This window comes from Falco biarmicus, chromosome 3 (genome assembly GCF_023638135.1).
Source record: "Falco biarmicus isolate bFalBia1 chromosome 3, bFalBia1.pri, whole genome shotgun sequence".
In the NCBI taxonomy this organism is placed as follows: Eukaryota; Metazoa; Chordata; class Aves; order Falconiformes; family Falconidae; genus Falco; species Falco biarmicus.
The window spans coordinates 70089322-70161410 of NC_079290.1; the positions used below are offsets into that span (position 1 = coordinate 70089322).

Below are 72089 nucleotides of genomic sequence, written 5' to 3' on the forward strand. Positions count from 1 at the left end.
TCACTATATCTGCTAATTTTGAAACATCTTATCTAGCAGAATTATGCAATAACTGAAGCAGAGAAAAAAAATCCTCCTGTGGCAATATGCAGCATTTCTTCATTTTAAATATGTGTATTCATATTACCCTTTATATGTGCATTCACCACATCTTTCTTCTTATTAATGAACTTTGACGATTTGTGACAGCACAGAAAGGGGATCCATTATATTTAGCAACAGAAAACTCATTTCTCATTTTTCTAGTTCCAAGCAGCTGCAGCAAAATTGCCTAAACCACTATATCACAATTCCTCACCACTGTGGTTCTTCAGGTCACCCTGAAGGGTCTTCAATTTTCTTTTGTCCACAGCTTGGCATTTGGTAATTTTCAGAATCAGGAAATAAAAGGAAGATATATATTTTTATTCTGAGAAGAATTTTTCTTTATTTGAAGAAATAAATCTGTCAGTTTGAAAATATTAGAAATCAGAAGCTTGACTAATAATCACAGCAATGTCAATGACCATTTTGTTTAGAAAAGTTTGGAATGAAAATTTTCTGCATGACAAAGAAACCTCCCCTCTCTCTGAAAGAAATTGCCCATGTGCAGGGGAAACTGAATTTTTAGTTCAATAAACAATGGATACTAAGAGGTTATGGTAATCAGGCTGAAAGGCACCCAGCATTATTTTTCCTTAAAAAGTTCTCAGTATTCTTGCTGTTGCCAACTTCAGTGGGCTATGTTGGCTAAAATGGAAGAAGATTAAGTCATTTTCTCTATAGATAAGGTGGTCACATGCTTTGTATACTATTATTAATAACTGAGGAAATGCTATAATAAGCACTAGCAGAGAAGTCAATCTATTTCCCTAAGAATATTCAGATTCTTGCTTCAAGCTCTGCAATAAGGTGAAAGAAATGGTTCCTTTTAACCTACCTTTATTTCCACTGAACATATATTTCCTAATTCTTCATCAGTGTATGACCTGAAATAAAGTCCAAAGGATTTTTCTGTTCCAGTTAAAATTTTGCTATTAGTGAAAATAGAAGGTTTCTGAATATAAAGACAGGAATTAAAAGCAATAAAAACATCAGATAAAGAGCATGTTGAAAATCAAACTACTTCATACTTATTCACTTTACTACCCAAATCCTCCAAAGTTTTCCATTTTCATAGGCTCTCAGACTAATTTATTTTATCATAGTGGTAAATGTAGGCAATGCAAATTCACAAATTTAGTCGTGAATGCTGCCATGGTGTCATAAGAGCATCAGTTTTGCGCTCTGCTGTGTCCTTCCTTGTGCATCCTCACCGGCTCAGCCCTGCTGTGACTTGCCTTCCCCCAAATTCTCTGTCCCTGGCTCTGGGTCAGCACCTGCAGAGCCCCCCAGCTCTCTCACAGGGGAGGTCTGGAGAGGATGTCTGCTGCTTCTTCCATCCCTAGATAACATGTTCCAGCAGGGAAAGCAGTGGCTTTACAGAGGAGGTTATACAGCTTAGGGTAACTTCAGCAATGAGGAAGACAGTGAGATAAAAAGGAGAATTGCCTTGCGTAGTGCATTGTGCTGTCATCTGTCACCTGCTGTTACCTTCCCAGACAAATCAGATCTTCTGAGGAATATTTCTATTAGTGAGGGAGGTGAGAGGACGCCACCACAGAGCATAACAAGTCTACGATTACACAGGACAGGCCTGATCCCTCTCAAAGCAGGCTTAGAATTTCCATACTATATTGCATTTGCCCGTATAAGCTATTCTTTAAAAAGTCCATTCTGAGTTTAGTGTTTGTTGTGGTATTAATGGGTGGGTTTCAGTCCAGAATTAGGGATGTGATTTCTTAACATGGTTTGAAGAGATTTTTTTAGCCCTTCCGGATGTGCCCTGTAACTTTGAGAATCGCTTATATCGGCGTTTGCCTGTAATATACACACAGAGCTTCAACCCAGGCAGTTACCCATTCAGCGCAAACACAGTCATGAAAAGCTGTAGGTCATTAGCAGGGTTTTTTCCAAGTTGAAATTGTGCAGGAGAAATCCAGTCTGTCAGTGGCTAATAATAGGAACTACAGAGATATTCTCCCATGCACAAACATAGAAAAGCCTAGATCAGAAGCTACATCCACCTGGGGTTTTTCTCTGTTATACACCTCACTGAAGGGGGCAACCTCATCAATCCTCAATGCAACTGCATTTTTGATGATAACCTTCTGAGATAATCCTTCTGGATCAACCATGGAAAAAGATTTTATGAGGAACATTAATCATACTGCTAGTACAGTAGGAAAAGAGTATGCTCACAGTACACCTACAGATTTACTAGTGCACCTGGGTTTAGCCCCTGCATTACGAACAAGTGTATATAAGCATATGTATATCTTCCTGGACTTTCTCTATAGCTATAAAAACATACAGGTCCTTTGTAAACCAACATCTTTTGCTATATACTTTTTGTTTTCAGTAGTTAACTGGTTGACTGTTTTCCTTAATTATTCTAATATTTTTAACATCTATTTTATATAACTGGTTTATTTTTAAAAATATGAATGTAATATTTTTGTATCTCTGAAAATGGTATAAATTGACGTGTTCATGGTTTCACATGTATTTGCTACTGATATTTATTTTATATTAGTGAAAAATGGCTTTTTTGACTCCAGGCGATATGCCGTTCAAGAACAGTGACTGTTGTGTGTCATGGACCGTTACGGATCAGATCTCCAGTGTTTCTGTGATAAAACCTAGTTCAGGGGAGTTACAATGCTGAATAACTAATTCTCATCAGTCTGAGGTGTAATAAACCATGCTTTCAGGAGATTTTTTTTAAAATGAGTATTTTTAAAACAATTTTAAAAGAACTATCAGTGTATTTCAGAGATGCTGCTGTGCCTAGCAGCTGTGTACTTCAACGGAAAGCCTTTGAGATTAAACCTATCAGGATTTTAATAGCTACTCTGCAAGAATTGTGTAAGTGATCATTCATATCAGAAAAATACAGACTGGGAGATGGCACAGCTGTAGATGAGAAGCGTAGCAATAATGACTAATTCTATACAACGTTTCATTTCAAAAAGCTTGATTTGAAAATTAAGTGGTCAAGTGGCTGCCACTGTTTTGGATATTGGCTTAGCCAAACCCCAAGACTACTACTTCATAGCAAAGCGTGCCCCTCTTCACTGGTCTTCAAAAGATGCTGTACCTGGCGGGCCAGCTGGCTCAGCCATGCGAGGGAACAGCCAGGCACTTAAATGCATATCGGGTCGCTAGATGTCCTCATCCCATGAAATTACCTCTCATTCTCAGTTAGAAAACTGGTAATATCCTCTCTAAAAAGACCTACTACCGTGTACAGCACTAAAAGATTGGCAGTGCAAAGCTGTGCAGTCACAAACAACCTGCACCCGGGAAACAGCCTCAAGGCAGGTCAGAGCTCTGGACTTCGGAAACACTTCTTATTAAACATAAATTAGGACCTTAAGGGATACAGAGGAATTTTCTGTCACAGCAAGCATTGCAAAAGCAGGACTCCTTGGAAGCTATCCCCTTGTTGGTGACTTATAAAAATCTGGATTACATAGATACATGAGACTTACTGTAAGTCATATTTTTTATTATCTCTGTGCACCAGTTATGTAGTGATTTATGTGCACAGATGCATGAAGTCTCAAGATGAATCCTTACTTGGGTGTTAAGTGGCCATTTTCCCTTCTGTTTTTTCTTGCTGAGGAAATGCAGGCTTTTGGTTTACTAAAATTTCCCAGAATGTGCTGTTCAGACAGCACATACAGACATGTTCCCGTAGAATATGAATCCCCGCCACTGGAAATGGATACCTATCCATAGTTAGATAATGACAGCAATCTGTGAGACCTACTGCAGGCACAGTAGCTGGGACAGCTTTCCTACTGCAACCCAGCAAGCCCAGCTGGCACTGGTGGCTGCAGGCACCTCTGGTAACTGGAAGAGGTGAGGCATCGGATGGGGAAGGGAGTGATGCCTGAGGGAAGCCAGTGAGGAGCAAGGGAGGATAAACATTCATTTTGTTTTTCCCAGGACCTACAACAGCTCTTGACTCATGCGTCACAAGCTATTGAAATTATGCATGCTTCTTGTACACTGTATTACTCAAAGATGGTTTTAACTGCTGGCGGTACTAAAGAGCATCAAAGTAGTAACTGTGGTGTGTACTAGTAATTGAAAGGTATAGCTTGAGAAATGGAAGTGTACCACAGAGCCAGAGGAAGAACAGTATTTTCAATGGGGTTTTGTTATTCTGGAACACTGTTATTTCTAGTATTGAGTTCTGGAACCCTGCGCTGTGACACCATGCAAACAGGGTGTCCCAAGAGTTTCCAGCTCAGGCTGAGAAGCAAGAAAAGTCAAGATGGAAGAAAGAGAGCTACAGTTTAAAATAGTCTACAGCTTTTTGAGTGTTACTTATAGAAAGACAGAGTAGGGAGGTGTTTTTTATGGCAATGAGAGCCGTTTAATTATCTAGTTGTAGTGGCTCTTTTTAAGATTTCAGCAAGCTGAAGTTGTTGAGTTTCCACTAAAACCCACAAGATCTCACAGGAATTTGCTGGGCTGCAATTTGCAGATCACTATGTATAGTTAATGTCTTAACATGCATCTTCATAGTTCATAACTGTCTGCAAAGGTATGTAGGCAATATCCAGGTTTAATTTAGGGTGAGACTTATTCTGGACAGATTAAACAGTTTAGAGCCTATAAATGAATGAAACAAAATAAAAACATCAACCATGATTCAGGAATTTCAGTAAAAAGTAACAACCAGTGTTGAGAGAGTATAAACTGTTACAGAATTGTACAACTTGTTTTATTCAAGGGTCACTCTACTGATCTAAGAATAAAAAGGAATAGAGATGCTCATTAGCATCCAGGAAAACGTCCCACAAGAATCTTGAAAAAACAAACCAATAGAAAGGCCAGGTGGGTGAGCAACAGGAATTGATCCTGGAAGGAAAGGAAAAGAATGGGAAGAAATCTGTGTAAATTTGGGTATGAGAGATAAAATTAATTTGAAGAATCACAAAGCTTTTAGTTAAAGAAATTAGAATTTTGGTCATTCATCTTTTGGGGCATAGGGTTTTAAGACACAGTCTATAAAGTCTGACCTTGAGTAAACTCTGTAAAAATGAGTCTTCTTACTCCAAATATAACACTCGTTCCTGAATTCTTACTTGCCAATATTCTATGAAATCCATGCAATGAAACTAAACAGTTTCCTGCAGTTTATATGAAAATCTCCCCAACCAATCAAATGAACCTGCTATGGAGAAGACATGAGCCACAAGAAGTCTAATCAAAAGCACATTGTAATAAAACTGAGTACTATCACAGATTTATTTTTGAATCACATTTTTTTAGTTTTATTATTTTTATTTTAATCAATTCAATAGCTCGTATCTTACCATGTCCTTCATTGACAGATTTAGAGATTCACATGCTGATGTTTTGTCAACACTGAACTTCACTCATTGCTTTGCAGCTTTAAGCACTCCCTTATTCATTATAATTAGAGTGTGGAATAATACCTACAATAAAAAAGTATTTTAGCTTCTTCATCTTCTGTCTTCACCCACTTGTGACTTTTCAGCCTTTATGAGTAAGTAGTGACACAGCAGCCATGCTCTTATCATGGCCCCTAGTTTCTTTGCTTTTTTCCATAGCTGCCAGGTTCTTAGATATGTCTGTAACACTCTTAATGCTCCCTAACAGGTAAAACAAGAACTTGGTTTCCATCTGCCTGCTCTTTATGGTTTAGAACGAAGCTTGTTATCAGAATGAAATAATTTCTAGCACCAAAGTCTTTCAACTACATTGTCTCAACCACCATTTCTAAACTGGTGTCACAAATGAGTAGTTTATGTTGTCACTTAAAGAATCACCATCAAAGGTATGAGCAAACTGGTTTTAACATGAATTTGTGGGAGTGCGACTTCACAAAGTTCGATGGCAAGGTCCACTCTATGACTTGTTATATGGATAGAACACACAAAGGAAACCAAATTAAAAATCAAGTTAGAATTAAGCTAAAATGATTTACACAGGGATCAAAGACATAAGGGTAAGGGAGACTCTACCATTGAGTCACGAGGTTTAGAGAGAACCTTCTTGCTTTCTAAACTCTTTGGTAATATTTAGGTGTGACTAGATCCAATCTTAGTCTCAGACTTGGCCAATGATTTATATCTAGTGGAAAAGATGTAAAGAGTAGGACAAAAAAGTAAAGGATACCCTTCCATTGAGTCATGAGGTTCAGAATGGCAGGTTCAGAATGGGCCCCCTTGCTTTCTAACCTCCCTACAGAGCTTAGGTGTGGCTAGATCCAATCCTAGTCTCAGACTTGGACAACAGATTATATCTAAGGGCATATAGAGAGTGAAGGTCTATTTACAGTTTAAGGTTGATCACAAAATTGTAGTAGCAGTTAATCATCAATTAATTTAACATTTAAAAAGTGATTCAATAAGATTTACTTCAATTATAACAATTTTAATTTACTTCAATTATAACAGTGATTTAATTATGGATCCAAAATTGTAACACTTATACTGTATTGGTTATGAGGTATCTAAATCAATTTACATGCACACACTTGCACACAAACACAAAGGGACGGGTGTGTAGAAATAGGTATTGTACAAAGGTGTACCTATGAAAAGTTCCCCTTGAGTTTGGTGAAATACGTCAGATGCCTTTGCATTTCTCAGTGGGTGAAGGGCTGAGCCTCGAGGAGCAGGGGTATCAGCCCAGGCTCCACCGTCACCTTTCAGTGACGGTTGCCCTAGTATTGCAAACTTGGGAGTTTGCAAGCTTTGAGCAGTGTCCAACCAGAGGGACATGCTGGTTGCAGCCCAGCTTCAGGAGAGCTCAAAGGGTCTCACTTGGACTGCTGTTTATAGGGTCGGAGACGATTGGCTTTAGTCATCCATAATATTCCATCCCCGCCGTTATCCAAGTTGGCCATTTTTCAGTGACAACAGTACCATTCCACTCAGGCTGCCAAAGGATGACCGCTTATAGTTTTTGTCTCCACTTTTCCCAGGCAACGAGAGTTCCTGGTACAGGCAGTACCACTCCCCACCTTAGTCATGCAAGAGTTGTTGGTACAACCAAGGGGTACTTCACCACTCCACACATCACTCAAATGCCAAGGCCAAAACAGAGATCCCTGAGATGGTAGAATAGCCCAGGGAAGGGGGCGAGATGCACCACCACAACCAGGGAGGAAATTTTCTTGGCTTCTACTTGTTCCAGTTTAGCAGAATCATGAAGTAGTATTACAAAATGTTGAATCTGTAGCACAATGGTTCTCAACAGCCAATTGACTGAACATAAGCAAGACAGTAGCACTGAGAAACACATTGGTAAACCATGTACGTGGCTGTGTGATTTGTTTCACTGGTTTCATCATGTTGTGATACAAAAGCATATTTAGAAAGTCAAGGTACATTTTCCTTGCAAGGAAGCAGAACGTTCTGCCTGTAAACTCCTTCAAGTGGAACACTGCACTGTTTTTTGTACTAAATAAGACTTTCATTTTCTGATCATGTTTCTTATTCAAATTCATTAGTGTTCCAAGAATAAAACTACCTGCCTGTTACTTGGGTTGATGGTACACCTTGGAGTTGGGCAGAAATGTGTGGATAACCAGTTTAATTACCAAGGGAAATAAAGATTTTGAGGAAATGGAAAATTGTTGAACTATGTTTACCAAACCGGAAATACTTTCAGCTGAAGTCAAAAATAATGTCCAAACATTTTGTTTGATTTCTAAATACAACTTTAAAAAATTACATTGTAAAACTTTGTTGCTAAAATAAGTGAGGGGAATAAGCTGAAATCAATGAAAGCTTTTCCTGTTGGGTTGAATAACATACAGTGGCTGACAGACTTGTCTTGTTCCAAAGGGATAAATATTGTCTGATAACTGATTTAAATTTATTCCCCACTTTTTTGTTTCGATATTTTTATTTGGTCTACTACACAGGCAGTACTAATTAATGCTAGATGCTGTGCTACATTGGGAACTCATAGGAGCCTCAGTGTTGTGTTTCGTATTTCCTAGACTTTACTGGTCTGATCTGCTTTTATTCAGGGCAGAATTCCCTCTGAAGTCAAAAGAGATATTTCCCAAATTAAAGGATGCATGGTAGGTACCAGTCTGTGAAAAATGACCTAAAGCTTCCCTAAATGGGAAGATGACTAACATAATCTTGTAGCCGAAGAGTGTGCACTGGAATACAGGTGCTGGTGTAACTCCCTCAAGTAAATACTCGGTTTGGAAAAGCATAGGAAGGTTGTTTGATTGTTTTAGAATGCAAACTTCCCTTTAGAGCAATAATAGCTGTTCTTAGATTCACAGGTGGGAACCATACATCTGAACTCATGTAAGAAAGGGGAGATCCAGTGGATAGTAACTTGCAAGTGTAAAAGGTAATAAATCAAAATGGTATCAATGAAGTGGGGATTCAGAACATACTTTTCATGCAAATGTTTAGGTGGAAAGCATGGTGTTCTGATGGGTAAGTAAATCCTTGTCTTAAATAATGGTAAGCTTCTTATTTCTAAGATTAATTTTAAAAGATTTTTTTGCTGACCTCAAGCCTCCAGGGCACCATGCAGTTGTAGTGGCCTGGCTGAGAACAGGCAGATGGCACTCACAACCCCTTCCAGGCAGACTCATGTTTTATCATGCCAGCTTTGTCACCAGTTATTTTAGTGTATTAAAACAGTGACGTATCTCATTCAGATGACTAAGGCCTAAGACCGGCATCATCTGTGTGCTAGCTATGTATACAATGAGAAATTTTTTGATTGGGAAATGATGAGCAGATCATAAATTTCAATGTGGAAAGTGAGGTGGCTACAGTCATGAACCAAAAGCTTACCAAAGGTATCAAGTTGCATCAGCGTGTCAACAATTAAAGTTTGCATGGTCAAAATCATGTGTAGCAGAGCCTTATGACTTTCCCCACCTGAAAAATTATGCAAGATATTACTCAGATTGAAGGGTATACTTTGACCATATTTGACTACACTTTATTGACTTGCTAGAAGAAAAGCTGTTAGACAGGTCAAAGTCTGCCCTTAATTTTTCTTTCTATTACTCCATCTGCTTCAGTGGATGATTATACCTATGGCAAAAGTTGACTCCCTGCTTAATAAAATCATGTTGGAGAAAAGTATGAACTTACGATTGGAGTGTTTTTTCTAGAAAGAATGTTTTCCACATTTACGTAACTGAGATATAAATGGATGTTAAATATGTGGACAAAAACAACTTGAATATTTTTTTTACTGGCATGCTTTGCAGAATCAAAGAAACTTTGCAAGATCACAGACACTTCTAGTACAAATTTATCTTCTTATTTTAAACTAACAGAAATGCAAAATCTCCGATTTTTTCACTCATCGCTATCACCATCCCATTCTAACTATTATCTAACAAGTAACACTCTGGCTTGAGGCCACTGTGAAGATCCCGGTTTATGGTTTCTGCTACCACAAGCCACATTATCATTAAATGTCAAAACCTATCTATAGGTCCAGATCAGACAAGGGAAATGACTGGGGAAGAAGGTAACTGTCATGGAGCAGCCAGAATACACATTTGCATCATATTGTCAAAGAAATCAAGTTGAAGGAAGGAACTAAAAAACACTCTATAAACATGTATAAAGAAGCAGTCCCATTTATAATCAAGTAGATTTTCTACTAATGCTTATTAACTGGTAAAAATGCAATCCTGTCTTCCTTCCATTCAGCGGCAGGTACCTTACACAGCAGGACCACTTTGATCAGATAGCTCCTTTCGCACTTGACCTTGCATAAGCATGAGTCATTTCACAAAGTAGACTGCATAAAACCTGCTCTGTTTTCGCTTCAGAAGACAGCAACTCAGGATGTAATTGTCACTTGGCATAGTATTCATCCATAGAAAAGGATCATTTGAGATCACAGTAAAGGAACTCAATGATACCAAGTCCATGTTCGTGCTGTTAGTGCACTTTTTACAGATATTGGTACCCTGATGCTAACTCTGACCTTGTTCAGTGAAGGTAAACATTGGCAGAGAAAAACAAAAAAAAATGCTTCCACATAGCACCTTTCCAAAACAAAGCCCCATCCTGTAAATATCTGTGGAATCATAAGAAAATTAAGCTGGGGAAGCTGCAGTCGCAGAGGAGCCATTGGCAAACGATTTGTAGAAAATTTAATTCTCTGAAAGCATCACATGGTTTAGGAGGACAACATATTTCAGAGTAATCGCCCTTCCTTTTGCCATTTCTTCTGGAAGGCAGCAGTTGAAGATCCGGAGTTGTCTTTGTTTTGAATGCTGCTGAGACTGAGGTTATGAAGATGGTGTTATGAGGACAAGAACCCTTGACCAAAACTGTAGAACAATTGTCAGGTACGTTAAGCTAGTAAGGATAAGAAAAAGCAAAATTGGCTTATACCTAAAAGCAGAAATAACATGAAACTATTTCACATATACATAGTAGGTAGGTGTTTCAGTGCTATACCAGAAGTCCTAATTAGTGTTTCTACAAAACTGTAGAAGGAAAAGAAAAAAAAACCCAAACCCCCCACACCCTCTCATGTGAGTTATACGCTTCTTAAGTAAACCAATTAACACTTGTGAAAAGGAAGGAGTCAGAATAGGAAAACCAGAGGAGGTACAAACTTTGTAGCATGGAACAGTAGCTCAGGTTTAACTCATGCAAAGAACTTGTGGTTTGGGAAGTAGCTGGGATTTATATCCAGTGAGCACTTCTCGTGTTTAAAATTGTCAACATTGCTTACTGGTGGCACTTGAAGTTACAAGTTTCATGATATTCTACTTCCTTGCTAGATACGTGGTTGCTGCCAGTGGATATAAATCAAATAATTTTTTTGTTGTTGTTATCAATAACATGAGGTTTTATCTCTGTATTTCCCTCAAGCCTTTCTTAATCTTGTTGTTTCTCCTCTTTTACAGAGCTGTTTGTGACAGACACTAGGCTGTATGATCAGTGGGTACTAATAAAGCAAATGAGTATTTAGGAGTTGTAGAACAATATGGGAGGATAATGAGCTGGGTTTATGAAGTATGATGAAAAACCCAGTTTCTTAATGTTGGCAGTTATTTCTGAACAAGTAGTGAAAGGAGAGAACATTATTTACAGAGTGGGCAATTGTATGCCAAAATTGAGCAGTTTGGAGCAAAAGTTGTAAGAGACAGTGCCTTTTACAAATTAGAGAAGTGATGCAATCGATTAAATATTGTCAGATTGGGTATCTTTTGCTTATTTTAAAACGTGTTCTGTCTGCAATTGCTAGTCTTTGTAGGCATTTTTAAAATCAAACTTCTCATCTCTGTTTGAAGCATACAAATTTAAACCAAAATGGATCTGCAAGAGTATCAGCAGTCAATCCATCACATAACCAGGGACAACTCAAGATTTAAACTCGAAACTACTCACATTTTTGGAAACTCTTCTACCATGCCCAAATCTAAGGTCCTGATCCATGTGGAACAGACTAAAGGAGTTAACCTGTGAGAGACAAACTACCCCTCATTGGGTCATGTGCACACATAGAATTTGAATGCTGGTGTCATGTTACATCTTTTGTACTAAACAAAATTAAATGGAAGCATTGTCCTTATTGCTTACTATTTCTGCATTTCTTTTTTTTTTTTCTAATTAATATCTTCCCCTTCTAATTATAGTAACATTCATGTGCAAATCACAATTTGCCAATACAGTTTTTTTAGGAAGCTATTCTGGGGACAGTAATTCTTCAGATATAAGCAACCAGCTCATGACACTCTCACAGCTTCATGGTTTTTTATTATCCTAGGCCTAGGCACTAAAGGGCAAAAGACATGGTATTCTTTTGTATGGTTTTATGTTATGAATATTGCAAGCTATAGGAATAAGCTAGAGCTGAAGTAGTACCTACAAAGATTTTTTCCTAGATAGACTTAGAGTTCAGATGTCTTGTATGGGACATGTTTGCTCTCTTCTCACAAAGTGAAAATAAAGAATACATTTTAGGCACACTGAACTACATTTAAAGGTGATTATGAGTTCAACATTGTGGGTGAAAGTGAAGTTTTCATTAAAAGTAATCTCATTACTAATTACATTACTAATACATTAAAAGTAATTTAGGGACATGCACAGGATTTTCAAACTCTTCTTTGCCAACTGCCTTGTGAGGGGTGTGTGACACCAACCAGCTCCATGCAGCTGCCCTGCACCATGAAAAACCTGAAAAGCAACTGCAACAACCCCACCTAATTTTGAGCAACTGATTAGCAAATACATTTTGAGTTCAGCCTACCCGGTGATAACATACAGACTCTGCAGCTCACCAAATACAGGACTGGAGAATATGGCTTTGAAGTCTCCAAGCAATTTAGAAGAATCTTTCACCTGCTGATATAACCAGCTTGATGAGGAAACGTTTGCTTCCTATGCAGGCCATTGTTAATTCTTTTGTAGATGTGCAAACTTCAGGTGGCAGCTTTCCTTTCAAACCTTAAAATACTCTTCTTTGCCCTTCTCTAGTTACAGTGGAGCCTGTGAAAGGCCAAAATCTTGAGGATCTGCAGAAAATCCGCATTGCAATAATCTGCCCCCTAAGGTCAGGAGAGTGAAGACTTTTTTTTTTTTTTAGACCAACTGTGCTTTTTTAGTAATTGCTACTGTGCACCAGCATCACCTCTTGAATTTTAATTTGCTCTCTTTTCAATCTGCTAAATATAACTGAAAGACCAAAGAACTGCATCTACCCAAACTGATGTACCTTGCAGTCAGTTTAAAAAGACTACTACAAGCTGTCATTCTTACAAGGATATTTCTAATGAATGGGTCTGCTTTCTCTTCTGCCCAGAAGAGAGGACTTTGGGAACAAAATAATTTTTCTATTCACAGTCTAATACATTGCTTAAAAGATTCAGCAATAAAGCTTCATATTTACATTCCTGACCAACAGTGAAAGCCTTTGAAAGTTTCTGTGAGTCTGTGAAAACCAGGATGTAGCTACACACCCTGGAAGCAGCGCTGTGAAAGCAAAGGAAACCTTAAACATTTTGGGAAATGGAGAAAGCCAGAGAGGTCATTCGCTGTGTAACTCTACTCACTTTGACCATTATGTGAATGAGATGTGAAAAATCATTTCCTGCATCTAACCCCTGGAAAACAGTAGTAGTGATGTTGCCCACCTCCTGACTTTCAGCGTGGCTTGTCCTGGGCCATTGCTCTGCAAACAAGCAGAAGAGACAAGAGTAGCTGCATATCACTAAAAAAAATACTTACATATCTATCTTACTGGCAGACTTTAACAAGCCTATGTTGCACATTACATTTTAAGCTCTATCTTCTAGTCTTCAAAACAATAATGACTAAGGTATGTGAACAGTCTAATTATCTTTTGGCAATAAATTGCAATACATATTCATAGTTACATGGATTTCATCTTCTGTGAAATCATCCTTATAAAAATAGTAGTAGTTGGCATGTCTTTAAAGCGTATCAGCAATTAATCTCAAAATGATCAATGGAAAGAATGTCCTTTTCTCTCTGTCTCTGGTTTATTTATATGTTCCCATTAATTATGTCTAATTTTATGTTGGCACTTTTCTTCTTAATGCAGTTCAGTTTTAGCGTATATTTCCAAAGACTTATTAGTAAGTAGGATCATTTCTATTGGCTGGCACAAATGTTTTATAATCCTCTGATGTTAATGAAAAAGCAATGCCTTACCAATCAAAAAAATGTATAAGGAGTAATGATTCTCTGCTATTAACTTATTAGGTCAGATCACCCAGTTTGAAGTGTCTGTAACACCTTAGTTTTATCAGATTTCTTCTCTTGGAAGCTGCTACTCTATCTTTTATTGACATTATTTTTATCCCAACAACTCAGTTCCTTGCCAAAATCAGCTGCACAGATATAGGACAAACAACAGACAGAAGTTCCAGCAAGGGAAATTCCACCTGGATTAAGCTAGAATTTCTCCATGTTAAGAGCGGTTACACAGTGGAACAATTTGCCAGGCAGTCTGGAAGCTCAGTCCTATTCAAAACAGCTGGAGAAGGCTCCAATCCAGCTCTGAAGAGAGCCCTGTGCGTGTGGCTGATGATGACCCAAGCTTGCTCAGAAAGAGAGGTGATGCAGGGCAGGTATGAGGAGACAAGGCTATGGTCAGAATATGAAAGCATTTTGACCAAAAAGCTCTAATTCTCCTGCTTTTTACACTGGTGTTCTACCAGCTCCCCCCTGCACATTGCAGCTCATTTACACACAGCCCAGCCCAGAGGATCCCCAGCTGACACCACAGTGGTGTCACATAATCTGTATGTATATAATTTTCAAATTCCAGAGCTTGTGCTAGGAAACTGGTAAAGCTGCTGTACCTTACACAAGCAGTGTTTAATCAAATTTAAGAATAAAAGAAGAAGCGATCATAGTCAAGTGGTAGAAAACGAAAGGATAAAGTTAAACTTACTTCTACGTACCGTCACATCTTCTCTGGTTAATCTTGCTAATCTTGACATAAATTTGGGTCAAGATTGTAGCAACAAGCAAATTGGTGATTTCTAGATGATGCTGTTATAAAAATTCTTAGGTTTTGCTTTCTGGTTGGAGCAGGTCAGATAAAAACTGATGTGGGCAGACACTCCTGCTGCATTGTCAGTGAAGTAAAAGCCCTTTTTTGGTGTTCTCAGCATCAGCAAATTCAGGCTGAGGTTTTTCCTTTCATGTTAAATGGCAGCTGTAGTGTAAAAATAGACAGTGGTATTTATTGGAAGCTTAAGCCTGCTTAAGTTTTACAGATTTAGAAAGTTTGCTAACCACTATCAATTAAAGAGGCTCATAATTGCATAAATTAATCAGAGATGCACGCCACTGCAGGGCCTGCTCAAAAGATTTATTTTGAAAAAGCGTTACCAGATTTAGTCCAAGGGTGGTACTTATAGTAACAGTCAAGGCTTTTAAACTGCTACGGTTACAAGCATTTTTCTAAATATCTCATAAACTCAGCAAGACTGTGTTACCAGTGTCTTAGCATCTGGTAACCACTGAGCACGTTCCGAAAGGCAAGAACAGAAAAGCAATACTTAAAACTTAGTTTGAACGCCTGGAAGACTGGAAGTATACGATGTTCCCATGAGACTTTCTTCCATTAAAAATTATGACCAAGCACAAAAGTATTCATTCCACATCACTGTGAGAGAGAGTAACACAGCTCTTCCCAACATCCTGTTCCTGCAAATGCCTGGATATAAGGATGATCTCCTGGGGTTAACTCCTGTCTAGATGTATGCCAACGGCAAGGCTTCTGTTCAGTATTACCTGATATATTCAGTATTCTGTTCTGTATTGCCAGGTTTTCATGTATCTTTCAGGAAGAAAAGCTGCCTGCTTTAGCTCTGAGCAAGGGACAGGGGTATCGTACAGAGTGCTACAGAGCTGTGTCTACCTTCCTCTTCAAGTCTGTAACGTCTGATTTTGTGGGTTCCCATAATTCATTACTGCACAGGCTTCTTAAAAACTGTTGAAGCCAAGGGCTCTGTGTGCTCGTCGTAGCACATTGTGTTAAAGCAGAAACAGTGCACAAAGCCTTAAAAGCTGGTTTAGTGGAAGTCAGGACTGATTGACTTTTCTTGGAGATTTATTCAAAGCAATTCTTTGAGGGTAGATGTCATGATATACCAAAGTGGAAGCGGTGCTACATTTGCTTACAGCACTGAGTTGAGCTAGGGAATTTGGATAGTGCTGTTTCCTTACTCTTCAGCGACAAATATCCTGAACCCTCTAAATTGGCTCTTTGAGGGAAAATAGAATTGGTAGATGCATTCAGCAAAGATAGTTAAAGACTGATGAAGGTTTTCCATTAGAAAATATTCTGCAATGTATACATACAGATAAAAACTTATTTTTATGACACAAAACCACACAAACAATGAGACAGTTCCAAGAATTATGTTCACAGAAGATATGGTAGAAACATCTATGCCTTCCATTTCCATACTGACTTATATCAGACAATTTTCCCTGACAAACTGCGAAACTATCCTATGTAAAGTACATTTAGAGATATAATTAGCAAATTTACCTACCCTTTAATGAATGGAACTTAAAGTTTTCTTACTTGCATCACTATTTCCTTACTTGTGTTACAAGAGCGCAAGGAATCTTTTGCGGTAACTCTTATCTGTTACAGGAAAGAAAAGGAAAGCATCGGACATGAAGCATCACGTAAGAACATATCACCATCTCTTCATGTGCTTTGAATTAATTTTTGTAAATGTGGGGAATGGGATCCATTTGATCAAATGTTAATTTATGATATCTGAGCTGATTCCCTGGATTTTTTTTACCTCTTTTTTTTTCTTCTGGAGGTATGCTCTGTTGCATAATTTCTCTCATCCTAATGTAGCTGCCTGCAGTCTCTTTCAATGGTTTTAGAGGGATTTGGCAGCCATTGACTCAAATGGACACATCCTTATTTTTTTTAAGGCTGAAATCTTCCCATAAATTCAGGATTACTAACATTTACAATACTTAGTGTTGTTCTACAAAGGTTTGTTCAGTTTGATTCAATCTCTCCATTATTTGTGTGACAAACAAAGAAAATATGATATGATACTTATAGTAAGGCATGGGTGGTCATGCTGAGACAGGCTAAATTAAGAAAAAGGTCTGTTAAAGTAGATACGATAATGCTTGATAAAGTTCATGTTAGATGTGGTCTTACAGGCACTTGGTGTTGAGAGGTGGGCCTGTTATCATGTCTGTAACCTCTGACTCTATTAATCCTCCTTTATGTCAGCATGAAATTACTGAATTCAAATTGGGTTATAACATGTCATGGATTTATCTTGAAAATGTGACCAAAAAAACCCCCACACCAAAACCTTAATTATTTTACCTGTGTTCTGGTTTCTGCAGTTGTGGTGCATGTGTTTTAATATTATCAATTATCAATTTTAATATTATCAAACTCCTCTCAGCAATTATGAGAGACAGAAATTGTTCTAAATTTCTAAGCTCTGAAAGATGATGTTCCCATGTTTCCAGAAAATGCCACAAGAAAACATAAAATTTTTATTAGATTTTTTACAGGCAACATTAGTACCTTACGTGTAGTAAGGCTCTGTACACCCAAGCAGTTGTTTGGAGTGCCACTGTGATACCCTCCCCTTCCCCACACACTGCCCAAGCCGTGGACCATGCGATGGCAGCATTGGACCAACCCAGGGGAGCAGAGCAATGGAATTTTCTCCATTTTTCTTAAAAAACCCAGCAAAAGTGGAGGATCTAGAAACACAGCACAAACAGATTTAACACGGAGTAGTTTTAATCAATGTGAAATGATATAAACAAATGAAAATATCTGAGATACTGTGAATAGACTGTGGACTTAAAGTTGGTATTTTGATTTCATTAAAAATATCTTTCCTAGTGATTGTGATAATACAGCATATGTGGTGTATGTCAATTACTAGCTCAGAATACCAGTGTTAAAACATGCCTTTCACTAATAGGTGTTTCTTAAGTTATAAGTACATTGTTTTTACTGTTGAAATAATGAGTAATCAATCAGTATTTGGACAGACTTTCAGGTGGAAGCATCTCAAATCTCTAAGGGCCTCAGCTTTTCTGATCTCTTCAGGGTGTTTTAAGGAGCAGACAGTAGTGGTAACCTTTGGCACACAGTACTGACCAAGCAATAGCTTCTTAAAAACCCTCAAGTTTTAATGCCGTTTTCTTGTAAGTAGTAACATAAAAAAAAATATTTTAATAGTTCGAGTTTAAATGTTTATGCTGCGCTTAACACAAATATGCTGGTGATTGATGTAAAACCTCCTCTCTCTCTCTCTCATACTGCCTTTTCTCTCAGTTCTCTGAAGACAGTGTAAAATGTTATCAACTCAAACCAGCAATGCTCATACCCACAGGTGGTGGTTTAACCCCGGCCGGCAACCCAGCCCCACGCGGCCGCTCAGTCACTGCCCCCCACCCGGAGGGGTGGGGGCAGAATCGGAAAGGGATGTAAAACTCCAGGGTTCCGATAAGAACAATTCAATATTTTGAACAGAATAAAAAGATAAGAACAATAACAATAATAATAACAACAACAACAACCTTTATAATGGAAAAGAGGGGAAAAGGATAAAATCCAAAGGAAAAGGGGCAAAGGAAAACAAGTGATGCACACTACAACTGCTCGCCGCCCGCTGACCAATGCCCAGCCAGTCCCTGAGCAATGATCCCCCCACCCCCAGCTAACCCTCCAAGTTTATATGCCAAGCATGACGTCCCATGGTATGGAATTTCCCTTTGGCTGGTTCAGGTCACCTGTCCTGCCTGTGTCCCCTCGCAATTTCCCATGCCCCCCCAGCCCTCTGGCTAGCAGGGCCCAAGAAACCAAAAAGTCCTTGACTTAGTATAAACATCACCCAGAAACAACTAAAAACACCAGTGTGCTATCAACATTGTTCTCACACCAAATCCAAAACACAGCGATGCACCAGCTACTAAGAAGAAAGTTAACTCCATCCCAGGACTTTAAATCAGGACACCACACTTCCCTCCTTTGTAGGAAAGGCAATGGAAAATCAACACCCTGAGCTAGTGAGTGAAACTCTCCCTATACCTTGACCTTAGCAAAATGCACATGCAAGGCAAACCTCCTGCTTGGTGACTGTGAGTCTGGAACTAAGAACCTGCAGTCTTTATCAGAATGAGGATCCCTCATTATCAGCTCCATAGCATGTGCCATCATTTGCTTGTGCTTTCAAACACATGGAAAGTCTTGCAGGGCTGTACTTAATAGGGCTCTATAAGAAATGATCTGAACACATGTAACACCGAAGGTAAAATCTCCGTGTCTGTGTAATTATCCCATGGGTGTACATCCAAATTAAAATCTATTTGAATTACAGAATAATATACTTTCTATGAAATTGTATGGGATTTGTCCATGAAGGTGCAAGAGGCAGATCCTATATCCTTGCATTAGAAGCATTTCTTTGGGTTTCAGTTTAAAGTTTGGCTTGGATACACATGTAGGGAAATATCATGTTTACTGCCAAATGTTTTTATATGCTGGGAAGCTCATGAGTAGCTGATCTATGCATTAAAAATCACTTTTTTCAGTGAGGCTCAAAGCACATTATTCTCCCATATTTTTGTAATGTCTTCCTTGAAGTCAGTAGGCTACAGTGCATTTAAACCTTTGTCATCAACACCATAAACCAAGTGCTAACTTTAGCAGTTGTGCCAAATTAGAAGTGAAGAGAAATATTTTGTAATTTTTAACGGAACAGTGTAGTATTAAAGTACTTGTGTGGGGTTTGAAAGTATTATTCCACACATAAATGAAATTGTGGTCTGCCTTATTGCCCTGTATGTTGCATTTTATCAAGGGGAACAGAACAAGCCAAGGCAGGAGATAGTAAGACCACAGCAATTCATTCTTGAGTTACATCAAATTATATCTCTCTGAGACAGAAGTATGGGTTACTGATTGCACGGTGTTTCAGATCTGCAATGCGACTAATGATTACTGACAGTTTTACTCAACTGGAATTTTGCTCAAAGCTACTGGATTCTTTCACTTGAAAGACTCTAGCTAGCCCTGCTTCCCGGGAAGTAGTTGGACATCGCCTGCTGATGGACAGTAGAGAATAAATCTTCTGTTTTCCTTTGCTTCCACACACAGCCTTTGGTTTTGCTTTATTAAACTGCCTTTACCTTGACCCACAAGTTTTTTTCCATCTTATTTGTTATCCCCTTCTCCTGCTGAGGAGGGGAGTGACAGAGTGGCTTGCCGGGCACCTGGCATCCAACCAAGGTCAACCCACCACAGTTAGGAATGATGCTCCTCAAATTGGCACTGTTAATGATCTGAAGTCTACCCAGCATAATTTACTCTGTAGAAATCATCCTTCAGTATACTCTGGTGCCTTAACCTCCCTTTACTCTCACAATTCAGTTCCACAAATTTCAGCTTTAAATCAAACTAGCCTGGCACACTGTGCATGCGCTGTCACCGTTGTACATATAAGAGGGGTAATTGCAAAGTTGTCAAAGAAACGTTAAAAACACATTGTTACTGTAATCTTGTACAGGCAAACATAATGAATCAAAAATATTAATATCGTGAGTTGATTAATAAATGTACATTGATTTATAGGTTCTATGACTCTTTGGAAATTCACTAAAAGCATTGTATGATCCCTTGCATAACTATGAAGTCTTTCATTCAACACAATATATTAGGTACATACTGCTGATAGCTCCTAGCAAAAACCAGTGCATTCTGGTGCTTTCACTCAATATAACACGCTACATACCCACTGCGTGCAAAAAGAGATGGTTTCTTCCTAACAAAAAAGCCAGAAACTAATTTATATAGAGAGTACAGAGTAGTAAATATTTATATCTTAATATTTTTAATATTTTTACTTAGAATGTTAATCTGTAAACTCAGTGATGTAAAAGACACCCGTCCTACACTGTATCTGAAGTATCACGGGCTCACACAGATAATGCATATAATGGATATAATTATCAAAGTGGATGCTATATTGTCTGCTTATTTTACTGCAGAAAATAGTATTTTTGCACAAATATTTAGTGGAATACTACTAAATTCTCCAACCACCTGGAAAATATTTATAAAAGCTGTAACACATTAACTGTGCTTTAAAATTACATTCATCTGTGTCTTAGCTGTGCACTGATGATGTCCAGGGCAGTGGTTTATTATCCTCAAAGCTTACCTTCCAGTTCCTCTTTTACCATCCACTTTTTCAAAAGTTAATTAAAGCATCAGACATTACTGTAATAGAAGGACATACCTTTATTGCTGTAGTCTAATGATAAAGTAGTAACCTAGCATTAATTATAAGCCATATAGCAAATTCTGAAAAATAGCAATGCCCTGAAGTATTTATCACAGAATAACACCCCACAGAGGAATAAAACATTATCTAATCACATCTGGAAGACACCCCATCCTCACCCCAAACATTGCAACCTCTCTTCTCCTTGGATACTCTGTCCTACCTCCTCTTTGCTTTGCTTCATTGGCCCTTTTCAAGTTCTGAATTTTCATTTTTTTATAACTATAAAAAACCATATCTGGTGGCCCTGTTTGGAGCTTATAGCTAGTTTAATAACAACGAACATGAAAAGAATGCATTTCATTTATCTAAATAGACAATTCTCATTCACTAAAAAGCTATTAACTTATTAATAAAGGCCATTGATGCCTGCTGATTCTCAACATTTTTTTCTCATTTCAGACATCGCTTCTGATTGTCGTAAATTATAGTAATTTAAAACTTTGCACCTCTTTGTGGCAGAATGACATTTGGCTTTAATGACTGTCTCACTGTAATCAGTGCTGCCCAGATTTTTCTTTCCACAAGCCACACCCTGCTGGTGCTTTTCCGTTTGCCTGTGATTAAACTAATAAAACAAAATTCAGCTGAAAGGATCAGACTAAAATTATGCCATAGTTGTTGTTTTTTTTTCATTTGAATTGCATATTTCTTGAAATTGACTCATTTGCTGGCAAAGCACAACAGCGCTGAAGAGCCAGGAACAACTCTACCGAATCATCAGGCAGCTTAGAAGTCTGTACAATATTGTCAAGATTAAACTCGGAGAAAGGGAAAACATTTCTTTTTAAAAAAATCTGAGTATTTGTGGAAAAATACTGATTGCTAGAAAAGGTGGACCGTGCTTCTCTTCTTGCTGATATATTTCTTAACTGGTATGAAGAGCAAACAGGCGCCAGCAGCAGCCTTACTGGAAAGGGCTTGCTAAGCAGGATGGCCTCATCTAATATTTTTACATGGGCTTACATGGGCAGCCAAGGGCAGTTTCTGTCCCATTGTTGCCATAAAGCTGACTGAACAAATCCTTCGGGATTCACCTGAAAGGTTTTATTTTTTTTTTTCCAGAAAACTGTACTTGTGTGGGAGATAATATAATATAAAATACAACCTTTTGTTCTATTTTCCCTCCCCTGAGAAGGATGAATAAGAAAAAAATCTCCAAATGTCACTTTCAGACTTTTTGTGATATATGTGTGCATTTTAGAGACAGGCACTAAAGCAAGTGTGTGTGTATTTTCCGGCTTATTCAGAGAAACCAACATTGTTTTCTGGCTTCCATCTTTTTTTTTATATATAATATATATATAAATTATATAAATATATATATATATAAATATATATATATACCCATTTCTGTTCTGGAGTTCACCACTGAGATTTGGACAGAAAGTGAAACACTATCTTTAAAAAGTCCATTTCGTAGGAGTCTTCAGCTACAGTCAAATGTGTTAATATATCTATAAACCTTTTTTCCAGTCTGGAATTTTGCTCAAAATATTCTCTTTATCAGTGTAAACATATACAAAAAGCAGTCCTTTTGCTGTACATTACACTACATCATTCTCTGTGGTAGTGTTATCACATATAACTTCAGCTGGGTAGACACATTCTGTCCCCAGAACATTCCCCACATTCTGTTAGGGAAAACTGAGACTTTACTAGGTTGAAATGTACTGCAATAATAACAATATATGGGAAGATTTACATAATTTAACACTTCTGGGGATAGAATGATACTAAAATAATATTTTAGTAATATGAAAAAATTTTCAAATGGTAAACAGTCCAGTTAGACACCTTTTCCACCTTCTAATGTGTAACTCCTTTAGCTGCTAAAAAATGTACCTTTGTTTAATCTGAAGACAACATCATTGTTATTTCTAAAGAGATACACCCTGCAGAACCAGTTTTGTAGTAGCTCACTGATAGAGTTCTGAATAAGTGGAAAAAGAATGTGGTTACTTTTAGTATTAGGCTAGACGATTTGATAATGTAATTTATGTTATTGCATGAAGAAGTTTTTATTTTCTCCTGCTTTAGATTTGTAACTAGTAACATTTTTAAAATCTGGGCTGTGCTCTGAAAACCTATTCTTCCAAGAACCATGCACCGACCAAGCCAAAATTGCTGTCTTGTATGTACAGATCCTCACCTCGCATACACTAATGTGAAGCTATATGAATTACAGAACACTGCAAAGAAGTAAAATATCTCTGCTCTGCAGGACTAGGGTGGGGAAAAACATGAGATCACCATGTTTTACGTATCGTTTGCCATACACACAAGCTGCCGCCTGGGAAGCTAACAGCTCTTAGAGGATGCTCGTTCTTCCTTCACAGCCAGCAGCTGTCTTTGGTCAAATAAGCTCAGAAATGTTTGTAATAAAGTAGAAATACTCTCCAAGAACTTACTGAAGGATAAGCAGTAAATCTTTCAGTCAAGATTCAACAACCACAGCAGGTGTCAGCAGATTCCGCTTCAGCGGGAAGAAAGATAAGGTTTTATACAGCCCTTTCTTAAAAAATCCTGAGTGAGTAACGTAGTCTTAAGAGAAAGTTCCCAGTTATACCTATAAAATTACATTGAGAGATTAACATTGAAGGTGTTTCATGGCTATAAACAAATAATTTGTGAGCGCACTGCGCTTAGAACACAGATGGGATCAGGAACTCGAAGAGCGCCTAGCTGACCAGCACACACATTTATCATTGGTCCGGGGTAATGAAGATAACCTGATGAAGATCACACTATGCCAGTTTTTCTTTTGCATTGGCTGCTGAATGGACAGAAACTGTTTCCTGCAGCCAGCCAACTATTGATCCAACTCCTTTCTGCCAGAGGTGCAGTTAATGGGCATTCCACAGGCAAATCAAAGCTACGTTTTGTCTTCATTTTCATCTGAGATATGAGTTGATCTTTTGTACTCTAGACAGTCATTCACTACTCGTTTTCCTTTACTGATGTTTGTGAGCCAAAATATAAAATGATTCTCAAACGTAGTTTAACTGAGGCCACGGCTGACATGGTGACCATGACTACTGCTGCACCATCAGCTGCATTAAGTCCATGAATCAAGGTCTGCTCTTCATTCACCTTTGAGGCAGCATAAAGTAGAAAGTGTCCTTAAAATGCAACTGTGCTGTAGTTGAAGAAATGCATCAATTTGTATGAATAGAGACTGAGGGGGAAAAAAAGTGCCCGAAGCCCTTAGCAAACAGCAACAGAGCAGTAAAGTGTTTCTCATTGCTTTACATTCAAGGGCTTTTCCTCACACCATGTCTTAGAAATAATTTGCAAAATGGTCTTTCTTATATGCATTTTAATATTTATCTCACTGAATTATTAGTAACGAAATGAATAGAAGAGATGGTATAGACAGCAAGAGGGAAAGCCAAGGCACTCGATTAATTTGTAAAATTGTAAAGGACAATCGATACTGTGGGCAAGTATTTTTTATACGCGTTATTAACTCATAAGCTACAGTATATCTCATCTCATTTCAACAACAGCTGATGTCTCCATTTACCCCTGGAAACCCCTGCAGGTGCCATTATAAGAATCATAAATAATATGTGTTAATGAGATATGGACTGATCATGTTGGAAAGGCTGACATTTTCACCATTCATTCTAAATTATGTTTAACAATGGATTACCAGCCAGTAGTTCCTCTGATAGGAGATTAAATAAAATAGCAGGCTGTTTGAGCAGGCTAGTCCAAGGAGATGGCAATAAATCCACTCAATTATTGTACTGCCAATCCAGTTTTCACTACTAGGGATATTATTATTTCATTTAGACTTGTTCGCACATCATAGATTATCTTATTTCAGTCAGTCAATGGGAGAAACTGCAGTATTTTATCCTCAGAGCTGCAAAGAACAGAGCTTTGAGATAGCACAGTACATGCAGTTCAGCAGACCTCAAGCAGACAGAGAGAAGGTACCAAGTTCTTATCAGACCAAAAATGCATTGTGAAAACCACATTCTGGAAAGCAGCATTTTGTTTTCAATGTAGTTTATTTTACTTATCTGTAAAGTCTCAACCGAAGGATACTGCCTGAGAAGCTGATCCATTGAAAGAGAATTACTGGATCCTCTACAGTTCGTACTTCCACCGTAGTCCAGTAGCATACTGAGAATTAGGTCACTCACACTATCTTCTGGCCTGGCAAATTAGATGACTGCAAATAACTGTAACCAAAAAGGGTCCCTGTTTTTCCCTGCCTCATGCTCAGGAGGGGAGAAAGCATGCAAAGTTTATTAACAGAAGACTACCACAGAAAGTTATTTTCTTTGCCAATCCTGATAAAACTCCCCTTCTTTGCAATGAAATAAAAAATACTGCGCTTCACTCAGTGCCCATGCTCTCCCCAGAATGTTTTGCAATGGCAGATAATACTACAATATGAGGCATGTCCACTGCCCAGCTAAGCCACCCAGATGTAGGGGAACTTTTAGAGTTGGGTAAGTTTTCATCGTCTATCCCAGACTGCCAATCAGTGGAGCAGGTGGTCTGTGGAAAACACTTTGCACATACAGTGTGAATGATCCCTGTTACTCTCCCAGTTACTTTTCTGTAAAAGAGGGAAAGATGAGAATAATGGTTTCTCCACTCTCCGAACACCAGAAAGGCAATAGCCTTGTGGTGGCAAGTTGTAATCCATCCCTTGCAGAAGGGAATTTCTCCAACCCTGATCCAAAACCTGCTTCCCAAGTCTTCACAGACCTGACCCTTTCCCTGCGGGCATCCCCAGAAGAAAGATGTCAATAAGGTAAGACTTTCCTCAAAAGCAAAAGCACAAATTCACTTATACTCTAGTTGTGGAAACTGTACTGAAGTGCAGTAACTAGATGAAGAGAAGAGATGCATGGAATGTAAAGTTTATTTCCTCCCTAGTTTTATCACTTAGCAAAGAAGTGAATACTGCTGAGCTGCAATAGAAAATTTGCTCTGATAAAAAAGTTTCCTCCCTGACATGTTCCTGTTTTGCAGCCCATCATATAAGCTTTTACCTGATGGACCAAAACACAGGCACGCTGCAGAATAGTGCCCCCACGGGAGCATCTGTGCAGGGCTGGACTAATTTAGCACTAAAGAAGACAATATGGGAGTCTGTGTGGCTAGTTTTTTGACAAAAAGCAGTTTGAATCTCATCATTAGTCAAAGAGGCAAAGAGAATTGTTAGGAGTTACTGGGACAGGAATGGAAGTAAAATAAAAATGTTGTTACACACTGTGTTGAGTAACATCACCCATTCAAAGAAGGTACAGCAGAATTAGAGAATGCAATACAATCAAGAGTCAAGCCGGGCCTAACCTATTGAATAAATATTTGAAAAATTTTATCACCAACACAGCCAGGTTCCAGCTACTGCTAAGACCTGAAAAAACTCACCCTCTTAACAGATCAGCAGCTAACTGCTAACTTTAAAAGGACAACAAATGCATCATGGATGTTGCATTTCAAGGATGCACAGCATGGCCAATTTTCAGTTTGGGCACTTTGGCAGTGTTTGCTCTGTATAGATTTCTAAATGCATTTGTGTTACATATCTCCTAGAGGCTGGCAGTCAAACATCACTCTGAACTCTGAAGATAAACCCAAAAGCCAGATAAATCAGTTAAAGGACAAATTCCACATGCCATATCCAAAGCCACGTACAGAACCCCCACATACACCTGAGTGCATTTATGACAAGGATGCTCCCAGGGCACAAAGTCCCGAGGCTGCGTTTGGAGGGACTCATGGTTTGAAGTGATTCTGCAGGCCCTGGCGCAAGGAACACAGCACCCAAGGATGACGTATCCTGCTGACTCCTGTGAAGAGAGGGAATAGGATTTTTGCCACCATGCCGTGTCTTGCTTGTCACAACAGCTTTGTCTGGAAGCTGCATAATGGAGGATGTCAGCACAGATCGAGGAGCAGAGCCATGGAATTGCTGTGGCAGAATGAATGGAAAGTATAAAAATATTGTAACATACGCAATGAACAGTAGGTGTTTCATTAAAGTTATTAGCAAAAACAGCTCAAAGATGTTCCTATTTTCCTCACCCACACAACAATGTATACCTGCAGATATTCAAACTGTTACCAGTACTGCACTCACCAAATGAATCCCAGAAGTGGTCTCACCTACAATCACTCTCAGAAGGGGGCCCAGAGGGGGACTGATTAAATGACTCTCTCTTCAATGACGAGCCTGTCATGGAGTGTGGAGTCAGCCAGGCATTCCTGGCAAGGGTCCAGTCTGTCTAGGAGACCTAGGAGATCTCACAGAAAAGGATCCGTGGCATGGGAAGTTCTCAGAAAGACAAACTCCATTTTGGGTAAAAAATAAGTAGTTTTTTTATCGCAGTGACATAAGGGGGCATAGGACATCACCAAATGGAGCAGGCAATGGGTGCTGTTAATTTCCATTTTTCACCTGGGATAACCAATAGATAATGATGGTTTCTATTTTTTCAGACCAGTTTTTATTTTTCCAGACTGCTTTCCTTGTCTTCCAGGTAGAACGGCCAATTGCAGTTGCCAATTCCTATATTCTCAGGACTTTTCCAGGCTATTTTTCACCTTTCAAGATGGTAAGGTTTTGTTACAATTTTTTAGTTTTGTGCTTATCAATGGTATCTCAAGATGTCTCCAGTTTCTCAGTACTTGCCCACACTTCAAAGATGCCAGCTGCGCTTCTCAAGGATGCTCCTGGTTCCCAGGCTGGCAGGCATCTTCCCTGTCAGTATTTCAGCAGGCATCTTCTTCTGTTCTGCATTTTTCCCTTTATAACCAGGTCGCCTTTATGGCTGCTCCCATCAGTTGCTGAGTTCTGCTTAGCCTCTAATAAACTGACAATACTTGACTCAGGAAAATGGTATTTTGCAGGTGTTACAGGATGACTGAGAAAAAAATGTGTTCTAAAGATGCAAGAATGTCATCTCTTCATCATACCACTGTTTTTACTTCCTCTTTTTGCTTTCCTTCCAATTCCTGCCTTACCCATGTTTTTAACAATAGACTGTATGACATTTGCTGAAGCTACTCAAACCTCCTTTGGTATGAGGAGCCAGTAATTCATGTACTTGCTCTGTAAAGCAAAGAATTCAATCTCTGAACTGCAATAGTGGATTTCTTGTGTATATATATGAAGGAGCCAAAAGGAATTGTCTGATTGTATTTTTTAATATAGTTTTTCATGCTACGTTGCTTTGCCAATTTTTGATTCCTCGGTTTCTGTGATTTCCATGTTCGGGCCAGACTTACGGAGGCTGAAGTCTGCTTATTTGATGTAAAAACAATTATTCTAGTAACAACACAAAAGTATCAGTGAGAACATTGTGTTTTTTCTGATGTTGACCAAGACTACTTGGCTTTGAAGAGGAAGTGTGTCTGCAGTGAGGAAGCCTGGCTCTTCCCTTCGCCAGGCAGCTCCATTTCTCACGCCTTGCAGCCTTCCTGTCACCATTGAGGGTTGATTTACAGACCCAGCAGGGGACAATGATTGTCCTCCAATGCTTTGCATGGCTGTGAGTTCCTAATTTTACTGGCTGCAAAAGCACTAGATATAGCTGCACTTTTTTCTTTTTCTTTTTTTTTTTTTTTTTTTTTTATTTCTTCTGCTGGAAAGAGTATTCGCTCCTACACTCAATGCTAGCGCTTTTGGAACCATCTGTCCAACTATGCAACAGGCTCCTTAGTACAGTGCAGGCTTCTCTTCTCATCCTGCCAGGAGGTGCCTCCCACCATCTTAGGGAAAACGGGGAAAAGGATGGAAGGCAGCAACTGTTCCCGTCTGCTTTCTCTGCACGGCAGTAGCTGGCCCACCAGTGCCCTTGGCTTTCTTGCACACAGGCTTCCTTCTCCACTGAACAAGCAGGATGCAGCTAGTCCCATGCGAACACAAAGGCATCAGGGTGAGCAGCTCCCACTCCAGAAACCTATCAGCAGCACCTACTGCCCACTGCCTGCAAGCTCTAGAAACACTTCGAAAGGGAGGAGCAGACCACGAAAGCAGGATTACTGCAGATGGCTGAGGCTAATATGGTATCTTGTTGCTGAGCCAGTTCTTGCCTTTCATAACACTGACGAGCTAATAGGCTTAACACTGATGAAATAATAGGCTGAGTGTACCATAATGCTACCTAAAGGCCACCGAGGCTGCAAGACATAGCCTACTAGGTAAATGTTGATCTGGTTACCCTCAGCACCTTGCTGCGGTAAGCGCATTCAGTTGGTAGACAAAAAGCCTCTGAAGCTGTCATCGGCCAGGACAGCTAACCAGCTGCCAGAGATCCAGAGGCAGTTTGGATACCTGACAAGCACCCCCTGCCCCCATCACCACTAAATGGCACTTCTGCCACCCACTTGATGCTGGTGGCAGGGAAGCCCTGACCCAAGACATGCCACTGCTGCAGCGCAGGGAGGTTCCTCCCATTGCAGGGGGCTGGCGCAGCCCCCCGGCACCCTGTGCCCTGCCCTCCCTCCCCTTCCCACCCAGCTTGTCCGCAGCTCAACCTGCTGCTCTGGAGTTTTTCATGTGACATCTATTCCAAAGAGGTCTGGGAGGCGCACTGCTTTAGTTACCAAACTTTTGTTAGATTGGATGGTGCTTTTCCAGAAATACCCTTTTTCCCCACCTCCCATCTTAAATGGGTAAAAACCTTGACCTGTTTCAGTTCAAGGAAGTGTCTGCCAACACCGACAAAGAGGTTGCATTCACTTCCAGGGCATCTGAGACAGATTTTTTTCTGATTCTTTAATAATTGGGAGAATTTTGAAAGCCACAGTAAGGCGAGTTGCCTTTCTCAGCAGTATTTGTCCAGCATTGCCAGTTGTACTTGCACACAACATCTACTACCACGTCCAAGTAAAGCTTCTGCCTCAACAAATGGTTTCTGAGTACATTTCTGTTTGCTTCTCTGCCCCACCAGTGACAGTATCAGGAAATCTAGCAGTGCAAAATATTAGAATGACATGGTGTAAACCTTCCTTTCTTTCTTTCATTGAAGTGTTATCCTTCATCAAGGCAAACAAATACTCATACCCTTTTCCTTGGTCAAAACTGTAGATCTACTGTATCTTCTTCTGTTAGTAGGCCAATCTCTTGTCATATGTGCATAAATACATAAAGGTAACACTAGTGATTTTACTGTGGGTTGTTGCAAATACAGTATTACTTTTGTTTCAGATGTTGTAATTTAGCAACATTTCTGCCTATTAGACCTCCTGTTCCAGCCTCCTATTTTCTCAGCCGTTAGCAAAACGGCAGCGCTACACTGATGGCTTCTCAGTTGCTGAGAGTCTGTTTAATCTGAGCTGATGTTACACAACAAGCCTTGCCTCCAAGAAATAAAAAGATGCTATTTAGAAATCTCCATTAATGAGTCTTCCTTATACTCTTGGTGAACAAAAAGCTGGGAAATTTACCCCAGGGAAGTTAAGCGAAGTCATTCTGTAATCCCTGCACCGGGTTTACCTGCGCTGGGTATTTCGAGACACCACGCACCAGCACTGTGTCCTCAGTAGGGTTTTGTACCGGACTGGCTGCCGCTGGGTGAAAGTACACTGAAATATGCAGAAGTGATAACACGACCTTTGTGGAGTTTTTCAGCCAAGCTGAGCTTGGCTACAACTGAAAATCATGCCATTTGCTTGTCAAAAAACAGCTCATCTGGTTCTAATTATTCTCATCTTTTATTTTGTGCAGCAACCATAACAATAGGCTCTGCAGGTGTTGCCATAATACAGGTTATCATCTTTGTGTTTTGATCTAGTAATTTTGGATATGTCTTGTCTGTTCTTGTATCAAATTGTATTCCAAACCTGTATATGTGTGATATTCATAACCTTAATCTTTCATGCACTTCCTTTTTGTAAAATAAATTTTTAATAGTTATAGTTTCAGATTACTCCCTACAGTCAAGACCACACATATTCTTTAGGTATGGTCTTGATACTTTTAATCATGATAACATAATTTTCTGCTGTTACTGTGGTTTTCCCTGTTACTATTAATTTCCATTTTTTTAATCCATCTATTTATTATTTACCTCCCTATATGTTTAACATTTCTTTATTTTGTTCTATATACACCTCTTTTCTTCTAGTAAGTTTCAGCTCTTTTGATGTAGAAATGTTTAAGACTTGCTGGATCCTCAGAAGAAATTGCTTTTTTTTGATACCTAAATCAAAGTATTAATAAAATAATGCCTCTAATAGTACATGATTTCCACAAGGTCCTTTGTTGCTGTTCATTATTAATAGGAGAGAATTATTGCATTTTCTCACATTCATATGTTTGTGTAAGTCCTTTGGGAGGTATAGATGACATAATATAATGTTACTGAATCAGGAAAACAAACCAAATTACAAGCTGTAAACCAAGACATCTTTTGCTTGGTTTAACTTTGTTGTTTCTATCCTTTTAAGTTTTAGTTGCCATATTCCGCAGATATTTTCCCTTTTACATCACTGATTAAATTAAAAGGCAAATTAATTTAAGGGCTCTGATTGCTCTTGATTGTCAGCAATTTGGACGCTTATTAAGTGGTTTAAAGTATATTTAATTAAAGATGTATTGCTTCACATCCAATAGTCAGTAAAACATTTAGCATTTATGTCTTCTTAAATTTATTTAAGTATTATCACTTTTCCTGTAGTTCAGGAAGTTTTAAAGGTTGTATGCACGATTTCCTCATTCTGAAAGAATGACTAACCACTAATTGCACGGAATATAGTCTTCTTCTTGCCTATCTTTTATAATTAGAAAAATGAGTTCGCCCTTACAAAGCGTTTACATCTTTGCTTGTTCCTAGTGAAAATACTATGTTCCCACTCACCATTTCAAAGGTTAAGAAAGACTGCTGATCAGAGAGGGGAGCAGTTAGTCAATGCTGGAGATGGGTCCAGAGTTTAGGCATCAAGCTAAGTCACATGGTGCTCCGAATCCATTTTTTCCCCTGTTCTTTTATTCCCAAATTAAAACCCTAATTTAGAACAACAGCAATCAGCCTTTTTCATATCTTCCAAACTAGTCCAGAAGATGCAGCCACATAAACAAAAGCAGTCATAATAGAGAAGGCCACATAAACTGGTGTTTCTTGCGATGAAGCATGAGTTCACTGTGGTTTCCCCTTCTCCAGCACCTTTAGGAAAGTTAAACCATTATCCCCTGCCCTCAGTTTCACCTGTGGCTGTAACTAACCAGGGAAGGGGAGAAGGTACAAGTGGTGAAAACAAACCCTAGGACATTTCTTCAAAGGCTCTTAGTGAGGAAGAAGGGAGCATGCAGCAAGTCAGAAGGTGCCAACCCCGCTTTGAACCTGGGAAGGAATATCCTGGCAGCTGGAGGTATTTTTCACCGTTTCATAGAACTATTTATTTGCGAACAGAAGGAAGAGATCACGGGCCCAACATGAGTTAAAAAAAGTATCATTGACTTCTCCCTCCTTGTTTTTGAAGCTGAGTTATTATAGAATAATGGGATATGTTAAGAGTAATCAGGACATGAGGATTTGGACACCCTTCCCAAAACAGGCTGGCCTCTTTCACCTTTAGTAAAAGGAATTTGGGGTTTGATGTTTGAAGAAGCATAAACAGAACTGGAGATTTCTGCAGCTGATTTCTATGGAGATTAATAAACATCCTGAGGTTTATTTGCTTGTTTAGTAAGGTCACCTAGACCTCCTGTTGAATCAATGGACAACCACACCTACCTCAGCCCTCCGTATTCCTGGGATGAGGAGGAGCTGGTTAAGGACCCTGACTATTCAGGATCCTATTCAGGGCAGGTTCAGGCTGGACATTGGGAAGCACTTCTTTACCAAGAGGGTGGTCAGACACTGGAACAGGCTTCCTAGAGAGGTGGTCGATGCCCCAAGCCTGTCAGTGTTTAAGAGACATTTGGACAATGCCCTTAATAACACGCTTTAACTTTTGGTCAGCCCTGACCTGCTCAGAAAGTTGGACTGATTGATCATTGTAGGTCCCTTCCAACTGAAATGGCCTATTCCATTCCATTCCATTCTGATCTCAGGGCAGGGATCCACGAAGTTGTCTTGCACTGCCCTGTAACACAGCAAGCCACGCTCGCTGTGTTTGCAGGGTGCAAGACAGAGGTGGGAAGGGCAATGCCTGGACACATTCCTCCTTCCCCGGCACTTGGCTCATCGGAGCACGCAGGCAGACCCTTCAGGCGTGTCAGAGCAATAACTGCATCAGTGGAGTTTTCCTTGCTGGGCAGGTAAGGCTGCAGGGGGGTACCGCTGCTGTTTGCCTGTGTGAGAAGCCACTTTTTTAAAAGCTGCATGGTTTGTGGGTGCCCAGGCTGGACCTGTCTCAAGCTGGGCACAGCCAGCTCCAATGGACACACTGCAGGGCATGGCTGGGCACCACAACCAAGCTGGTGGTTCCTCAGAGAAAGCATATGTAAGACAGCAGAAAACATGGGGCAGGCAGAGGAAGAGGGAAAAAAAGAAGAGTGAGAAACAGCAGAGGGAACACCAAGATCAGAGGAGGTGCTCTATGGTGGAGCACATACTGCCTGAGCCTGCAGAGGACCCACCCCAAAGCAAAAAGTGGGAGAGGAAGGGCACAGCCAAGAGATACGTTTGTGAGCTGACTGTAACCCCCCATCTCGCCACGCCTCACCCTTCTGAAGGGACAGGGTGCGACCTGCGGCAGTAACAAGGAGAAGAGAGGAGCCTGGGGTGACACTGACCACGGGAAAGAGGAGAGGAAGGCTGTTTAAGGGAAATATTTTAATGTTCATCTACCCAACTTAGTAATTAAAATATATATATTACTTGGCCATAAATTCATTTCCCCAAATCAAGTCTGTTTTGCCCATGAGGGCAACTAGTAAGTGTGATCCCTGTCTATCTCAACCCATGAGCTTTTTTACTTCTGTTTTTCCATTTCCTCCTCCCATCTCACTGTGGAAACGGGGACCCAGCGAGCAACTGGCTGGAAGCTTGTCTACCCGCCATAGCCAGCCCACCACAGCAGTCCAGCAAAACACAAGCTGTAAGCTCCGGGCTCAAGACGGAAGACAAACAACAACTACAACTAAAGGAATTTAGGCTGTCAGCCTCTGTGTTCACCTTGTGTCATTGACGAGCTGTCTGGGCTTCCTCTCCACACCTGTGCACTGAATGTCACACCAAAAATGTTAATAGACTTTCCCTTTTAAATCAGCTTGGTACTTTGCACAAACGACAGCTTCTATAGGATTGACCACACAGTTCTTTGAATAAGAAAGTCTGTTTGATCTTTGCAAAGCCAGTGAGACCTTGAGTTGCTCAGACTTTGCACGGCAGTTTGTAAGAGCACTGTTTCTAGAAGCTCACTGGAAAGGTAAGATTTTAATCTGCAAATATCCAGGTTAATAAAAACAAAGTAAGGTATACACCATCCCAACTGAAAAACCTCACACATCTGCCTATACCCTTTTCTTGTTGAACAGAATGCATATCATTCTTATGTTCAGTATTACTTTAATTCTTACTTAAGAAACCCCTATTTTATGAGAATCTAGTAATTCTTTCAACTCCTTTATTGTCTTGCCTGCAGGTGCACATATGTACAACACAAACTTCAGAAGCTAAAACAAAACACCCTACAGAAGAGAGGGTTGTAACAGGTGATGGAAATTATTACAAAAAGAAACAAAGCAAGCACAGTATTCTTAAAATTAAAAAGCAGCATTTATTATGAGATTATAATACATGCCAAAATAAAAATGTCTTTTAAACCATTATGTTTATGACTTGTATTTAGAGTCTCTTTCTCCCATTTTAAAACCATAATTTGTTTTTGTATTTGCATTCATTATTAAAACCAAATATTTTTATCAGGAAACTAAAAAGGGAAACCTAGCTTGAAATGAAGCCATTCCAGTGGAAGTCAAGAGCAGAGACTGCATTAGGGTTGAAAACTGAAATATGCCCCACTTCAACACAGAGGGTAAAATTCTGTAAATCAAGAACAAATTACCTAAAAACAAACAATGCAAGCCTTTTTTCTTTTTTATAGTACCACATCAAAATTACACAGAAGACCCCAGTGATCACTAGCGAATCTGCCACATTCTAGTTTTTCCAACCCGATTAAGTCCATGCTTCGTGGAATAATATGTCCCCCTTCCACTGCAGGCCGAATGTAAACACGGTCAAATCTCATCTTGCACTTGTACTCTGCACGCAGGTTGGTATTGGAGTGGGTGTCCCAAGTATAGCGGCAGTGTTGAGGTTTACCCAAAAATTCCCAGATATCCAGAATGTTGTTAGGTAAGCCACCTAGTTTAGTAACCTGAAGGTAAGAGGAGGGAAGAAAATCCAGAATATACTGAATTCACAAATTTTACCTTCAAAACCAGAACAGAGTTGTCACAACATTGCTTTTTTCTGCAAAAAACAAGTTGTTAGAGCCAAAGATATTGGAAATGTTTCTAAGTTGTGGTATTTCTCAGGATACTCTAAAGCATGACCAATTCCTGTAGTACTTTCTAAATCCATAACATGTTACAAAAAAAAAAAAAAAGTTCAGCTCTGAAATTCTGAGGTCTGGGGGTCAACACCATGTTCTCTGAACCAATGCCACAGAATCACAGAATCATTTAGGTTGGAAAAGACCTCTAAGATCATCAAGTCCAACTGGTAACCCAGGACTGCCAAGTCCATCACTAAACCATGTCCCTGAGCACCGCACCTACATGTCTTTTAAACATCTCCAGGGATGGTGATTCTACCACCTCCCTAGGCAGCTTGTTCTAATGCTTGACCACCCTTTCAGTGAACAAATTTTTCCTGACACCCAATCTAAACCTTCCCTGGCACAACTTGAGGTTGTTTCCTCGTCATGTCACTAGTTAACTGGAAGAAGACACCTACCCACATCTGCCTACAACCTCCTTTCAGGTAGCTGCAGAGAGCAATAAAGTCCCAAATCTCTTCCAGACTAAACAACCCAGTTCCCTCAGCTGCTCCTCCTAAGACTTGTGCTGCTCCTGCTAAGAGTTGTAATGTCATTCTAGTTCATTGCAATGGAATTTCACAACAGGGAAGGATGAAACGCTGACCTTTTGGTAATCATGCACAAATCTCACTTTTAGTATCAGCAGGCAAAAATTACTTCTAATTTTGAATGTATCTATGAAGAGATATTAATTTTAAGCTCCCAAGATCTGGTTCTCCAGAGCATCCTCTTCTTTCATTGATTCCAAAAGCATTAACTCTCTTGAGAATCAGAGCTGAGCGAGTAAAGATCAGGTTCTCAAAATGAGAAGATGTTTTTGAAATCAAAATTTCATCAACTATTCCTGCCTCTTCTCAGTTATAAATGTCGCCAATAAAGTATTTTGTTATTGCAGGGGCAGAGAGCTCTTCGTATACATCTCCTCAGCTATAATAATGCTTCAGCATAGCAATGCCACAGCTTCTACTTCAGTCATGCTTCCACTTTTTAAGAATAAATGTTGCATATCTCTGTTCTACCTAAGCAGGTCACTTTTCATAAAGACAACAAAAAAGCCTGAGAAGATTTTGTCAGAATACCTTCTCAAAATTAACAAGGTTGCTTATTTCTATTTACCTCGTTGTCCCTGAGGTTTGTATCCCCTCCAAATATAACAGTGGTGGACTCAGACTCCTTCTGCATTTTGTCTAACACTATTTGCAGTTGTTTCATACGCTCCTTAGAGTGATTTTTAGTACTCTCCAGATGAGAGGTCATAAGGCAAAGTTCATTACCAGATATGCTCACCTGTGCATGAAACAAAGAGGCAGTGTTACCATTCACAACATGGTAAAAAGTCCAAAGGCAAAATGTAATCACAAAGTAAATTACTGAATGACAGAGCTCTGGTTAATATTAGTTTTACATTCAGAAAAGTGGCTTACAGGAGGATAACAGGCTTTTAGTTTTGTTTTCACAGGTTTACAGAATCACAAAATGGTCAGGGTTGGAAGGGACCTCTGGGGATCATCTAGTCCAATCCCCTGCTAAAGCAGCTTCTCCTAGAACAGGTTGCACAGGATCATGTCCAGGCAGGTTTTGAGTATCTCCAGAGAAGCAGACTCCACAACCTCCCGGAGTAGCCTGTTCCAGTGCTCTGTCACCCTCAAAGTAAAGAGTTATAAATAAGTAAAAGTTATGAGACTTCAAAACAAAGTGCGGCCAGTAATTTACATAAAAGATTTACATTTGTTATTATCAAATGCAACTGTGTTTGTATGTTTGGAGAAGTTTTTCTGCTGTTTGAGACTGTCACAGAGTAAAGCCAGTCCAGCCTTTCCTGGGATTTTTTGTTTTGAAGGCAGACATACAGCCGTTTAGTACATACTGACTCACTCACATGCACAACCAAAAGGTTCCTCATCATGGCGGTTGTTGGAAAAGGTATTATCTCCTGTTTCAGTAGCTTCACTCTTGATTTCTTCAACATTATGGCAGTGAAATAGCCATCTACGGCACCTAAAGATGAACAGGGAAGGAAATGGTCGAGATTATCTTCTGCCATGCCATAAAGAAGTTAAGGTTCTGAAAGAGACCTTTTCACCATGATCTGGGAGAGTCATGTTAATTTGTAAGATGTGAAGTCATCAGTTAAAAAGTTATATAATAGCAGGGTTAATTTTTCAGATTTTTTAAAATGAAAATATTTAAGAAATTACTATCTATGGCACTTTTTTGGCTACCCTTACTATCAGCCTTTCAAAATGCAGAAAAAATACAAAGGAAACCACCAGGCAGGAAAGCTTTTCACATGCATAATGAGCATCAAACTATATGCTGTATCAAAACACAGAAAGTAATTTAAGTGCTTCCTTCTTCACTTTACTCTTTTCATTCCTACAAACGGTCAGAGATCTCGGTAAAGGAGACAGAATAAAACCAAACTTAATTTTCCAGTTTCTGTAGTTAGAAACTGAGGGTTATTTCTTACCTGGAATAATAGCGTAGCTGCCTGCTCTCACCTGTAGAAGAGAGAGTTGTGGCAGGATGACCTCTTGTAAAAACACCACATCTGGACTGTATCTGAAATTGGTGAGAAAAGATTTTAAATTAACTACCTAAAGGTGCTACTGTTACACTCTGAGGCCAAATGGAACAGGGTCAGGGATTTCAGGTGCACCTTGTTCTCATCTTCCTAGATATAGTAAGAATCTGTATTTCAAAAAACCCGAAAAACTGTCTCCATCATACTTAGTAGCACGTAGACACATCACCATTGCTAAAAGGGAGGAAAGAATGATTATTATGGACATGGAACTGTCATGGTAATAAAATGCATGATTTCCCTATACCTTGATCTCGCACACATTTGCACAGGTTTCATATACTACATACATGAGGAATTAAACATAAGCAGCTGCAAAGCAGCTGTGGAACATGTTCTCCCCAATTTAAGTTCTCCAGGAGATTCCAGCCACCACCTCATTCCTTTACAACAGATCCTCTCAGGTAACCTGCCATTCATTTTCTCCAGTCTCATCAACGACAAGCTCTTCTATTGTATTAGAGCTGCGCAATCACTAACAGTTCATGTGGGCCAGCAGTCCTGGAAATGCCCATTTAGACATGACTTCAGAGCTGCCCCTATTTTTGCTACACTGCTGAACAGCCCTGCTCTAAGTAGGTGAAGGACAAACCTAAGGCTTTATTTACATAAGAAAAATATTGTCACCCCAGATTAACAACATCAAGTGAAAATTTTGGTTAAGAGGTTTCTGCTGTTTTAAGAGAATCTTAAATTATTATTACTTGTTTAAAACATTTAATTTACACTGATAAGTTACTGTATTAAGATAAATCAACATATGCAATTGTTAAAGTGCTCATAAATAAATATATTCACGTCAGGCTTCCACCGATGGAACTATAAAAGGCAATCACAGATTCTATTGTTTTTATCTTACCTTGCACATTCTCTTTTTTGATAGACAGTAACGGCTAGAGAGCCACTTTTCACGTTTCACTAAAAGTCTTTTTTGTTGTTTGAAAGTTTGCTCTAGCACGAAGTTATTCATACCACCCAAATGAGACAAACAAGTTTCTTGCATTTTCACCCTTCTCTTATGTACAAGATGGAAGTATGAAGTATGCTTTTGACATATGACTGCAACTGGAACAATAATGTTAATTATGAAAAGCTTTGTAAAGTAGTCATCGCAAAATATTTAACCTTTGAGATGCTGCATAGGGTCACACCTCTATCAACTTTTATTCAGCTATTTCGGATTTATAGTGATCGTATTGTTGCATCTAACATTAAGATAATTTGGGCATGAAGATTTGTAAATATCTAAACCAAGAAGTTTGCTTTTCCCTTTAAAGCTGGGTACACAACAATACAAAGGTGAAGCTACACTTACAATGCCAGGTAAGAACAAATTCCTCCAGCTCGTTCTTTCAGACTTCCCAGATCCAACCCATCAATGTTCCAAGTTATCAGGGAGAAGCTGCTGTCATCTTCTTGTTGCCTTGAGTCTGCGCTATTGACACCAGCATTACTAGTAGTAGCTGCATCTGCTGTGAGGTCAATACTAAAAGAGAGAGTTTACTTGTTTGTCAACATGCATAATACTATTCTTCCTGCAATTACTCCCACTTATCTCCTAAAGCAAGATATTTTAGACCCATGAGAACTTACACGCGGCCATTTAAAACTTTCCCAAGAAATAAGCTCACATGTATTGATCTCAACATAATTTACAAGTGCAGCAACTAAAACAATACAGACCTCAGTCATACAGAGCCTTAGTACGCAGGTGAAGTAAGTGGTTCTTCCTCTTCCTTATAGACATAACATTTACCATTCTGATTTAAGTTAATCGGACAGTAACCAAAGTAATCCGAAGCACCTGAGTAACTCAACTCTTTCCCCATGCTAGAGGCAGGCTGTGTATATTAGCTTTTCAAACACTTCCCAGCATATTAGAAACAAACAACTGCAGCCAGGACTTGCTTTTACATGCTGTCTTTGTGGTACAGCTGAGATTCTTCCAACTGCCAAACCCCCTGGGGAGGTACATGTGCAGACTCACTCTGTGACAGATTGACAGTCCTTTTCCTTGGGAATATTCACCCCAAATGCCACCTCAAAAACACAGGCCCCGTCTACCCTGTTGATTTCATGAAGACTAACATCAACAACACTAAGTTTGAGTGCCTAGTCTAGTAACTGTTTGGGGACTGCGTTGCTGAAGAGAACCACGCTGTACCTGCTAACAGATGGTTGTACTGGTTTTTGCTAGGGTAAGCGCTGATTTTCTTCATAGTAGCTCAAAGGTGCTGTGTTTTGGACTTGTGACCCGAACACAGTGTTGATATCACAAGGATGCACTGGCTGTTGTAGGCAGTGGTATATGCCTCCACTACTTTCGTGATGACTTTTCATATTTATACTGCAACCTGAAGGACTATGAGATGAAAGATCAAAGTCTGTGTAGTCTGCAATGAATCCTCCCCTGACAGGGAGGTCTCCAAACAGTCTTCTCTCCCAACACAACCTGCATGCAACAGTTCCAAGACAGAACCCTCTGTGCAAAGACAGAGAGAGGCTGGAAAAGAAAAAGCTGCTGCCAGTTTGATACAGCCGTATTCTGACTCATCACGGACTACCTAGAGACCACTGCTAATGTTCAGCAGGCTCGCATTTTTTCATACACACATATCAAGCAGAAACAGGCATGCTGTTTTCAAATGCAGTTTATTCATAACTATAAAGATCATAAGGGCTTTTCTATATAACGTGTGAGACCGAAATAAGTAAGTCCACCGGAAAAATGCCTCCCTCAGGACTGTGAAGGGCCGGGGTCTGTAAAAGTTCCTCGGTACACCCCATGGATTTGCTCTGCAATTGTCTGCGTATCTAAGACCACAGATCTTAGGCCCTAACTTCCACAGGTCCATTTAACAAGGTGTGCATGTCCACGCCAACTTCCTTTAAGAAATACAAATATGCATACGTCCAGTATACCACTTACATGCACAGTTTATGCACACACAAACGTGTATAATGTATCTGTTGTATTATTTTTTGCATTAGGTGTATAATATGTATACAAAGGTGTATAATACCACCTGCACGGGTACTGCAGCGCGATACAAGGCCGTGGAAATGAAAATGAAGCCGAGCCCTTGGGCTCGTAAACCCACTAGCCCAGAGTTAGATGGCTGGGACACCCCGGGAAGGGACGGGGGGGTGGGAAACAAGGAGAACTAGCACGGAAACTTCAGCGTGAGGAGCAGAAACGACCGGGGCAGAGACGGGCGAGGTGCGGCGGAGCGGGACCGCTGCGACCCGGGAGGGCCCTGATCCTCGCAGCCGGGGACCGCCACCTCCCGGGTCGCAGGCCCCGCTCCCCTCACCCCCGCCCCGCCGGCCACCCTCCCACCCCGGGGGTCACCTACCAGTTAACGCCCCCCCCGCCGGCCGCCCCCTCCTCCTCCTCCTTCTCCTCCAGCGGCGGCTCGAAATAGGCGTTCAGCGCCCTCTGAAACACAGAGAGGCAGATGGCAGAGAAAGGGCCGCCGGGGCTGCCCCCCCCTCGCCCCCGCCGCCAACCCCCCGCGCGTACCTCCATGTGCCAACCGCTGCCGGCCAAGAAGCTGCGCGCCACCGCCGCGTCGCTACTGGTGATGGCGGCGAACTCGGAGCACAGCACCTTCCTCCGCTTGGCCAGGTGTAACACCTCCTCCTCTTTCTCCTCCTCCTCCTCCGGGAGAGGCTTCCCCGCCTGCAGGCAACGGGCCGCCTCGCCCCCCTCCCGCTTTTCCCCCGCCGCCTCCATAGCTCCTGCGGGCGGAAGGCGGGCCGAGCCCCGCCCGCCGGGGTTGCCGTTCCGGGGCGCGGAGTGGCGGCCGTCGGCGGAGCGGGCAAGATGGGGTTCACGGTGGAGAGTCTGAAGGAGGCCATGAAGTACATGGTGGAGTCGCAGGGCTTCGACCGGGTGCTCCGCAAGGTACGGGCGGGCCGCAGGGGGAGGTTCGCGGGCGGCGCCCCCAGGAGGGGCACAGTGTCACAGAACGGTCGGGGTTGGAAGGGACCTCTGAAGATCACCTGGTCCAGGACCCTGCTCGAGCAGGGTCACCCAGAGCAGGTGGCACAGGATCGCGTCCACGTGGGTTGTGAATGTCGCCAGAGAAGGAGACTCTGCAGCCTCCCTGGGCAGCCTGTTCCAGAGCTCCGTCACCCTCAAACAGGCTTTTCCTCATGTTCAGGTGGAACTTCTCCTTTGGTTTGTGCCCGTTGCCTTTGCCCTGTCGCTGGGCTCCGCTGGAAAGAGCCCGGCCCCGTCCTCCTGACACTCGCCCTAACGATACTGGTGTACAGACCGGGGGGCTGCTGGCCGCTGGCGGCAGCCCCCGACTGGAGAGGTGGCCGGTCGCCCGAGGCGGGGCTGCTCGTTCAAAACGTGGGTTTTCCCCTCCCAGAATAAAAGGCTGAACCAGGCCGGGGCCTTTCCTCAGGCGCAGCCCCGCAGGCGGAGGCTCGGCAGAGGCCTTGCGGAGCCGCGCTGCCCTGGTGGGGGACAGCAGCCCCCCCGCAGGGGCCAGGCCGCCGGAGCGGCAGCAGGTGGGGGCCTGCGGTGGGTTCGCTGAACCCTGGCGGCCGGGGCATGGCCGCGGGCACGGCAGGAGCCCGGCAGTGCGGGCCTGGTGCTGTTTTCCACTTATTCAAGGTCCCCTAAGGGACTGTGTGGATGTGAGGGTAACACACGGTAGAAGGTACAAGTGTTACTGAACTCCTCTTAAATACTAGAGCTGCCTTTGAGTGCCTCTCTGCAGATGAGGACTGTGCTGAATAACCTTCCATGAGTTGCTTAGTAACAGCTCTTCTTCCCTTCGTGGTACCTCTTGACTAAGCTAACTTTCAGGACTGTGAAATTTCAAGATAAATTATTACTTTTCTCTGTTTAAAAATACTAATTAAAAAAATAGCTTGTTATAACATCTCACACCTCACCTTGAAGCCAGGCTGAAAGCAGAAGCACTTCAGGTGCTCTATGAGTTTCTGCACAAGGTCTAGAGGAATGTATTTGACTGGTCCAGCTCTGTGTCTGTGGAGGAATGAAGGCAGGTTAATTAACATCGATAATGTACAGCTGTGGGCTTGCTTCAGGGGTGGTGGGGTGGCTGATGTGGATAATGTGCAGCTGTGACTCGTTCCTGCTAAGTAGTTAAATGGCTCTAAGGGGTATGGAAGAGAGAGAGTACCAAATGAAGAGAAGGAGCTCTTCTGGATGAAGAGAGAGCTGGAAAAAGCAGGGAGGAGAGAGAGTGCCCTGGATGTAGGAGAGACGAGGACAGGCCCCAAGAGAAGCAGGGAGAAGAAGGTTCAGATGAGCCAAGGCTGACTTGGAAGAGGAGCCGGTGAAGGAAGAATCCAGACGCAGCAGAGGCAAGAAGCAGTGTGGACTGGCCTGAAGAGGCTGAAGAAACAGCACGGACAGTAGATGAACTGTTGAAACCTTGTGGGGGGTTGGTGGCTGTGCCGGGGCAAGGCACTAGAACTACTTCTTGAAGTTAACCTGGTATGGGAAAGTAAAAGCCTTGTTGCAGCTTGATAGTTTTGATAGTGCTGTGACAATTGGTGCCACGTGTGAAGTTTGACCTCATGATCTTCAGATCATGAGACTGAGTGTAATGAGCAGTGACAGCAGTAATGGCTGTGCTGGGGGACATTTGAAGTTTTGAGCGGTGCTGGCAGTGCCCAACAGAGCGGAGGCAGGTGGGGATAGCCTGCGATCCAGATCACGTTGAGATAGGTGAGGAGAGCCTAGGGATCCGGATCAGACACCAGTGGAGGTGAGCCGTTGCGATGATTTAAAGAACGAAGTCAACGTTTCTTAGTGACTGAGGATCCTTTATTGGCAGCGCTGGATGCACGGGGGATCCTTCCGCCTAACGTGCATGTCTAAAGTAACTGTCTTATATTTATACAATGAAACAATGAATATTCAATTAACACCTATACATATTCATTATCTAACCCCGCCTACTCTCACTTCGTATGTTAATTAGCTTATCAGTCCTTTGCCTGGAATGTGGTGGTCTTGCAAGTTTGCAGCCAATTCATGTCCTTGTCGGCCATCTAGTTTTCTTTAGCAAGGAGATTTAGTGCTCCCTCTAGATAACATTGGAATGTTTCTCATCCTTTTTGTAAATAGCCCCTTTTGTTAGAAGAAGAAGAACAGACTCTTTCTTTCATTAGTCATTTCCTTAAAACTATATGGTTATGTGACCAATCACCACACCTACACTCCTTGAGCAGACATATACAATCACAATCGATGCGATGTTTATTGTCCCTATTTCACACTATTTCTTCATATCAATCACCCCTTTTCTATCAAACTAAGTAAATTCTTTTACTTAAGCAGTCTTCCCGAATGATATAAAGCATCACACATAAGTGTTACCCTTTTAAACATTCTTCAGACCCACAAATATAACATAATGCTTAGTATTAAGGAAATTCCTAAACTGCTCAATAATCACAATGGGGTGTACCATAGCATTAAGAATTTCTTTTGCAGAAAGTGACCAGCCAAAGAGAGTATCCCACCAATTATGGTTTCTGTCAGGAAATCATTTACATATTCATTACAATTCCAGGAATTCATTTACATATTTTGCTCCTGCGCAATGTCCTTGAGGAGTGGTTGTCTGGGGTCTTCAGGATGAAGATCAGGAGTCTTCCTCCAGTGAACCTTTTTTACCTTCTTGTTTCTGTGCAGACTCTGTTCCTCGATCGACTAATGAGCACGATTCAAAGTCCTTGTTTTAGCCACGTTATATACGCGACAGAAACTTAGGACCAGATGGCCCTTATAAAGATAACGAATCCAAGGACCTTGCGCCTAGTACATCCATGGTGCTGACACTAAAGGTCTTGGTGTATTCATCATGTTGATAATAAGGGTCTTTGAACACCTCCCAACTTTGGATAATTATATATAAGCACATCATTTTCTAGAAAAGTAGTATACCATTCATCACTCATTGTACATAGCTCATTATTCAATCCCCCCTGTTCTAAAAACTATCATTATGCTCTCTGATCATTCTTTGACAGCACCAAACAGAACATTGAAGTAATATACATATCAGTATTCCTAAAACATCAGCATAGCAAGACCGCATAACCGATAATAAAAAGCTCAGCAAAGTTACCATGTGACTTGTTATTCGTTTCTGTTCATCTTCGTCACCTCGTGAAGAAAAATACCAAGGACCAGCACGGACTATCATGGAGGGAACAGATGGAGTTACCACCCCGACATTATTCAGGACTGTGTTGGACTCATGAGTGAAGAAGTTTGTTTTTCGCATTACATGAGACTTTGCTGGATTACAGTAACCATCAGTATGTATTTCTGTGAGTGCTTTTGGTCACGCCGGTATAGAAGAGTGCAATCTCCTTGCAATTCGTCCCAAATAGTGGAACTCGTGGGATACCAAAGCAGAGTGCAAGAGACTGCTATATAAACAAAAGGAAAATGTTGATCTCTTGAAAAAGATGGGCAGAACATGACACACTCTGCATGGTTTTGCTGTTCAGCCTTTGCATTATTGTGACTAAATTTATTTTGCGTCCAACACACAGTTTTCAAATTAAATTAAAAAGGTTGGGTAATACATATAACCTACAAAAACAAAACCTAAAACAATACTTATAACTATACATTCCACTTAAGTAATAAATGAACTATAAATACTATAGTTTCTTTAAACGTTCCTTTTTTCTTTTTTTTTTTATATATGCGTCACTATCATGGCTAGACTATAGGGGTTTCGCATGCACGGTCTTTCCAGATTTTTCCAATACATTCTGTGGGGTTTAAAATTGCGCATGCGCATGTTCAAAGGCATACACGATAAAAGATGGCTGCTGAGTGTCCAGATGAAGTCCCGGACCCATTTCCCGAGCTTACCACTCCAGTAAGTTTGTTAATGGTAACATATATGGCACTATGGCCAAATGACAGGTCCTTGCTTTCAATGCATCAGACTGCCACGTCGCCTGCCAGGGAGGAAGGGTCTGGAGTGTGCATTTCCCCCTCTGAACATCCCATAAGGTGAGTGTTTTTTAAACATCTAACCTGTATGGTTCATTATAAAGGGGAATCAAAACCTTTTTTTGTTGTTGTTGTTTAGGCAGGGGGTGCGTTTTTCTACTGTCACACGTCAAGAACTTATGGCGGAGGTGGAAAAGTATAAAAGACGTTGCCACATCCTTGTCTGTGCATTCCTGATGGTTGCTTTGTTTGCTATTCTATTTGTATTCTTAATCAGCCTACATTGTTATATGAATTGTTAATAGTTATTATTCCCAGATTCTTGTTTGCTATTAAACTGTTATTGTGTTAACTATATAATCTGTATTGTTGACTGTACATTTTGGCGTACTACTCGAATTTGTTTAACACCATTGGGTGAAACCATAGTAGCAAATTGCATGTTAGTTATAACATGTTGAATTAATCTTATAAAACATGGAACAGCACGTGGCAAAAACAATTAGGTGGCTAATCCACATAACAAATAAAATAGGATTCGTTTTACCCAGGGGCTCCCGGGAAGCCAGGAAAACAAGTCAATGTTCCAGTCTTTCCAAGTTTGGATGGGAACATGGGCTAACTTCCATATCTCAGATGTGATTTGTTTAACTACCTCACCATTGTCATCAATTTTCAAACAACAATTGGAAACATTTAATTTACCACAAACACCTCCTTCTTCAGCTAGCAGGTAATCGAGAACCATCCTGTGTTAATAAATTGCATTTCGTATATGAGTTGCTTGGTCTGTCAGTAAGTCAAGAGCTTTAGCTGTTTGATTAGTAATAATTTCCAAGACAGCCTGTAGACGAATGATACGATTCAGATTGTAGATTGGTTCTCAAGCACCACTAATGAGTTCATTAGGATTCCAAGTTGCAGGTCCATAATACTGTATGATACGTTGGGGTGTCCATTCATTTAATAAATATCGGTACCCCCCTTTTCTTGGGAGTTCAGAAAAATCAACTTGCCACTGTTGCCCTGGCTAATTTTCAAACACATTTCGCATTGCTGAGTCACCTGTTTTATTACAGTATACAAGTTTCACCCTACCAATTTCTGATTTAGACTTTTATATAAATTATCAGCTCCCCAGTGCGTCTTATTATGTTCTGTTAGGGCTGTGGTCCATATTAAATTGGATGGTACCACTATATGACCATCCCTCAAATAAGTCCACTTATCTCATCATTCATGTTCTGAATTAGCTTTAAGTTTTCTTTAGAATAGTTTGGCTCCTGATCTGTACTTACAGTTTGGATTTTACCATCTGGTATTAAGGATAATTCCTCCTTTCCTACCTCCTCTGCTACTTGTATGGCCTCATGGTCGGCCAGGCGGTTTCCAGTTTCCAAATCAGTGCCTCAATGGGCCATCTTATGTTCTTCCTTCCTGGATGACCCTCTTATAACGGAGGGGGCCATTCCTCACATCAAGGTCTGGCATGGCATATGTTCTCACCACTCAGCGCCTACTGGGTTGCAGCCAGCAGCGGAGCTCAAGATTCTTCTTGGTGGCAAACATGGAGGCCAACCCAGTCTTGCCCTTGATTGTGGTAGGAGGTACTTGACCAACCTTATTCCTTGTACTTCATTGTCAATGCAAAGTTTCATCTGCACATCCCATAACAAGTCACTGTCATGGTAAAACACACAGATTTACATTAGTAGAACTACTACAGAGTGTATGTTATTTCAGTTTTTCTGCCAATATTCCCTACAGCCTTGCTGACCAAGGGATATTGTTTTATCTGAACTAGGCAAGCCTCCCCCTTATCATTTTTACTGTAACAGGTAAAGCATTTTTCACCTTTCCTGGAATTTATTTCCAGATACACCTGGTTAAAATTTCTTTTACTTCAGGGAGGTCCTCTTTTCCACCTTTTTGTTGAATTAAAGATAAGCTCAAGATTTCAATTAATTGATCATTTTCAACTTTTAGGTTCATTTCTCCTTCTTCAAACGTCTAGATGTTCTAATAAATCTCATCCCAACAAAGATTTTGGTGAACTTGGCATTCTTGTTTTCTTAAAGGTTTCGGGATGTTTTCTTGGTGGCCAGCAGCTCCCACAACTGTAACAAATTCTTTTCACTGAAGTTTAACACCAAATAAGTTGGTTTTGTATTCACTAAAAATTCCACCTCATTTTTCCTAGTCCCTAGTTCACCAGAACCCCTTGCTGGTTCTTTAGCTTAGGGCAATCTCGCTTCCAGTGCCCACTTTCCCTACAATATGCTCATTCACTTCTGCCTGATATTCTTCCTCTGTCTCTGCTTCATCTCCTCTACCGGTTTAGCACGACACAGCTCTTCTCTTAGCTTCTGTACACGTCCCCTATTCCTTCTATCAACTTTTCTACCTCACGATTACCTAGTAAAAATCCACTCGAACCTTTATCCAGTCCTATTCGCAACCAACTTCCAAGCATCCAGATTTCCCCATCAAAGATTCACCTTTATTCTCCTCAGACCCATCGCCTGCCCTAAAGGGGCCGTTACCGGTCCTGTTGTACTGCAAATGCTGCAGCACTTGGGGTGACATTGTCAGGTCCTTCTGCTCCATTGTCAGCAACAGCAACCCCTTCCTCCTCACCATCAGAAGGATTGGAGCAGGAGAGAAGGATTGGGACAGGAGATGCTCTTCCTGCTCTGCAGGTTACACAAGCCTGCCTCTGCAGCAGCACTTCTGCTTTAACTCTTACCCTGAATGCAAATCTGCTCCTTGCTGCTTTAAGTCTGTGTTCTTACGTATCACGCCTTTGCAGGCAAACAGCAAACACCCTGCCATGCGTCCAGCAGGACTCAGCCGCACCTTCGGGCGGGTACGGGGGGTTGTACAAACTCACCCCAATACTCTAACACTTTCACAGGGTCTTTGATTCTCCACACCCCCCGCCCCGCTTCAGGTCTTACATACATTAGTACAAGTTTTATCTTACAACGTGTTTAATTCTGGTTACTCCATAGAAGGAACCACAACCTCCCCTCTGATCCTTTTCCATTGCTATTATTAAGGGATCTTGTGGAGCTAGGTTAATACCACACTCTTTTGCCACTCTGGGTGATTCCTCAGAGTGAAAAACATACCAGCATACATTACTTCATCCCATTTTTCCTCTTGCCTTAAAAATAACATTAATTGTAGCAAAACATTATAATTCAGTGTGCCATTTAAGGGCCATTTTCTCTGTCCCCTAACTTATACAGGGGCCACCACTGATTGCAGTACTTAGCCAAAGTTCTCTTATTCACGCTTCCCCCAGCTGCCCCCCCATTTCCTTCCAGTGACCTTTCTTACTATTATCTCAATCGCTATCCCAGCCACAGAGACTCTAATTTCACTTACAGCTCTCTCTCTTATCCCAAGGTGTCCAAATCTTACAGTCAGGGCATTCAATTTCTTGTCGCCACCATACATATAATAATTCTTTACACCATATACACTTTAAAACATACAGAGGTTCACATTCACCCCTCGGATGTTCAAGACAATAACCACGTACCAACATTTGTAATATACTTAATACAGAAATGTTCTCACGTTTCCAGCATAAATAACAATTATTAATAACCTTATAATTATTAATTAAAAGGCCACTTTTCTCCACATTCCAGCTTATAAAGTGGCCACCATTGATTACAATATTTTATCAATGTTTTCCTATTCACATTTCCACCAGCGGATCCTCCAATATCCTTCCAATGACTCAAAACACATCCTAAAGGGCTTTTCTTTTAAAATCCCACCACTTTGTTTTCCTCCCATTTTCCCACTTCACACTAACAGAATACACTTAACGCTTACAAAATGCAACATGCAGGTACCTTTCTACAGCACCACCAAGAACCCACTATTATTACCAAGAATATAGCCAAAATCAGAATAACGATAATCAGAGTCAAATTCCACATCCAATAAGTCAGGAAACCTTAATAAGCAAGATTACCAAGAATATAGCCAAAATCAGAATAACGATAATCAGAGTCAAATTTCCACACCCAATAAGTCAGAAAACCGTAATAAGCAAGACCGTACCAAACGAGCCCTATAGGCGAACTTGCCAGGCTCCAAACAGCAGTTGAATGCCAACAAAACCAAACGTATACTTAAGGTGCTAGCCACAAAAGTATACACCACCCTGCAGAATTTAACTTTTGTCTTCTGACTTACGGGCGGTTCCAAATGACCGGTCTACCAAACAAACAAACCAAAATAAAGAATACCGTCACTTACAGCGATGGGGTACTTGTCAGCCTCCGCAGTGATCCGTAGAGTCAAGGAGTCCCTCTGGGAATTCCCGGGGGTACCCTAGGGAGTCCTGTTCCCAGCGGGTCCTACAGCCCGGCAGAGGGGTGTCCCATCTGGGTCGCCAGATTGATTTAAATATAGCGGAGGCAGGTGGGGATAGCCTGCGATCCAGATCACGTTGAGATAGGTGAGGAGAGCCTAGGGATCCGGATCAGACACCAGTAGAGGTGAGCCGTTGCGATGATTTAAAGAACGAAGTCAACGTTTCTTAGTGACTGAGGATCCTTTATTGGCAGCGCTGGATGCACGGGGGATCCTTCCGCCTAACGTGCATGTCTAAAGTAACTGTCTTATATTTATACAATGAAACAATGAATATTCAATTAACGCCTATACATATTCATTATCTAACCCCGCCTACTCTCACTTCGTATGTTAATTAGCTTATCAGTCCTTTGCCTGGAATGTGGTGGTCTTGCAAGTTTGCAGCTAATTCATGTCCTTGTCGGCCATCTAGTTTTCTTTAGCAAGGAGATTTAGTGCTCCCTCTAGATAACATTGGAATGTTTCTCATCCTTTTTATAAATAGCCCCTTTTGTTAGAAGAAGAAGAACAGACTCTTTCTTTCATTAGTTATTTCCTTAAAACTATACGGTTATGTGACCAATCACCACACCTACACTCCTTGAGCAGACACATACAATCACAATCGATGCGATGTTTATTGTCCCTATTTCGCACTATTTCTTCATATCGGGGATCAAAGAGAAGGAAGCCTGACTGCCGTGGAGTTAAGAGGCTGAGGGTGATGGGCAGTAGTGGCAGGGTGGATGGCCAGACGTGGCAGCAGCCCGCAGCGGTGGCTCCGGCCAGGCAGCAGTGATGGCTGTGCCGAGGGCAGGCACCGGAGCACTGCCGTGCCACAGCCGGCTCCCGCTGCTGCTGCTGCTCGGCCTGGCGGTGTTCTTCCTGGTGTTCATGTGCTTGTTGAAAGTGTTTCCACTCATAGAAGAAATGGGTGACCACAAGGATGTTAAGGAGCTTTTCAGGACACGGAATGATGTGATAATGCTGTATCCTAGATCTGCTGCTGCAAGCTCATTCAGGTTACCGTCCGGTGTGACCCAAGAGGTGAAAGGGCAAGGTACTATAAGCTCATTAGAACCTCCCTCTGAAGAAAACAAAATCCCAGATGTCAAGAAAGCAGATGAGAAGAAAGGTGATCAGCCCCCAGAAGCTAAAAAGTCCAAGATAAAAGTGAAGAAGGAATATGTGTATGAATTCAGGGACAAATTGTCTGGACTGTATGAGTTGTTTATTTGCAAAGAAGTTGTGATGATTGTTAAATACATAAGGTATGAAATCTTAAGAAAATAAGAGGAATTGTAGAGGAATGAAGGCAGGTTAATTAACATTAATGATATACAGCTGTGGGCTTGCTTCAGGGGCGGTGGGTTGGCTGATGTGGATAATGTGCAGCTGTGACTGGTTCCTGTAGTTAAATGGCTCTAAGGGGTATGGAAGGGGAGGGCACTGTATGAAGAGAGATCTGGAAGAAGCAGAGGGAGGAGAGAGAACACCCTGAGAGAAGAAGGGTGCCTGGATGAGGAAAGGCTGGCTAGAAGAGGAGCCCGGAGCAGAAAGAATCCAGACGCAGCAGAGGCAAGAAGCAGTGTGGACTGGCCTGAAGAGGCTGAAGAAACAGCACGGACAGTAGATGAACTGTTGAAACCTTGTGGGGGGTTGGTGGCTGTGCCGGGGCAAGGCACTAGAACTACTTCTTGAAGTTAACCTGGTATGGGAAAGTAAAAGCCTTGTTGCAGCTTGATAGTTTTGATAGTGCTGTGACATATGTTATGATCAAAACAGTTGAAATGACATTACTTTGTTATAAATTCTGTAGTGTGCAGTAGTGTAGCTGCTGTGTAGGATGGTCCTGTGAAGCAGTTCCTGTATTCTCATTAAATTTTGCAATGCTAAAATTCTCTGTGTAGTTTCTGTCTGTTTTATGTAATTGTGACATGGAGTGATGCAGTACATACATCTAAGAAAACCAACCACATAAAAAAAATTGGTTTGCATTGTGAAGGATGTGATACTGGACGCAGTGTTTTTGTTGACAGCTCCGTGATCTGATACATTTAATAGAAAGTATCTATTTGCAAAGTAACTGTCTTGTCTCACCAAGATAAGTTGGTCTTGTATGTAAAAGTTAAGTTATAAAGCTTTGAGAAGCTCCTTCATTTATAGAGTCCAGCTAGTTCTTCTTCGTCACCTCTTCACTGTGATAACTTCACTCTCCTTTGCCCTATAATCCTACCAAATGTAGTACTTCAGCTCATAAGGGTAAGTGGCTGAAGTGAGCCTCGGGAGACAAGTTTCCTACCTTGCTCTGGAATACTTTTCAGACTTTTTCTGCAGGCTCCTTCTAGAATTATGATGTTATGAACATAATAATAACAATAAAAGTACAGTTTTGTTTGAATTTGAAGTATCTGCTGTCTTTCTGGGAGATACCTGAAGCCTTTCTTACCGTAACTGAGTACAACTCAAGATTTTTCCTGTTCTGGAAAAGACGGATTTTAGTTTGAAACTTTTCAGCTCAGCATCAGACTTTGTTGCAGGTTTAATTTCAATGTGTTATCTATATAGGGCTTTAAATGACTGTGGGTTTTAAAGCCCTGTCTCCAAAGTAGTGCATCACAGTAGTGGCTGGAAGCTGAAGCAGCATACGGTATGCTCAGTGAGACAGACGTGTGGGAGGACAAGCACAGAAGGGCTGTGGAAGGACAAACTAGCAACTCTAGCTGTGTAAGCCCTGGAAGTGTTCAAATACCGAACTATTTTCGTCAAGGAGAGCATGCAGCTAGTGCCAGATCAATGACAAATGAAGCCAGATGCTTTCCTTGCCTTGCTGGTGGATTGGAAAACTCCCCGACTGTAGTGGAAGCCATCTGCTCCCAGTGTCAAGCATCAGTAAAGTCCTCATTAGAAATTCTGTCAGAAACTTAGGCCTCCAGTCAGTGCAGCACAGTGCAGCGCGCCTGCTTTGAGACTCGGGATTTTCATTGGTCAAGTTGCTATTTCTGTATTAGGACACTGCCTCAGTGATTTCCCCTCTGCTTAATTCCAGCTTTTTCTATTCATAGATGGACTGTGTACTACATTGTCATTTACCTTAGGATCGTTACTCTGCAAAGCTTGGATAAACTTTGGCCTATCAGTTTAGGGGCATTAGCTGAAACTGAGCTCTTACACTGCAGAATAATTAAGGAATAGTGAGACTGGAGACATTTCAATCAATTCCTTTTAAGATTAAAAATATTTAAGTCAACTCAGCTGATACGGTATGGAAACATGTAAGTTAAAAAATTGTAAAAGAATTAGTAAATTAGTAGGAATTATAATAAATATTAAGTCCACATTTTACTTGTGATAGTCTTAAGGTACTTTAAAGTCTTAGTTGTATGTGTAAATATATTCACTGAACTTGCCCCAGTTTTGCATCTCCTTTCAGATTTTTAATACAGTGTTACTAACTGAAGAAACTTGAAAAAAGATTTTAAAGTACTGAATTTCAGTAACACCTTGGTCTCAAAAATCCAGCTTTTTGGATAGGTACAGAGGGAAGCATGATAACATGGATGTACTGTCATTTTCTGTTTAACACCTGTGGGTTGGAATACAAGTGTATATACAAATCATGATGCTGTAATACAGTGTGACACAGTCTTGCATACTTATACCCAGGAATATGAATTTCAGCGCAGGGAGGCCAATCTGATTAGTGTTTCTAGCGCTCAGTTCAAAATACTGATTTGTAACTGAGGTTGCTCTAGTATAATGATTATGAATTGCTGTCAGTCTTGTTTCCATTTTGTGTGCTAACAAATATGCATTCATGGCTATGGTACACTCATATAGAGCAGTTTTGTGTTCCCTCTAATCTGGCTTTTCAGTCCCAGATTAAAGCAAAAGGAAAACTGAAGAAGAATGTTGTCTCCTAAGCAGTTCCTGAGAGCATAGCAAGTATTGAAGTTTTGTTAATCTGTCAGTTTAAATATTTATCTGCACTAGAAACACAGATTTTTCTAAGGCGGCGATCTTTGCTCAAAAATTATGGAAATACCTAATGTGACAGTTGATTTACTATATTTTCTATGTTGTAATTTGTCTCATGAGTCCAGAATTAAACAAGATTTACTTTCATTTTGATTCAGGGCAGTATTGGGTGTTGGTACTATCATCAGTAAGCTTTTTATTCCTTTTTTGGTTATACAGATGAAACTTCTTTCTGCAACTCCTGGAAAAATTGTTTGTGAAATGAAAGTAGAGGAGGAGCATACAAACAGAGGTGGCACGTTACATGGAGGTTTGACAGCCACACTTGTGGATGTGGTGTCGACAGCAGCGTTGCTGTACACGGAAAGAGCAGTGCCTGGGGTCAGTGTGGACATGAACATCACGTAGGTATCATCTAGCATGTTCATCTGAACATACTAACTTTTCTTCCCCTAACGTGGTGTTGACTCCATTGTACATAATTTCTGTGCTGTAGTACTCACTTAAAAAAGGTGTTTGGTTTCAGAAGTTTTGGTTTTGTAAATTAAGGGGGGGGGGGGGGGGCTGTATTTGGGGATATTGATATTTGGTTGCAAAATTCGAGTTGGACTTCCTTAAACTTTTACTAGTTACAGGAGTTTAAGGGATGGTGCCCATTCATCCATAGAATGTAAAGGGATGTTGTTATGTGGTAAATCTTAGCTTTACAAAATTGGTTCAACTTTTGTCTTTGCTTGCAAAGATATATTAGAGTGTGTCCTCAAACACCAAGCATTAGGGTAAGCAGCTTTCTATAAACCCTTTTTCAGTATTAGTCCATAAAATGTTAAAACAGGGAACAGTTTAGCTGTGTTGTATGCTCACATAGAGGATGAATTACAGATGGAATCAGAATTTCTCAGTGGAGGAAGATACCCTTGACCTTGAAATGTGTCATTTAAAGGTAGTTTTATACTGAGAATAGTACTTCCTGCAATGCAAATTTAAAGCACAGTGTCTTTAAAGAAAAAAAAAAAGTTGTTCTGAAACCTTTTTTGATCATGCTATTATTATTCATTACTTTTACTGAAGAGATTATGAATGATTGGAACTAAAGTGATCCTACTTGGAATAACTAACAGAGCATTAAAAATTTTGGAAAAGTAACCAACCCTTCATCAAAACTGTCTAAAAAAAATAAAAAATAAAAGCAGCTTTAAAAGCCTGTGTGGGGTGATCTGTGTTTCTACCAGGTTCCCTCCTTTCCCCCACAGCACCTTCTCATTTCTCCACTGGGCCGGTGGGACTGGAGCATGTATTTAAGCTTTATACAACCACTGTAATGACTAGGAAGTCACTGGAAATGAAAACCTGAAATTCTCCTATGTTAATGTTTTTTCCCTACAGTAGTATAACAAGAGGCCAACATCTGAATTATTTACATTCGAATATGCCTACCCAATTGCATAAGGGCTAAAATCTTAAGAAAGTGCTGTCTCTGGAAGTGATCCAAAATGATTGAGTAGCATAATCTTTGGGAAATGTTATGTGTAGCAATATTAGTAGCTTTGTTTAACCCATCAAATATTGCTGTAATACAACTTTTTCCTTTTGGGGAAGGAGCTTTTTAAAAAGTTGTCACAAGAAGGTATTTCAGTAATGGAAAGAACAAACAGAAACAGAGAAACTTATTTTATCAGAAGAGAATTGGCAGCAGCCTCTGAGAATGAAACAAGACTGAAACCCTGCCCCTGTCAACTAATGGGGCTTGTGCTACATTAGCATTAGGCATGACTACATAATTTTGACATGGTGTCATGTATAGAAATGGACTGGTTGATGAAATTTATCTCACTAAGATTTATATCCAGCAATTATACATTCTTCTCTGTAATTCTGCATGTCAATGTCCCCTTACCCCAGATCATGGTTGGATCGTGCTCCTCCTAATTCTTTCCAGGCTTTTTGTGGGGGAATTTCTTCCTATTCCCTGGAGAGTGTTTTAAAAGCACACCCTCCTACTTACATAAATAAAACCAAAGAGTTATCAAATGAATGGAAACAGTGTTAAACCTGGGAAGTTTGAAGGCCTCCCAGATTTCCAAGACTTCTCTGACCAGGGGTATGGAAAGCAGTTAACCCATGCTTAGGTTCCACACAGTTCTGGAGCCTTTGAAACAGAGACCTTTTGCAGCTGAACCAGTCAGACTAGTTTAGAAAGGCTGCAGTGAGCCAGCAGTGGCTGGAAGAGGACTTGTAGCTGAACTTTGAACTGAGGTCTTTGATACCTAACGGACTTTTCCTTAGAACCAAACCAATGGGTTTCATTCTACCCTCCATTTTCTCAGAGAATTTTTATGCTGAATTACAACTGCAGTACTTAGGGGAACTCAAGGACTTTAAGAAAGGGGGATTTGCAAGCAGGCAGGAAGGCAGAGATATGCCTTTATTACTCACTTCTGCTGATCCCCTTCATGATAATCAAAAATGCAAAAATATTCTTGGATTTTTGCTTTGTACAGTCTCTTACCTGTTCATTTTGTTCTTAATTGAAGATACACTTCTGCTGCTAAGATTGGAGAAGAGATACTGATTACAGCTCAGATTCTGAAGCAAGGAAGAAATATTGCATTTGCCAGTGTGGATTTAACAAATAAAGCAACTGGAAAGTTAATTGCACAAGGTAGACACACAAAGTATATAGGAAGTTAAGAAAGTAATTTAAAAAATAATAATGCTGGGCTTAAGAACCCCATATCAAATTAATTTCTCATTTATGTATTAAGACATCATCTGCACAAAGTTCTGATAGTCTATATAAAGTGAATTTGTCTCACTCACATAATAAATGAACAAATTTGGTAATTACCACCAGAATTGTTACAAGCCTAAAATTAGTGCCTATTTCGGGATGAACAACAGAGTGCGAAAGCATGGGGATGCATCTGGCTTTTTTTGGACAAGATAGCAGAAGAGAGGAGCCTTTGGACCAGCCATATGGTTTACCAGCACGACTGTATTTTAAGAGATCGTTCCTTTGCCTGTGGTGTTGTCATATGACAAAGCAACCCTGTCTTCAGGGCTGTCACCGTCACATTCAAACACCAGTATGTATGCTTACAAACTAAACTACTTGTTCTGTAAGATAGTAGTACAGAGTACCTATAATATAATATCAAAACTGGTTTGAAAGTATAAAGCAGGCTAATACAAAATGTAGTTTACCAATGCTGTAACAAATTCAGAAATATTCAATAAAGCCTTTTGAAACTACCTTTCTAAAGATTATTTAATAGTTTTGTAATCTCTTTGCGCAAAGTAAAAACTTGCCAGCGTGGAGCGGTTGAGAGTGTGATGGAACCCTTGTACACAAATTCATGTGAGATTTCATCATTTCCCTGTGATTCCTAAATGTGAAAATGCAAGTCATAAGGGCTTTTGACCTCTGCCTACCTGAAGTTCTGGTTATGTTTGTTTAAAAATCACCAGCTGAGTTAAGAGATGTATCAAAATAAAATTGGTGAGCCTTTAATCAGGCTAAGGCTGCAGATAGTCTGACCTGGGTTGAATGCGGTAGAGTAAAGCTGCTATTCATCAGCTGAAGACCTGTCTCCTTCTGCACTGTTGTGGACAGGTTTAACTGCTTTCTTCAAACTGATGACAAATGATCCTTGGCAAGGCTATCAAACTGTAATAAAACCAGCAATGCTACATACGCAGTGTGAGCTTACGTAAGCCATTATCTTAGTTTTTCTTCTCTAGTGGGAAATTTGAAAAAGTTAATCTGCACTAGTAAAGGGCATGCATAATTCTTTTTATCAAGGAAGTTGACTCATTGTCTTCAGCGATTAGAATTTTATAATTAAATGTGCAGTTAGGGCTTTTTTTATGCATTCCTAAACCTAAAGAAATGATTTCCAATGAGTTAAATGACCTGTTCATGCAGACTGATTTTCAATATGAAGTTGAACAAGTTTACTAATATATCAGCAATCTGTCCAAAATGACTTTCAAACAAGTGATACAGCTGTAACTTACCCCTCAGTGGAAGTTCTCTAAAAAAGCATCTACAGTGGGCTCTGGCTATCAGCATGTATTTTTAGTGCAAGTTTAGAACAGTTGTTTGTGGTATGTATGTTGTCAAGAAAAGCTTTTTCGCCAAGACTGTCACGGAAGCGTAGGTGGCTTACGTGCCTGTGGCTAGTTGAACTATTGAAAGTTCAACAGTAGCATCCTCTCTTCTCTCAACAGTGCATTCATGATTATTTTTTCCCCAGTACTTGCACTCATGCTTAGAGTCATCCCTGAATCCCATTTATAGAAACACAATGCTCTGCTAAAGCAGTTCTCTGAAGATACTACAGAAGCAATCTTTTTTGTTTTAAATCTTTGCTCAGCAGAACTATATGCTTTGCTGTATTAAATTGTTTCTCACTCTGCCTGGAGCACTATTATGAGCCTTGAGCACCTCCACCTCCTCTACAATTAGAATGAGCAGACAGAGAGGATCCATCACAGCATGTGGACACACCTAGCGAGTTTAGCAGTTGCTGTTCCAGTTATTTTCCTATTAACGTGTTCTGGCAGCTCCAGTCATCTTTTTTTCTTATTCTCAAGTTTACTGGTTTCCTTCCTTAGGTTACTCATGTAAGTAGAGCGCAAGGAAACAGAAGTGAGGCTTAAATTTCTCCCCCAACTACTATAAACCCACCCCCCTCATTGAAACACAGGAGTGATTTTGACTATTCCCTGAAATAAAAGGCAGAGGTCGAGAATGAAGGAGGTGCCCAATTCACTATGTGCCAAAAGATTCAGAACGCTCTCAGCGCTGTGTGCTCTGCCCTCGTGTAACCGTCACACTGCAACTCAACATGACTTCCCCTCAATCAAAGCTGGCTGCCTCAGGAACCTACCATGGGTAGGTGGTCTCATTCTATCACTTAGCATTCATCATATCTACGTAATTGCAATTTGAAAAGCATCCAGGCAAATTAAAAGTGGCAAACCTCAATGTGGAATAACAGTATCCTCCTGTTCCCATTCAAGCCTGGCAAGGACTGCGGCAAGCTGAGTGAAACAGAAAAAAAAAACCCTTCCTGAAGTAACAAGTGAATTCTCCCTTATAACAGACTATTCACCACAGTATTTTAGTGCTGCCCAATTAATAAGAAAGAGGAACATCATTAATATGCAGGCCAGTTATTTTAGAAGCGGTTCATTGAACTGATTATTTTAAGACAACCTTGTCAGTTACCCCTCCACCAGCAGCAGCATGTTAACCTCATAATTTATTTCACAACTTAACCCGGGCTCGGAGATGACTTTAGAAGGAATTGTTACCATTGAGCTTGCTTAGCTTTGGGAGTAAACTAACAGAACATCAGACTTAACATTTGGAAGCGTTCTTTACTGCGTTCACCCTAACCGACACGTTGGCAAATCTGCCTCTTACGTTAGCCGAGTCTCGAAGGAAGTAGTGAGGGAAAAATCACTGTAATCAGGACAAATGGTACATGGTTCCACCTGGCGTCAGAGCAAACATATCTCCTGTGGGGCTGACCTAGTTCCATCACTGCAGATTTGGGCATAATTCCCTTACAAGCAAACAAATCAAGTGACTCACTGAGAGCATCTTGTGAGTCTTATTAGTGTGCCAGATTACATATCCAATAACTGACAGAGCTCTGTAAGCTCCCCATCTTACAGCTGCAAATGGTACTGCCCCTCCCATACTGTGCTGGGGTTTTTTTTCCTTTTTTTTTTTTTTTTTTTTAATTATTAAACATACCAAATGCACCATACTCCTTGATGTCTAGAGGCCTGTCCTTAGGGAGGGGCACACCTCACACAGTCGTATGTGACATGTTGTGGAACAGTTTGTCTCCATCAGTGGAAGTCACTGCAGCTTCCCACTTCATGCAATATATTGGCCAGCCAAGTGTTTTATGCTGGTTTCACATCACTACTGTCGCACAAATACGTTCAGACTGACAGCCAGGTATTCACACCATGGTAGAATTACACATTACAGGTCCCTTGAGAAAATGAGGAATTGGAACAGAATTGTTCCCACTGGCATGTAAAACTGAGAGTCCAGATACTAATCCGGGCAAATACTGAACACAGATGAAGGTGCTGTGAGGAGGGATTTAGTCGTTAAGGATTCCAGTTCTTGGGACAAGGAACTTGTCAGTGATAACACTGGGGAGAACAGAGGGTAAGGAAGGACATCGCTGCTGAAACAAGAATTAAACTATCAGGACTCCTTGTTAGGCTTTCAGGTTGAGCCACTTGTCACAGGGGTCTTATGGCTGAGCTGCTTCACCTAGGCTAATCTGCCAATTTAATCACAAGCTAGTTGGTTTACAATTCTCAAATTGGCAAGCATTACCACCTAAAGGGGATGGGGGAGGCAGGGAGAGTTAGGCAGTTGAGTAACTGTTCTGAACAGCAATTCCATTCTGTTCAGCTTCATTGACTGGCTCCGAGCCACTGCCAGGGCATACGGAAGAATTTCCAACTGCGTTTCATTGCTAACCATTTTAGACTTCTCTTACCTGCAGAAACTATTTAGCCAATAAAAAGAAACGCTAAAACCTCTCCCTTACCTCTCCACCCCTGGGAATAAAGAAAAAAAGCACTCCGATTCCTATTTTGCTAATTAAGAGTTCAGGGACAGCACCATGACAGTTACTAGCTTTGTGATTCTGTAATGCATTCGCTGAGGGACTGCTGTTACCAGATCCGCTGGTCCCAAGCTGCCGTGGTTGTGGGACACCGCAGCATATACAGTTCTCACCTAAACCAGGGTAAATTACCTGCAAGCTCTAATCAAACATGACACGTCGGCTGTCCTCCAGAAAACAACACAAAAAAACCCTACTTTTGTTCACCAGAGCAGTGCCTGGGGCTGTACCACTGTAGGAAGATTCTGGATCTTTGAGTTCTTTCACTTAAAAGCAGTAGCTGCTTGAACAGAGCGTCCAGAAATGCAGCTTGTAGAGCGGGTGCTCTGGCATACGGCAATTGTGCTCCAACTAAAGGACCTTTCCATATGTAAATCCTCTCCAAGCAGAACTAGGTCATAGATATCTTCAGCCCTAAAAAGCATTTATCAGCCATGCAGAAGAGAAGTTACTCTTACCACTTCGCTTGCTTCAGTTACCCTGCAGAGCCCACGCACGCCTCAGCGCTCCACCGGCAGGCTCGCACCAGCGGCAGGGCGCGGAGCGGAAAGCAGCACCCAGCTACCACTGCAGATGGAACTGCAGTTTCCTCCCCAGTTTCCCTGACAGCAGAGTTCATCTGTACTCCAAGATGACAACAAGGAAGATTCACATCCCAGGCTAATACAAAGCACCCCATCCTTGGGCGCTACAGCAGGGGAAGAGCTCAGGGAACTTCAGTGCAAGTGTGAAGGCTCTGCCTGAAGCTTTTAACTCTGCGTCATGCCCGACCCCTGCAGGGTGCAGTAGCCTCGCAGATACAGGAGACACCTACAAGCTGAGGCCTTGTTCACATACCACCAGCACAAGCATCAAGTAGTGCCCCTGCGAACAAACAAAGGCCAAACTGACACACAGCAACATCCTTTGTGTGCTAGTGCCACAGAGGGACAAGAAGTAACATCGGCTTTAGGGTTTGGGTAAGTTGTTTATATGTAAAGATTAACAAAATGAAAAATTCCACAAAAGGAATTCTAGAATGAACACCACTCAGGCTAGTACAAACATCCATGCTGAACTTTTTTCCCTTTTGTAAAACACTATTAAATAAATCCCTTTATCTCATTACTTCATTCCAGAAAGCTGTTCTAGAATCCCATGGCTTATACCGCTTCTGAATTTGCTGCTGCAATAAATGCAAAACTAAAAATGGGAGAAGCTTTTCCAGGCTAATAAAAGAAAACAGCAATTAAGTAAATTCACACCACATGTCTATCTGCTCAGGGGATGTAAATGTAGTCTAATAATTAATTCTTGACTTTAACAACCAACACACTAGCAGCAGAAACCTTAATGAAGCTTAGTGTGAGATTATTCTAATGGACTGTTAGGGAGCAAAAAAACCTTAAGCGACCATTCTCACTGTTCAGCCCCCAGAGAGCCAGATTTAACATGAGATGCCGTTCCTTAACTGCAAGTAGCCTAATGACCCAGCACAGGACAAGTGCAAGAAAATGGAGTGTTCTCCCTGCTGCAAAACAGAGACTGGCAGGGAAGGACACCTGGAGAGGTCACAAGCTGGCACAAAGTACAAGGAGTGGAAGCTTATGGCCCTTGTATCAGGTTTTAAAGCAATTTTCAAACTAATACATTACACCTTATTATGTTAGCAAAAAAAGATGTCATCATTCACAGGGGCCAGAGGACCTATCTGTTAGGAAGACTGATCCTATGCTTGCTTTTTATTTTGTAAATGAAAACCAAGTGGGTTTCAGGATTTATTTTTTTTTAAAAGTCCAGAAAAAATGAAACTTGCAAATTACTATCTTCCCCCACCTTCTTTGTTTTCTAATAGGCTTAATATCTGACTATGCAAAAAGATCAACTTGTATCAAGAGATCAGCTTTCAATGCTCAAAGGTTAGTTTGAGCAACCAATTTTTTCTTTAGAGCAACGCTGTATAATCACAATGTGTTTCTAGTACCTTATGTATTGCTTAACACAGCAATTTTAGTCTAACATCATAGCTTGATAAGCAATTTTTGCTTTGAGACAGATGTGACAAAGGGTATCAACTGCAAACAAGCTGCAGGCCTATGACATTTGGGCAATGCTTGTACCAGCAGTTCTGTCCATCTTGCCATATTTTTGGTAACAGCTGTATGGCTGAAGAAGCTTGAAAAGTGAAGGAAAACTATACAGCAATGTACAGGCTATGATATTTAATAAGCTTCTCCATCTGGGAAGCACCTGACACAAGCTTCCCTCCACCAGACACTTTACTTGGATGCAAGAGATTTAACAGGCCTCTGTCTACTTAATTTTGCTGACTTCCCATTCATCCCTAGCTCACTCTGCTTGGCAAGCGCACATGACAAATCCCCAGGCAACTGCCCGGTAAAATCCCCAATCTGAGGTGAGATACTGAGTGTATTTCAGTTCTTCCTATTAGCATATCCAAAGGGGCCACACAAACTGACAGCAGGTAGTAACCAGAAGTCTTACAAAAAAAAAAAAGTCTTATGGACCCCTTTTGTACTTACAAACAGCTCCACTGAACAAAATAATTGGGTTTACAGTCACAAACGATGCTTTGTGAACATTAGTTTTGTGAGATAAAATGTACACTTTGAAGTTAAGGAAGCCTACCAAAAAGCCACTAAGCTGATATAAAAATGGCCTGAAACCAAGTGGTATCTTGTTCATCAAGTTCAAGATACCAAGTTCAGGTATCGTGAACTGCTTTCATTCCCTTTTGAAGGGCATTTTGCTCAAGTAATTTAACAGAATATTCTGAAAATGAACCAGAAGCTCCACTGAGAAAGGGTGGGACAATTTCGAGTTTCATCTTTTCCCTTGAAAGTCAGCCTGTTTGAGTGGAGAAACACCTTCAGATGTCCAAAGAACAAACTCTCATACACTCAAAGAGATTCTCATGCACTGATGCCCTGTTGTTCCCTCCCCTTTATCTTTTTTCTCTACCACTTACACAATGCAGATAGCCATCAACTCAATCTAATAGCACAGCAAAAGCATAACATTTGTTAGCTGGGTAGAACAGACCACACCTAACAAAATTAGCATTATACAACTATGTTCTCCCAAGAAAGCACAGTAATTTAACTCAGATCACTGTCACAAAGAATGAATGAGTGTGTCTTATGCATCCCATACAAAATCAAAAAAGCAATTAAACCAAACAGGCTGTTTCCTGTAACACTGAGAACTCGAGTTCAGGATGATACCGTTTACTGACACTTGAAAGCACTGTACACAGCCACTCAGGCAAACATCTTGAGGCTTCTTCCAAGAGAAACCTGAATGAAGAAAACCAAAATTCCTAACGCAAGAACTGTTAAGCCACTTACTAACCAAGGTACCTAAGGCCAGATTCTCACTGCTGTGAGATGATGTCCAAAACTACAAGGAGAAAAAGGGATTGCGCACTTGGGAAGCAAAATCCAAACTCTTGGAACCTGAACATTTAAGACCCTATAAAACCCATCCCAAGCTTCAATGTGGGCACTCGGTACGGCACTTACAGGCCATTCAAAGAAGGGCACTTAAAAGCTGGGAAATTTACAGTACTACTAGCAGGTATGGCAGTTACTAAATATTCAAGAAAATCACAGCATTCTGTAGAGCAGCATTTAAGGTACTGCTCTGTAACTTAAGGCACTTATGAAAGCGAAGTTGCAGCTTTCAGGTGGTGTCTCCCTAGGGTGCTCCAGTTAAACCTGTAGAAATTCATGACCAGAGAACTAAAACCATCCAGGTACCAAATACAGCACTATGCTAGGAATTTGATTACTTCTGACAGCCACTTTTCAAAACATATTAGCCACGTATTTCAGAACGCCTTTGCCACCAATTTTTGTTAATACCATTTAACAGTCTGTACATTATCAGTGTTTGCAATGGGTGACACCGTCAAGATGCAAGAAATTACTAAAATTAAATAGGATTTCCATAAATAAAACGGTCATCTTTCACCTAATTTATTAAAGTTCCAATTTTTTCCAATTCCAAACAGAAGCTAAATACAAGTTTTAAACAGGTAAGCACTAGTTTAATCCAAAAGGGAGCAGGCTTATGCAGTTTTACTCCAGTAAAGTACTCAACCCTTAAGCAGAGCCTTCTTTGTCATCAAAACTATACAGTAGTCTTCCTTTTATCATTGCACAATCTTAAAATGTTCTGTCAGAACCAACTTTTGACGCTCCAAACACTATTTTACATTGTTTTATAATGTCTATTCCAAAAGAAAAAAAAACCTCATTGGGTTTTCCATACGAAACATTTTAGAAACCAGTATTTCCTGCACAGTTCACCTGCAAGTTTACAAGTCTCAACTCTCAAGAAAAAAAATAATCCTCTACCAACATTGTTTCTGCAGCTATTATTTTACTTTATTATTAGCTGCTTTAGCAACTTCAGACTCCAGGTCTGCCTCATCTGTATAAACGCATCCAACGCAAAAGAATACTTTCATACAGTTATACAGCAACTTGGGGAAAGAGATCCAAACCAAAAGTGCCAGTAAACTTAGACATGGCCCAGCAAAATAAAAGAGGCAAAAAATGCCTACATATTAAATGAGATGCTTTTTTTCTTTAAAGAAAGATTTCTTTCCCGCATTTACTTACTATTGTAGCCACTTTTCTGTTCATTAAAATGAATGATAGTGCTCTTTGATACAATCATTAACAGCAAAGCTATAAGGCCTTTATACCTGTTACATTCACTTCTCACCCTCCAAACACTGATGGTTAACATTATAGATGCTAGGGGACATGACCAGCACAAATGGGAACACCACCACAAATGATCACCTTGTGCTTTCAGATACATTTGTTTCAGTGTACAGTCCCTTCATTTCACATTTTAGTAAGATGCTGATGCAGTGCAGAAGCATGCAGAGCATCCTCTCTTTCACAAGGTCCATGCAGAAAACATCTAAAAAAAATTGTAAAGTTCTGAGATACAAATGACAAAACAAATCCAGGATGATCAAGTTTCACAATGTATAGTGTTCTGAACATGAGTCCATTTTCTTCTAAATTCTGAAAGAATAAAGTGGTGAGGAAAGTGAAAATCCACTGCTGCATTCTGTGATCTTCCCCATTTTGCTGGCCAGTACCTTACTCTGGCATGTAAGGACGGAGGTGATCCTCTATGGTACCAACCGTCCAGTGAGTGAGCTGCTCCTGTGGCAGGTACAGGCAGATGCTGCATAACTTGAAGATTGTAGCTTTGTTTTTTGGAGTCTAGAGACAAAGAAAAGCCAAAGAAAAGCTATTAAACATGAAAGTTAACTCAAGACTACCAGGCAGACCCCCAGCAGATCCAGCCCAATTATTAGCTTGCTGCTGACTGTGGAAGAACAGAGACATTTAAAAGCCACTGTCCCATGTGTATTAAACAGCATGAACTCAAAAATCAGTCTGTGACCTCCAATGCCTAAAATATTTTCACTATTCTGTTCATTCACTTGAATAACTTCCAAATTAAGCCAACATTTTGACTTTTCAAAACCACTGTTAAAGTCTATTTTAGAACTAATACAAGACCATCAAATTCATTGCGTGAACACATTGGGGGCCCATAGCTAGTTTTTGTACATACGAATCCTATTTATAGCCTAAGTTCCCTCTGAAACTGAAATGCAAGCATGAATGCACAGTTTTTCTACTTGAGTATTTTGCAGCAAAATCACTAGTGTTCCTAAGAAGAAAAAGCATCTTATGATTAAAACACACTTGTTAAAAAGAGGGACAAAATTAAGCTTACCTGCAAGTGCTGTCTGTCAATGAAGAGAAACACTGACTGGTTAGGGTTGTTGACAACAATTCCAGTCTTGTCCTTTCGGCTCAGAACATGCAGAAACTGTTTTTCATAGTCACCGTGATGAAATTCAAACTTGGCCTGCATTATGTGAGAGAGGGGAATAAAATATTTATTAAGCTAAAGCTCACAAGTAACCAATTAATTTCCTTCAATATGGGGCTTTATAACCACTTCTGCTCCTTTCCTTATCTACAAAAAGCAGAAATGGGGGAAACACAGTGATGACACACTTGAGTCTTGCCACAATTTAAAGAATTCCCTAGTTTTGTTCTGCCAACACTGACATTACTCATTGCAATGACGTATAAACAATTCAGAAGGTACAGCTTTAACTGCATATATAAAACTGGGTTTAGCTTGCTGTGGCAGGGCATCCCTGTGCATCAATACAGTGCATTTCTTCCAACACTTTACTCTTATTGCAGAACCAGCACAGAATATACACGTAACATTGTTTTTTTCCCCAGTAGCCAGCTCTAGCTCTTCACATTCAGATTTTTGAACAGTCTAAAATGTTTGAAATTTATTTCAAGGTCAAATTAAAATGCACAAATTTCAGCCATCTCAGATCCTTTTTCGTCTAACAAAAATACAGCAACTTGGGATATTCACAGAACCCATCATATTTAGACAAAGATTTAATTGTACCAAGAGCCACATCTAAGCCACTTCTACAAATGCTAACATGACATACAGATTTATACATAGATGTAATTTGTAAAGGTCCTTCAGACACTTAAATTTTGTAAGTGTTGATGTAACAGTGCATAAAGACAAGAAGCAGAATTTGGCATTCAAAAGATTCCTTTATAAATTAAAAAGACAGCCAGACAGCATACTTGAACATCCACTTAAGTCACGTAACTTAATTTATTGGTTAAAAAGATAAAAGAGTACTTATCCCCCGGCTCTTAATTGAAGTTAAAAAACAAAACCAAATACCTGAACAGGCCTAAAGGGTTCATCAGATCCCTTCCACCGAGAAAACAGGAGACAGACTATCTTCTCAATATCATTACGAGGCCAAAGAATGAAGTCCATCTCCTGGGTACAGCCAATCACATCCTGCAAGTAGTGAAGTTTTGTACTTACATTGCCCTCCATTAGTTGAAGATACAGATAAGCAACTTATCTGTACAGGGCACATGATTTAAAGGTGTTACTTATTACCATGTTTGTGTAATTTTCCATTTGTATTACTCACAGCACAACTAAAGCCTTCCTTGCCTTCCACTGAATTTTAATCAGTATTTCAATGCAGAGTTTTAATCAAATATCAATTCCAACTTTAAGAAAGCATTAGCAAATACCCTATCTTCCAATATTCATAAAGCAAAACCACTTAGTTGTACAATTCTTGCAAGAATTTAACACATGCCTACTAAAGAACAAGAAAGGCAACAAGATACAATTTCCAAGGCGTAACTGAATGAGACAGATGAAAGGCAGAACTTGAGCACCACATATTTAAACACAATTTCAGAATACATATGCTGTCACCCTTCAAAATAGACCCCATAAACACATGCCCGCAGAACACTTGTGCAGCAGAAGAGCTGAGAAGAAAAAAACAATCAGCTTTGATTCACAAAGAAAAGCACAAGCGTTGAAGAACTTAAAATTCAGCAAGCATAAAGAGGAACTTTACCCTGCGCATAGACTGGTAGCGGGGTGCGTGAAGCTGTACTACATCCTTCTGCAGAAGCTCTAAGGAACTTTCCAAAGAATAGCTGGAATCCCGCACACCTTTCAGGATATTTTCTTCATAATTATTGGTCATGACTGGTATCACTTCAGACACTTCAAAAAGCGCTGATTTTTTCTTCTAAAAAAAGCACAGGTCACATCAAGATTACAATCCTTTCTAGGCAGCTATAGGTAAGTTTATTTCAGAATTTGCCATTTTCTGTCAGCATTCATATATGAAGGGCACATCATATAAATCAAGACTCTGAGAAAAACCACACTAGAATTTACATGCAAAATTTTATAAATTGAACAGAATCAGTCAGTCCAACAGCTGAACATGTTTGTAAGACTGGCATGTAAATCTGCATCTTTAGAGACTACAAAAACATTAAAGCTGTATTTGAACATTAACAGAACTGCCTTTTCATCATGTACAGTACATGACTTTGCGTCGACCAAAAGCCCTCCTCAAGCTTCCCTTCGCATCTCAGCACTCCCCCCTTCCCTTTGCTACACTTTAAAGTCAGCATATTAGGAGAAGGGAAGTCTTCCAGTCCTCATTTGGTAACAATGAGCAATCAAGATCCAGTCTGAAGTCCTCAAAGAAGGACTGTTTTGATTTGCTAAATAACTTTTATACTCTACTCACTACAGTATTTCAATCTCTCTCAAGCATGGCCAAAATATTATGGGGAATTTGGAAGAACAGTTTTGCTGTATGTAAGATCATTAAAAGTTTTAAGTCTGTTTCTAACAGCTTTCTTAAGCTGCATGGGGAGTCTTGACCCATTTTTAGAATCTAAATAACTATATGACAAAGCATATTTTATCAAATAACCCTCCACAACCCCAGCAAGAACATACATATGAGGCAACAATTTGCTGACCAAGCTAGGTTGAGCCGAACTCCTACTTTAAACAAACTGGCACTGGATGTCACCTTCAGTTCACTTAGATACAAGCGAGTTTTATAGGATTTAAAACAGTTATTTGCAACCAGTTTCTACAAAGCAACCAGAAGTAGTATGAATGTTCCAACTAAAACCATTAAGATCGTATCACCTAAAAATTTACTTGCTATCACTGCTTAAAACATTCGTACTTCTCTTTATTACTATGAAACAGCACCAAGAAATTGCATCCCACTATATCCATTGCTGTTTGCACTAGAACTGACAAACAAAAGCAAATGGAATTAGAAGAATTTTAAGGAAACTTTAATTGAAAAGTTCAAAGAACAGAGTCTTCATTAAAAAACACATAGCCACTACAGTGAATGCAACAAATACGACATCTGAGGGGATTAAACAGTTTTGGTGCTCATCTACATGCCTGCTGTGCATTATATATTCTGTTGGCATTTGCTTCTATCTTCACTCGTTCAGCACATTCACTTACTGTAAGCACCTACTTTCTTCACCTTCTGCGGATGGAAACTCTTAGTTCTGGGTCTACAGTTAGCTTTAGAACTATCACCAGGCTCCCCAACCCAGCCCAGACACACCGCATTCAGCGGCAGACCAGGGAGCCAAGCAAATGAAGACTCCCTCTTTTCCCTCTCCACTCCCTTTCAAAATGGTAGCAACAGTTTCACATGTCTGCATACTTGGGCCATTTAAATGCTGCTTTTTGCGACTCCTCCCTTCAACTGCCAGGTCTTCCCTTCTGCGCTACCCAGATAAATACAGTAAGTTTAGCTATTACTCCAGCCAGGCCTCCCTTTTCAACTTGACTGTCCACAGTCAACAATTAAGCAATTCAGACCCCAATAAGGCTTAACAAATTACAGTATTAACTTCGAAAAGTATTTACCCTATACAGAGGTTACCATGTAATCACTTAACGAGGTACTGGCACCCTCTGCATTACAAAACTAACATACAAAATGCCAGAATGGCAAACATGAACTAAGTATTACAGCAATGAGCAACTTCAAAAAGTTGAAAAGTCAACTTAATCTATTAAGGATAAACCATTACATGCAATCTGGCAGCAAGACTTTGCACAGCATAATTAACATGCACTGCAACAGAGAAACATTAAAACCAAGTTACCTTGTCTTTGAACACAAAGGCAATGTACATCTTGAAGTCAAACTGGTCAGCTAAAGATTCTTTTTTCTTTCTAAGCTGAGCACGAAGTCTGTTCAGAGCTTGTTTCTTCCGGGAGTTTGGGTCCCCCATTTTGTAATACAGGTGGTACTAAAGCCTTTGGAAACTGTAGCTAAACTATGGGCACCTTTTCTTAAGACTCAAGTACAACAGAAACAAGTCGTTTGATTCCTGCTAATACGACTGAATAGATAAAACGCTAATGTAACCCAAAACCGCACCTCAGGCAATATTTTATGAGAACGTCGTATTGGAGGGGTCAAGAAACAAAGTAAGTAGTTGTCCAGCCATGCCTGGACAAGAGGTTTTACAATAAACCAAGAAAAAAGAAACCTTAAGTATTTTAAAGACAAAAATTTGAACAGTTTAGCCGCAGGAATAAGTGGGCAAGAATGAAAAAAATAAAAATACCCAAATCTTATCACTATTTACGTGTACAATGAAAAGCAACTGGCACAAGCCCAATCCATAGGGGGGGGGGGGGAGTACTTTTGCTCTGCTTACAAAAAAAAAGATGAAGCTGAAATTACAAATTGCGTTTTACCCCAGCCAGATTCATGACTCTACTGATTATTATTCTCAGCCTTCCACTATTGTTATGTTGCCCGTCTTTTTTTTTTTTTAGAAATATTACACTTGGTGGAGAGCAGAGACAAGGGTGCAAAGGAGGAATGCACATCCCATGAGATATGACATTTCTCTGCCAACAACAACAAAATCAACTACAGACAACACAGTGCTGGTTTGCAGGGGAGCAAAGACAAAAAACAGCGGAGTCATTTCTAACTTCATCCTGCTCATCATCAGGCACATCATCGCCCTGAGGCTACTGCTGCCAAAGAGAAAAGGGATCATGATGGCCATAGACGAGGGGCAGGCAGGGGTTCAAGGGACAGTATTATCTCACCTAGAGACTGAAACCCAAATCAGTGCCCCAAACGCAGGGCTCCTTACCAGTCGGAGAGCCCTACATCCCCCAACACCTCACACGCTCCCTGGGCTGCTGATCCCCCGGGATCCTTCTCTCTCTGCTGCTGCTGCGCTCCACAGGGAGCACGATTAGCTGAGGCTGTGCATGGCCAGTGCTCTTCGCTTCTCCTTAGGCCTCTCTCTACACAAGCCGGCAGAGGCTGCAGCGGGCGGCCCGTGCCCGGGGCACCCACAGTAGCACGGCGTCTCCCCTCTCACTTCATGATCGCGACTCGGAATACATGGAGTTTTGCTCCTGCTTTTCTCGCGAAACAGGTTTTCGGTGACAAAATTTTTGCGAGGTTTTGTTTGGGTTTTTTTTATCCTAAATTGCAAGCCTAGATTGCAATTTTAAACCTCCAAAACACCCTCCCCCCAAAAGCAAATCCCCAACTATCAGGTTATTTTCTTCCTCTCTCCAGACATTTTCCCCCCCAGGTGTTTGATTAGTCGGGGTTGAAAAGTTTTTAGGTTAGCAAATTCGGCGGACCAGGTTAAGAAGAGGGGGAAAAGTACTCCCCCCTCCCCTGGAGGAAAAGAAAAAAGA

General features: G+C 40.6%; 3 protein-coding genes across 4 annotated transcripts in view; 1 reads left to right on the forward strand and 2 right to left on the reverse strand.

Moving 5' to 3' along the window:
* Positions 1–34586: 34586 nt before the first annotated feature.
* Positions 34587–41831, reverse strand: TDP2 (tyrosyl-DNA phosphodiesterase 2). 2 transcript variants are annotated; one of them, XM_056330041.1, is made up of 7 exons: positions 41485–41697; positions 41318–41400; positions 39277–39447; positions 37848–37939; positions 37257–37375; positions 36494–36664; positions 34587–35212 (listed from the first exon to the last, which is right to left on the reverse strand). In XM_056330041.1, exons 1-7 carry the CDS (start codon positions 41695–41697, stop codon positions 34931–34933), a joined length of 1131 nt encoding a protein of 376 aa, XP_056186016.1. In that variant the 3' UTR covers positions 34587–34930. The 2 variants fall into 2 exon arrangements, with proteins under 2 accessions (XP_056186016.1, XP_056186014.1); XM_056330039.1 differs by lacking the exon at positions 41318–41400 and having other exon boundaries at positions 41485–41831.
* ACOT13 (acyl-CoA thioesterase 13) lies at positions 41735–57534 on the forward strand. The gene is made up of 3 exons (XM_056330043.1): positions 41735–41868; positions 54502–54686; positions 56817–57534. Exons 1-3 carry the CDS (start codon positions 41788–41790, stop codon positions 56971–56973), a joined length of 423 nt encoding a protein of 140 aa, XP_056186018.1. The 5' UTR covers positions 41735–41787; the 3' UTR covers positions 56974–57534.
* A 7374-nt stretch (positions 57535–64908) lies between these two features.
* The window catches only part of C3H6orf62 (chromosome 3 C6orf62 homolog), a 7187-nt gene continuing 6 nt past the window's right edge, over positions 64909–72089 (reverse strand). Inside the window, exons 1-5 of the mRNA XM_056330042.1 lie at positions 70517–72089; positions 68422–68598; positions 67716–67838; positions 66717–66851; positions 64909–66193 (exon numbers count right to left, since the gene is read on the reverse strand). The exon at positions 70517–72089 is cut by the window's right edge and continues 6 nt beyond it. Coding sequence (XP_056186017.1) covers positions 66068–66193; positions 66717–66851; positions 67716–67838; positions 68422–68598; positions 70517–70645 — 690 coding nt within the window. The 5' untranslated portion in view covers positions 70646–72089 and the 3' untranslated portion in view covers positions 64909–66067. The remainder of the gene's footprint in view (positions 66194–66716; positions 66852–67715; positions 67839–68421; positions 68599–70516) is intronic.

Excerpts from the sequence above, each read along its gene's own strand:
- ACOT13 (XM_056330043.1), top strand. The coding sequence starts at position 41,788 with ATGGGGTTCACGGTGGAGAGTCTGAAGGAGGCCATGAAGTACATGGTG. Across the intron at positions 41,869-54,501 it reads TCGACCGGGTGCTCCGCAAG|ATGAAACTTCTTTCTGCAAC; the intron begins GTACGGGCGGGC and ends TTGGTTATACAG. Across the intron at positions 54,687-56,816 it reads AGTGTGGACATGAACATCAC|ATACACTTCTGCTGCTAAGA; the intron begins GTAGGTATCATC and ends TCTTAATTGAAG.
- TDP2 (XM_056330039.1), bottom strand. The coding sequence starts at position 41,831 with ATGTACTTCATGGCCTCCTTCAGACTCTCCACCGTGAACCCCATCTTG. Across the intron at positions 37,376-37,847 it reads CAGCTACGCTATTATTCCAG|GTGCCGTAGATGGCTATTTC; the intron begins GTAAGAAATAAC and ends GTTCATCTTTAG. Across the intron at positions 35,213-36,493 it reads CAAACCTCAGGGACAACGAG|GTTACTAAACTAGGTGGCTT; the intron begins GTAAATAGAAAT and ends TCTTACCTTCAG.